The sequence below is a fragment of the Cynocephalus volans genome, chromosome 6, assembly GCF_027409185.1.
Source record: "Cynocephalus volans isolate mCynVol1 chromosome 6, mCynVol1.pri, whole genome shotgun sequence".
Classification (NCBI taxonomy): Eukaryota; Metazoa; Chordata; class Mammalia; order Dermoptera; family Cynocephalidae; genus Cynocephalus; species Cynocephalus volans.
The window spans coordinates 147,531,910-147,603,998 of record NC_084465.1 but is presented as its reverse complement, the minus strand read 5'-3'; the positions used below and the strand labels follow the sequence as shown (position 1 = coordinate 147,603,998).

Genomic DNA, 72,089 nt, shown 5'->3' with positions numbered 1-72,089 from the left:
ACTTGTAATACGTTTGGTTTTGGTATCAGGGTAATGCTGGCCTCATAAAATGAATGGGGAAGTAGAATGTATTTCCGGGAACAGAATGTATAGAAATAGTATTATTCTTAAATGATTGAAAGAATTCACCAATAAAACCTTTTAGACCTGGACTTTTTTTATTGGAAGGTTTTTAACAATGAATTCAATTTCTTTGAGATAAGATATTCAGATTATCTATTTCTTTTTTAGTAAGTTTTGGTAAATTATGTATTTTCAAGGAAGTAGTCCATTTCATCTGTTTTGTCAAATTATGGTCATAGAGTTAGTTGCCTGCAGGTTTCCCTTGTTAGGATTCTAATATCTCTCCTTTCACTACTGGTATTGGTGATTTGTGTCTTCTGTGCTTTTCTCCCAGCTTAAAGTTTAATCAGTTTTAATGATCTTTTTAAGGACCACATTTTTGAAAGATATTTCAGCAAGTATATTATTTTGAGTCAACTTTTTTTTTTCTTTTAGCACTTTCAAGATGTCACTCACTGTCTTCTAGTATGGGTGGTTTCTCATGGGAAGTCCTGTCAGTCATAGCGTTGGTCCTTGAAACTAATGCTGTCACTTAGATTTCCAAATGACTACATCATATCATTTTACACTCCCATCAGCAATGTATGAGAATTTCAGTTGTTCCATACCAGCCCCCAGTAACCTCTATTCTGCTTTCTGTCTCTGTGAATTTGCCTATTTTAGGTACCTTACATAGGTGACAACATACTATATTTTACCTTTTGTGTCTGGCTTATTTCACTTAGCATAATGTTTTCAAGGTTCATCTATATTGTAGCATGTGTCAATATTTCCTTCCTCTTTAAGGTTGAATAATATTCCATTTTACGTATATAATACATTTGATTTATCCATTATCTGTTCATGACACTTGGATTATCTCTACCTTTTGTCTATTGTGAATATATTGCTATAGTCACTGGTGTACAAAAACCCCTTTGAGACCTTGCTTTCAATTTTTTTGGTATATACCAAGGAATGGAATTGTTGATCTTATAATAATTCTGTGTTTAACTATTTGAGGATCCACCAAACTCTTCCCCACAGTGCTGCAACACTTTACATTCCCATCAGCAAAGTCCAATTTCCAGTTTCTCCACGTTCTCAACTCTACTCCCACCTCTCCCCTCTTTTTTTAACAACCATCTTAATGAGTTTGAAGTGATATCTCATTCTGGTTTTGATTTTTCATTTCTCTAAGTACTACTAACATTGAGCATCTTTTCATGTGTTTATTGGACATTTGTATATCTTCTGTGGAGAAATATCTACTCAGATTTTTTGCCCATTTTTTTTTTTAAAGATGACCAGTAAGGGGATCGTTAATTGACTTGGCGTTGTCAGCACCGCACTCTCTCAAGTGAGCCACAGGCGGGCCCTTTTTTTGCCCATTTTTGAATCAGGTTGTTTTGTTATTGTTGTTGGGTTTTTGAAGTTCTCTATAATTCTGGAAATTCACCCAGACCGGATATATAGTTTGCAAATGTTTTTCTCATTTTGGGGGTTGTCTTTTTACTCTGTTGATAGTGTCCTGTCCTATTATGCATAGAAGTTTTTAATTTTGAGGAAGTTCAGTATATTATGTTTTTCTTTTGTTGCCAGTGCTTCTGGTGTCATATCTAAGAAATCATTGCCAAATCTAATGTCATCATGAAGCGCATCCCCTAGCTTCTCTTCTAAGAGTTTCATAGTTTTAGCTCTCACATTTAGGTCTTTGATCTATTTTGAGTTAATTTTTGTATATGGCATAAGGTAATGGTCTAACTTCATTCTTTTACATGTGCATATCCAGTTTTTCCAGCACCATTTGTTGAAAAGACTGTTTTCCCCCTATTGAATGGTCTTGGAACCCTTGTGAAAAATAAATTAACCACAGTGTGAGAGTTTCCATTGGTCTATGTCTGTCTTTATGCCAGTACCACACTGTTTTGATTACTGTAGGTTTGTAGTGAGTTTTGAAAACAGGAAATGTGAGTCCTCCAACTTTGTTCTTTTTTAAAATTGTTTTGGCTATTCAGGGTCCCTTGTTATTCCATATGAATTTAAGACAAATTTTTCTATTTCTGCAACAAAACATGATTTGGTTTTGATAGAGATTACACTGGCTCTGTAGATTGCTTTAGGTAGTATTGACATCTTAATAATATTAAGTATTTTAATCCATGAACACAGGGTTTTCCCATTTATTTGTGTATTTAATTTCTTTCAGCAATGTTTTGTAGTTTTCAGTACACAAGCCATTCTCGTACTCAGTTAGGTTTACTGTTAAGTATTTTATTCTTTTTGATGGTATAGTAAGTGGAATTCCTTTTCAGATCGTTCATTGTTACATGTATAGAAATGCAGCTGATTGATGTGACCTAACTATAATTTCCTTGCTTCTTCTGTATGCCTCCACCTCTGACACTGTGAGCCTAGCCAAATCAGGGTGTTCTTAATAGAATTTTTTACAAATTGGGGCAGCTCATCAATAGTCTACTTTTCAAAACTAGTTTTCTTGCCTAATTACATTGTATATGACTTCCAGCGTAATGTTTTATGAAAGTGTTAAAAGTATCCTCATCCTGTTCCATACTTGGTGAAAACGTTCAACGTTTATCCTTTAAGTATGATGTTAATTGTATGTTGTTTATTATGTACAGCATTTATTAGACTATGAAAATTTCCTTCTACTCAGAGTTTTATGAGAGTTTCCATAATGAATAGATGGTTGGATTTTTTCACATCATTTTTCCACATTTACTGAAATAAACATACATTTTCACTTCCTTTACTCTGATTTTAAAATGTAAAACCAACTGTATTAGTCTCTTTTTTAACACTCACAACAGAATACCTGAAATTGGATAGTTTATAAAGAAATGAAATTTATTTCTTACAGTTTTGGAGGTGGGGAAGTCAAAGGTCCAGGGCGCACACCTAATGAGAGCCTTCTTCTCAGTGGAGACTCCCTACAGAGTCCTCTCATGACATGGAATATCACATGACTACGGCTGGGTGAAAGCACTTCAACATGCTTACTTGCTCTCCTTAAAAAGCCACCAGTCTACTCCCTCATAACCCATTAAACCATTAACCTATTAATCCACTAATGGATTAACCCATTCACAAGGGCACAGTCCTCATGATCCAATGACCTCTTAAAGGGCTCACCTCTCAACAATGCCATGTTGGGGATCAAGCTTCCAACTTGAGCTTTGTAGGGGACAAATATTCAACCCATAATACTAACCTTGCATTTCTGGTATAAACACCACTTAGTCATGATGTATTTTCCTTTTAATTTTTACCAAATTCAATTTGCCAATATTTGTTTAGGCTTGCATGTGAGAAATTTTTATGCATGAGAATGGCTTATATTATATTGGCCAGAACTTAGGCCAAACCTCACTGCAAGGGAGGCTGGGAAATGTAAACAGTTATTTCTGCCATGGAAATTAAGAGACATGGAGGATAGAAATGAGAAGGTCCATTGTATGTCTAATCAATCTTATAAGAGGAAAAAAAAAACCATAAGGATATCAAGGAAGCAGTATTTGGCAAGAAATGGCTGAGAATTTTGTAGAAATGATAAAAAGATACGAATCCACAGATTCAAGAAGCACAATGTATTCCAAGGAGGATAAGTTTTTTAAAAAAATGCATAAACCTGTTAATGAAACCCTAGAATATCTAAGACAAACCGGAAGAATTGGGGAGCTAGAAGGAAAAGCAGAGCACTCAGAAAGAACGGCAATATAACAAACAACAAACTTCTCAGTAGCAACACTGGACACCATAATACCATGGAATATCTTCAAAATCCTGACAGAATATAACCATAATGTTCCAGAATTAAGCAAGATGATCCTTCCAGAATGAAGGTAAAATAGAGATACTTTCATATACCTCTAGTCAAAATCTGACTGAATTCTACTGGGAGAACTGCACTGTGGAAGATGGAATATTATAGCATTTCTGAAATGCAAGAGGGAATGTGGAGCAAGTAAAATAGTAAACATATTTGTAAATATAAATGCCATCTGTATAAAATAAGGTTTAATTTGTAGTTAAATAAAAATCAGAACTAAAATATTGGGTAACAAGAATACATAAGTGAAAGGAGGGTAAACAAAGCTACAATGTGTTTTGTGGTTCTGGGGAGTTTAGACTTTGGTAAATTAAATATGTGTGGTAAACTTGCAAAGGGAAGCACTAAAAGAATAGAAATGGTGTATAAATGCCAGTGTGGATGAAAACAAATTAAATTTAAAAATAAAGAAGAAACACCCAATTAAAAAAGGGGGGAAAAAAAGAAAGATCAGAACAAATACAAAAACAAGATGATGGGAACAAGTTCAAATATATCAATAAACACAATAAATGTCTGTGAACCAAACTTAATGTTAAAAACCAGAGATAAGATTATGAAAAATATGGCAATATACTCTCTACAGATGACACACTTAAAATACAGGGACACAGGAATATTGAAAATAAAAGAATGAAGAATGATATACCAGTAAACTACTACTCAAAAGAAACCTGAGGTTACTATAGTAACAGCAGCCAAAGTGCACTAGAATGGAAAGCATTACTGGGGATAAATGAGAGTCACTTACATAAGGTTGAATGTTGTATAATAATTCTAAAGTTTAAGCAAACTAAAAAATAGCATCAAAGATAGGTAAACAAAAATTGCTAAACTCTCAGAAGATACTGACAAATCTATCTCATAGTGAGAGAGATCCAACATTAACTCTTTCAGTGATAAGTTAAGGAGATAAAAAATAATTAGGAAACAATATTTTGACTAGTGCAATTAGCAACTGTGATTTATTGAACACACACAGAATTCTGAGAATGCACATTCTTCTCAAGCACACATGGAACATTTACAAAGTATCAATCAAGTATTAAGCCAGAAAGAAAGTCTCAACGAACTCCAAAGAATCAGCATCATGAAGACCACGCTCTTTAACTACCGTGAAATTAAAGTCAATAACGTGAAGCTGAACAAAAATATCTCCTACTTTTGGAAATTAGGGGAAAAAAACATCTCTAAATAATTCAGAGATCAAAACAGGAATCAAAATGCAAATGCTTGATATATTTAGAAATGAATAATAGTGAAAATGCATCCTATCAAATTTGCAGGATGCAGTAAAAGCAGCATGTACAGGGAAGTTCTAAATGATTTTTAGAAAAGAGCAGAGGCTGAACATTAATGAGCTAAGGATGAACTATACGAAATTAGAAAAATAATGATAATAAATCAAATAAAATAGAAAGGATACTCCAAAGAACAAAAATTAATAAAATAGAAAACAAAGCCAAAAACTGGTTCTTTAGAGAAAAAACAACAGACCCCTCTCTGGCAAAACTGATTGAGAAAAAAAGAGAAAAGATACAAATTATTAATACTAGGAAAGACAAAGTGCATTTAACAATCCAGATATAATAGAAACTATAGATATCATAAAAGGATATTGCAAAAACTTTTATGTCAATGAATTTGAAAATATGGATGAAATAGAAAAATGGCTAGTAAAATATGACATTAAAACTGACTCAGGGAGAAATAAAATTTGGATGGTCTTAAAATCATTTTAAAAATTGAATCAATAGTTTAAAAGTGATTTTTAAAAACACCAAGGAAAACAAAACACCAAAACACAAAGAAAACACCAGGCTCAGTTGAGTTCTATCAAACTTCTAAGGAATATATTAGCTCAACCTCACACAAACTTTTGGAGGTGGGGAGGGTACAGAGGACAGGATATGCTCTTGAGGTTTCATTTGGAAAGAGATTTAATATAATAAGTTACATTAATTTTTTGTAATGAATTACAGAAATTGTTGGAAAGGCTAGAGAGTGCCAGTTGCAGAGGGACTGGTGCTGGACTTTGGGGTCCAAGGCTTTACCACTCACTATAACTGCCATCTAGGAATCACGGTGCTGCTGCTGCTACTGTTGCTGCCACTGTCACAAGCACAAGTGCCACTCACCATGGAGTTGGTGACTAAGCACTGCACTCTGCAAATACCCACATGCGCTGAAGCTCACTTGCCAGTGGCCACAGCTCCTATGACATTGCCACCACTTCACTACAACCTCACACATCTTTCATGGGTTCACAGAATTGGCAGAACCTTAGCTGCAAGAAAGTTTGGAAAATGTTGTTTGGGGATTTCCAACTTCTCCAAAATGATGTTGGGAAAAATGGAAATTGACAGAACTATGCAGTCTGCAAATACAATATATTTTGTTGATTGTTTTTAGGCAGCAGCTATATAGCTTTGGTACCAAAATCAAACAAACATAACACAAGAAAGGAAAATTACTGAATATTATGGGAAATTCCTAAATTAAAATACTAGTTTAAAAATCCAGTAGTGTGTATATATATATGTATATATATGCATATATATATGTATGTATATATATAAAATAGTATACCATATCCAACTTGGGCTTATCCCAAGAATATATGACATGTTTAACATTGAAAATGTACCCCATACAATTATTTAGTAATTTATGATAAAAATTCTTAGCAAACTAGGAATAGAAAGGAACTTCTTTAACCTGATAAGGGGCATTCATGGTGAAATACATTTGTGTGAAGATCATAAACCAGGCCAGAATGCCCTCTGGCACCACTGTCTTCAATGGAGTAATAGAGACATCACCAGGGCAGCAAGACCAGAAATAGAAATCAGTACAAACATTGGCTGGGAAGAAGTAAAACTGTCCTTATTTTGCAGATGATACACTTCTTTCCATAGTAAAGCCAAGTGACTCTACAAATACAACAAGAGAATTTAACAAGGTCACTGAATACAAAATCAACGTGTTAAAGTTAAGATTCACTTCCAAATGTAATTTCATGTAAGAGGACTTTATAAAAATGACCCAAAATGTAACATACCTATGACTAAATCTTACAAAAACCCTGAATGGAGAAAATGACTTACTTTTATTGAAAGATTAAAGAAAATTTAAATAGATATATGCTGTTCTTGGATGGAAAGACTCAATATCCTAAACATGTTAGATTTCCCCCAACTCATATATAGTCAATGTAATTCTGATAAAAATCCTATCAGGGCTTTGTATGGGACTTGACATGTTGATCTTTAAAACTAAATGGAAGAGCAAAGGGCCAGAAGTAGTTAGTCAAGACCTCTTGAACAAGAAGAAGGTAGGGGAGGGTGATGAGAAGTCTGCCTTGGTTTTTGATGTTTGACTGCTGAGAGCTTTTAAGTCTCACCCCTTCTTCTCCCCCTTGTGGCCCATATCTGGACAAGCAGATGAGAAAACCTGGATGCTCCCTCCTTCTGATGCTGGTGGGAGATTCAAACCATGCAAGCCCTTCCTGTGCCACGCCAACCCCACCTCCTGGCCACAATAAAAACCCAGGACAGTCTCCTTTCCCTGCTCTCTCAAGCCATTTTGGACGTGCTTGGGAGGCCTTCCCTGCTCTCCCCAAAGACCTCAGTTATGTAAGTAATTGGCCTTGTCACTCCCTCTTGGTGTGTATGTGTGTGGCTTCATCAGTCTGGACATCTGAACCAAACTTCGGGTGGGGCACAGGGTCCATCTGCTTCCACAGGTGATCATACCAGGGAACTTCCTGGCTATGTATCAAGAATTATTGAAATTAGTACAAATGAGGGTCTCTGCATTAAATGATTCTATTGCATTGTATGGGAGCCATGGCTCCTGGAACTGTGCGGTATGGTGGCCATGGGTCAAATGGGTAAGTAGGGCCCAGATTGCACAGAGCCTGGTAAGTCAAGGAGTTTGGATTTCATTTTCAGAGTAATGGGAAGCCATTGGGGAGTTTAAAACAGGAAGAAACATGACCTGATGTTAACTTTTTAAAGCTCAATCTAATTGTTATGGATTGAATTTTGTCCCCCTTACCCTCAATTTCATATGTTGAAGATGTAACCCCCAATGCAACTATGTTTGAAGATAGAGTCTTTATGCAGGTAATTAAGATTAAATGAGGTCATAATAGTGAGGCTCAAATCCAATACGACTGGTGTCCTTATGAGAAGAGGTTGGGACACCAGCAATCTCTCTCTCTCCCTGCCTGCACAGAAGAAAGGCCATGAAAGGACAGAGTGAGAAAGCGACCATTGACAAACCAAGAAGAGAGACCTACCAAGAAACCAATGCTGGTGGTACCTTGATCTTGGACTTCCAGCCTCCAGGACTGTGAGAAAATACATTTCTGTTGTTTAACCCACCCAGTTTGTGGTATTCTGTTACAGCATGCAGAACAGACTAATGCACTAACTACTGTCTGTAAAAGGCAAGGGGGGAATCAACATTGGAAGTGAGGAAAGCACTAGGGAACAATGGGGCTTTGAGTTTGGCATTGGTGGTGGGGATGGTGAGAGGCAGACGCATCTGGGCTGTGCTCTGGAGAAGAGCTCGCAGGACATGATGATGGGTTGGAGCTGGAGGGGGAGAGAAATAAAGGAATCAAATTCTAGGTGTACAGGTAGTAAATAAATCAGGACAACTTTCCATTTTTAGTTTGGGCTTCAAGAAAAATCACTTGGCTAAAAAATAGAAATAAGTTGGAAGATGAATCAGAAGATATTTTCAGATAGAACAGTGAGACTGTACAGGTACTAATTATCTTTTTATAGTACTGTATTATGTAACATATTTTACAGTACAGTAGGACCCTACAATCTCAGAGTGAACTGAGGCAACAGCAACTGGAAGAGACATAAGTCATTTCCCACTCCCCAAATTAGGCATCATTTATGTTTGCTCCACCCAATAACCAATGACTCATTCTCTGAGTGGAGGAAGAAATTACATTATGGCATATGTCTGTATTGCTCTTTAATCATTCAGGCACATATAAGAAAAATTAGCAATTAATGAGCTTCTAGAAACCTCTATGAAGCCACTATTTTGGAGACAAATTATAGCCCTAATTTTGCCATTACATTTTCAGAGAACACCAGCCCTTTTAAGAATAAGATTTCTAGCCCACAGTAGCAGCAGAAGAAAACAGAAGTAATTAGTTTTTATATAGAATTTTTTTCTTATTACCAAATATTGCTTTTGTTTGGTCATATTGAATAGCTTTTGTAATGAACACACTACCCAGCTAATCCTCCAGATGCCTTCTTAGCTGACTGGCCTGCTCTGCCCAGAAGAATATTGTTCTTTTAAGTTTAATTCTCTTTTCTCCTGACTGGGAGGAATAAAGCAGACACAGAAAACTACCAAGACTGGGGAAAGAGTTATACTGGGATATTCCTAAATGAAGAAAACTGCCGTTCTTTTGTTATGTGCCTGATTTGGTTCTAAATTAATTCCCTATCCATTCACCATTCTAAATCCACCCAATCAAAATTAGAACAACAACTTACTATGACAGACATTATCATTCAGACATATTGACCAATATACAGACATTATTATTCTGATCTATTGACAAATATCCAGCCAGACTTGTGTGCCACAAAGGCAAGCTGTCAAAAGCTTAGCATTGCTAAATCAACATGCTATGTAGCAACTTTTATTAGCAAATATTATCAAATTAATGATTTAAATTTTTCCTACCTAAGATCAGTTACGTAAATTGTTTTCTTAACCACGACTATAAACTCCTTGTAGGTTAATATTTATGCCAGGAAATGAACATCATAATGAATATTATGTCAAACACATATTATGGCTTGTTATTGCATTTCCAAACCAAATATTATTACTTTATAATATTTGAAGCATTATTTTTTTGGTGACACATCTAGAGTGTCTATAGTGTTATTCATCCTAAATGAACCCTGTGCTAGCAAAATTAAAGCAATATCCACCCCTGCTCTTGTGTTCTTTTGATATCAATGTAAGTAAGCCATCAAATTTCTACTTTTCCATTACTTAAGGCTAAGGTCTTCTTTCATTAAACGAGCAGGGTGTTCTGATCTAAAGCAGCTTTCCGAGGAAGAAAGCAAGCATAGACATAGGCACACAAAATTTTTATTAAACATTAAAAAATTAAGTGTCCAAATTCAGGGGTTTCCTGCTGCCTAAATTAATGATTTAGATCAAAGGCTTTATGTTTTTAAAGAAAACTTACAACCACATTTCCAATTGTTTTGTTTTCAGATCAGTAGGTAGAATGTCTGTACAAATTTTTTCTTTTCCACTGTAACCACTGTACTTAACAGACATCCATAATGACCTACTACATACAATAATTAAGTCTTGAGACATGAAAAACAACTGACTAGTAATGGATACTTGTCAACACATTCAAAATTCATTTTTTCCCTCTTATCTTAGGAGGAGAAAAGACAAAAGATGGTCTTATTTGTTAAGATCAGTATAAAGCAGTTTCATTCTATAGTATACTAGAAAAAAGACTATCATGCCTTTTTTCAGTTAACATTAGTTATCATCATTAAAGTGATTTTTAAAGGTCAAAAACACCTTTTTTCTTGGACAATTATAAAGTTATCAATATAAGTTTATTTTATAGAGTAATTGGAAAAGCCAGAGTTTACTAATAAAATACAATTTTTATAGGTTAAAAAAGTATGACTCTAAGCTATTACATGACTTTCACAGATAAAAATTTTAATCAATAATGGCTTCTTCTTCTGGCCAAGATAGAAATTTACTCTTCCACTTGAAACAAACAAAATACAAGAAAAACTATATGGGGAAAAAAACTGTTTCCCCAACTTTGGACATCAAGGAAAAAATAGTGAACCCGAGACAGGAAAGAAATGAGGTGAGCCCTATGTTTTTCCCAGCTTATTTAGCCTTGAGAGTTTCCAGGCCACAGCTCTGGGAGGAGGACTCCAGGAAGTGCCAGGAGGACTTCCTGAATTAAGTACATGCAGACCAAGACACTATAGTCTGCAATGCAAAGTACTGGAGGGGAGAGAGATGCACAGAAAGAGAGAGAACTCTGGATATCTGCAGTATTCAACCTTTTGAGTATTCAATAGACTAACGATCAGCAGATGCATGCCAGAAAACTATTCTAGGTTGGGGAAAGAGCCACCCAAATGGATTAGAAGAAACAATACCTGGCACTTACACATGGTGCCTCTTCTGACAAGCCAGAAAGAAATGCTTCATAATTCACTAATTGTTGGCTAGAGTATTTAGAAAAGCCACATCTTGGTAGTTCAGATAAACTAGGCCTAGATCAAACACTGGTTCTACCTCACAGAGTAAAAGTAAGATTCAAAAGAGTCAAAATGATTCTAAGTAACGTAACCAAGTACCAGAACAAAACATCAGAATATTTATAGAAACACAAAAAAAATCCAGCAAATGTACAAAATATAATTCACAATGTTTGGCACTCAATCGGAAATTATTATATATACAAAGAAGCAGAAAAGCATGACCCATTATAAAAAGAAATGTTCATTAACTAAAACCAATTGAGAACTAACACAGATGTTAGAATTATCAAAGAAAGACATTATAAAAGGTATTACAACTGCATTCCATATGTTCAAAATGCTAAAGAAAAATTTAAACATGTTAAATAAAGACATAGAAGATATAAAAAAAGACCCAAATCAAACTCATAGATATGAAACTACAATTTTGGAGATGGAAAAGATACTGAATGTCAATAGTGGTAAATTAATGCAGAAGAAAAGATTAGTGAATTTGAGACAGAGCAATAGAAATTATCCAAAATGAAACACGCAGAAAGAAAAAAGTATTTTTACAGCACAAGCAGATCATCAATGAGTTCAGAGACAACTTTGAGAGGTCTAATACACGTATAATTGGAGACATTGAGAAAGAAGAGACAAAAGAGGTGAAAGAAAATATATTTGAAGAAATAACAGTTGACAATTTTCTTAATTTGATAAAAACTATAAATGAACAAATCTAAGAATTTCAGTGACCCCAAACACAGAAATGAAGAAGAAAACAACACCAAGGCAGATCAAATTGCTCAAAACCAATGATAAAGAGAAAATCTTAAAAACATCCAAAGGAAAAAAAGACATGTTATATACAGAGAAACAAAAAAAAGTATAAAAGCATATTTCTCATAAGAAACAGCGCAATCAAGAAGACAGTAGCATAACATCTTGCAGATGAGTAACAAGAACTGAAAACAAAATATCTATAATTCTATACCCAGCAAAAACATTTATCAAAATTAAAGGCAAAATTTTTCAGACATGCAAAGGCTGAAATAATATATCTCCAAAAGAGTCGCAGTACAAGAAATGTTAAAGAAGTCTTTCAAACAAAAAGAATAAGATACCAAATAAAAATATTTATTTACACAAAGGAAGGAAAAGTGGCAGAAATAGTAATGCATGGGCAAATGAATAAGATATTTCTCCCCCTGGGCCCCCCTGCCAGAATGAAAGGAGTGCCACAGGCCTCGACCATTGTCTCCTGCCTCCTTTCTCCTCCTCACATCTCCTCTTCCCCTCTCCCTCTCCTCCCCAACTGCTCCACAGCAACCTCTTAGAATGTAATAAAAAAAATGATATTTTTCTTATTATTTAAATATTTTAAAGGAATAGCCAACTGTTTAAACAAAAATAATAACAAATGTATTGTGTAATTTATAACCCATGTATAAGTAAAATGCATATCCATAGTAACACAAAAGCTGGGAGGAAAGAAATAGAGTTTACTGTTGTAAGGTGCATATATTTATATAAGAAGTGGTATAATATGTGAAATTAGACTAAATTAAAAATGTTATTTTAGTTTTCTAAAGCTCTCATAACAAATTACCACGAATTTGGTGTCTTAATGTAACAGAAATGTATTCTTTCACAGTTCTGAAGACCAGAAGCTTGAAAATAGTCTCGCTGAGACAAATCATGGTTCTGACAGGCTATGCTCTCTCCAGAGGCTTTAGAGGAGAATCCATTCCTTGTCTCATTCAGTTTCTGCTGGCTGCTGGCTTTCCTTGTCTTGGGACTTCATCACTCCAATCTTCAAGGCCAGCATCTTCAAATTCTTTCTGCTCTACCTTCACATCACACTTTCCTCTATATGTGTTGAATATCCTTCTGCCCCTCTCTTTTAAAGATACATGTGATTGTGTCTAGGGTCTTCTCAGATAACCCAGGATAATTTCCTCATCTCAAGATCCTTAACTTATTCACTTCTACAAAGAACCTATTCCCAAATAAGGTAACATTTATAGATTTCAGGGATTAAAACCTGATGTCTTTGGGGGTGATTATTCAGGTTACTGCAAAGGTATAGTATAAACCCTAAAGCAACATGAAAATAAAAAAGAAAATAACAAAGTAAATAAAACAAAATCATAAAAATATTCAATTAATCCAAAGAAATGCAGAAAAGAGAAAAAAAGAATAAAGACATGTGACAAAGAGAAAACAAGTGAGAGAAAAATGATGATAGACTTAAACCTAAACATATCAATAATCACACTAGATGTAACTGATCTAAACATCTCAATTAAAAGGCATAGATTGTCAAATCAGAGAAAACAGTAAAATCCAACTCTATGCTATCTACAAGAAAGGCAGTTAAGCTATAAATACAAAAATGGGTCAAACTAAAAGGATGGCAAAAGACATACCATGTTAACACTAATCAAAACAAAGTTGCAGTAGCAATATTAATATCACTCAAAGGAGATTTCAGAGCAAAGAAAACTACCAGGGATAAAGATCATTTCACAATGACAAAAGGAGCAGTTCATCAAGAGAACACACAATCATAAACATTTCTGCACCTCATAGCTTCAAAATACATGAAACAAAATCAGACAGGGGAGGAGACAGTCAGAGGATAGTTAATAGACACAAAATTACAGCTACATAGAAAAAATAAGTTATAGTGGTGACAGTAGTGCTAGAAATCTATAATTAACAGTAATTTATTGTATGCTCTAAATGGCTGGAAGAGAGAAGCTCAAGTGTGTCTCGTCACAAAGAAACAATAAATTTTTGAAATGATGAATTTACTAACTACCCTGATTTGATCATTACACATTTTATTTATTAATTAATACATATGGATTAAAATATAACTGTACCTCATAAATACGCACAATCAATACATTTCAATTAAAAAATAAATAAATGCTTTTAAAAAACTCTCAGATAACTAGGAATAAAAGGGAGCTTTCTCAACCTGTGCAGAGCATCTACAAAAACCCTAGAGTTAACATCATACATGATGGTGAAAGAACAAATTATTTCCCATTAAATTAAGGAACAAAACAAGGTTGCCCATATTCACCAATTCTATTCAACATTATACTGGAAGTTCTAGCCAGTGTAATAAGTTAAAAAAAATAAAAAGAAATTGAAAGAATATAGATTGAAAGCAAGAAAAAAAACAGTCTTAGTTTGAAGATGGCATGCAGAAAATCCAATGAAATCTATGAAATGCTATTACTGCTAAAGTGAATTTAGAAATGTCGAAGGGTACAAAATAAATATAGAAAAATGTACTGTATTTCTATGCACCAGCAACAACTATTCATAAATAGAAATTTTTAAAATTTTCATTCACAAAAAGATCAACAAATATGAAACATTTACAGATAAATGTGACAAAAATGTGCAAGATCTGTTCTCCATAAGGTATAAAATCATGCTGAGAGACATTAAAGCCCTAAACAAATAGAGTGACAAGCCATGTTCATGGATCAGAAAACTGAATATTAAGACTTCACTTTACCCCAAATTGATTTATAGATTCAGTGCAATTGCAAACAAACTCCCAACAAACTTTTTTTGTAGAAATTGGCAAGGTTATTCTAAAATTCATATAGTAATACTAAGGATCTAAGATACAACCTTTTTTTTTTTTTAGAAAAAGATCTACTTTGGAGGATGAACTATATCTAATATTAAGACATACTATATATCTACATTTATCAAGATGATATGATATTGATGAAAGAATAGACATGTACATCAATAGAAAAAAAATAGAGTCCAAAAATAGACCCAAACACATAGGCACAACTGATATTTTATTGTGGTAAAATTCAAATGATGTAAAGTTTCCCACATTAACTATTTCTTAAATGTACAATTTTGTTTCACTTAGTATATTCATAATGTTTTGTGGCCATCACTACTCTCTAGTTCCAAAACATTTTTGTCACTCCAAAGGAGCCTCATAAAGCACCAATGAAGCAGTCTTTCTCATTCCCTCTCTCTTCTCAACCCCTGGAAACCTCTAATCTTTATGTCTCAATAGATTTGCCTATTCTGGATATTTCATATAAATGAAATCATTAATATATGGCCTTTTGTGTCTGGCTTCTGTCATTTCACGTAATGTTCTCAAGGTCCATCCATGTTGTAGCATGTATCAGTTCTTCTTTCCTTTTAATTGCTGAATAATATTGCATTGTATGAATATATGACAATCCATGGACATTTGGGTTGTTTCCTCATTTTGGCTATTGGGGGAATAGAGCTGCTATGAGCCTCTGGGTACAAGTATTTGTTTGAGTATCTGTTGTCAATTCTGTTAGGTACATGCCTAGGAAAGGAATTTCTGATCATATGGTAATTCTGTGCCTAATTTTTGGAGGAAGCACCAAAATGTTTTCTACAATAGCTGCACCATTTTACATTTCCACCACCAGTGTATGAGGGCTCCAATGTCTCCACATCCTCATCTACATTTTTCTTCATCTTATTTTTTTCTTTAATTATAGCCATTCTAGTGGGTATCTCACTGTGGTATCTCACTGTGGTTTTAATTTGCAATTCCCTAATGACTAATGAAATTAAACACGTTTTCATGTTTGTTGGTCATTTATACATCTTCTTGGAAAAATGTTGATTCAACTCCTTTGCCCATATTTAAGTTGGGTGGTTTGACTTAAAATTATGTTGTAAGAGTTATTTTTATATTGTGGATACTAGACCCTTAACAGATACATGATTTGCAAATATTTTCTCCCATTCAATGAGTTGTTTTTTCACTTTCTTGATATTGGGCTTTTGTGCACAGAAGTTTTTAATTTTGATGAAAAGCAATTTCTCTATTTTTTACTTTTGTTGCATTTGCTTTGGCTGTCATATTTAAGATACTATCATCAAATCCAAAGTCTTGAAGATTTACCCCTGAGAGTTTTATATTTTAAACACTTACATTTAGGTCTGTGATTCATTTTGAATTAATTTTTATATATGGTGTGAGGTAAAAGTCCTACTTCACTGTTTTGCATGTGGATATCCAGCTGTTCCAGAACAATTTGCTGAAAAGACCATTCTTTCCCCTTTGAATGGTCTTGGCACTCTTGCCAACAACAGTGGACTGTAGATGAAGGGTTTATTTTCAGATTCTCAATTCTATTCCATTGATCTATACTCATATATCTCTCCTTAACATCAGTTCCACACTGTCTTGATTACTGTAACTTTGTAGTAAATTTTTAAATCAGGAAGTGCGAGTCCTCCAACTTGGTTCTTTTTAAAAATTGTTTTGGATCCAATCAAGATGGCAGAATAGACAGTCTGCAGCATCACTCTTTCCCACAAATCAACCAAATTTACAACTATTAAAATGTAACATCAGCCAAGCCGGGGCCGCTGGAGCTCAGGGGAAGAGGAGGAGAGACCTACGGAGTTCATGAAGGTGGGAGAAACTACGATGAGAGAAAGCAAAAGCTGCTCTGAGCATTTTGGGCTGTGGCTGCTTTAAGGCTCCAGCTGATGAGCGCTTGGAGCAGGAGCCTGCAGAAGCTGCAGCTGCGCCCTTAGATGGATTTACTTGGAGGCAGCAAGAGACAGAAAAACCACTAATAGGGTTCCTGTGAACCCACACAGGAGCAAGAAGCCAGATCAACAGAAAAAAGGGAGCCATTCAGAGGCCTGTGAGTCATTGCAAGGGATCAGCGCAGGGCCCATCCCATAGGAAGTGTTTGGAGCATGTGCTGTGGGAGAAACGGGTTCACCAGGGAAACACTGGGACACAGCAAGGACGGATGATCTGCCCCCCAATCAGTGTAGGACCACTCAGAGGAGACTGGTTAGGAATGCAAAATTGCATGGGGTGCAGTTTGATGAAAAAACTCAGGCCCAGATAAGAGATTCTACAGAACACAGATACGGGGTCTCTGGAGATCTGGAAGTACCTATAAGATCAACCATTAAACCCTGAGCTGCACAAAAAGCCTTCCCTAGGGAAACAACAGCAAAGTAGCAATTTAAACAACCACACAGCTCAAATAATGGTTCCCACAGGAAGTTCCCCCATGTTAGAAGCAAAGGACAAGGAATTAGTTCCGGCCCAGGCACACCACCAGCACCTTGGGGCCTGCCTGGGAACTGGAGGCTTGGATCTGGGGACCTGACCTCCCACTTCCAGGCAAACTGTGCCAGTACCTCGGGGCCAGCCTGGGGACTTAAAGCATGCAGAAGGAGACTGGACACCCCTCCCACAACCAGGCATACCACGCCAGCACCTTGGGGCCTGCCCAGAGACCCGAGGCAAGGAGAAGGGGAATGGACCTCTCTACCACAACGAGGCACACCGAGCCAGTGCTTCAGGGCCCACCCAGGGACCTGAGGCATGGAGAAGGGGACTGGACCTCTCTCCCACAACCAGGCACACCATGCCAGCACCTTGGGCCCCACCCAGGGACCCAGGGCATGGAGAAGGGGACCGGACCACCCTCCCACAACCAGGCACACTGAGCCAGCATCTTGGGGCCCACCCACGAACCCTGGGTATAGAGTCGGGTACTGGACCTCTCTCCCACAACCAGGCACACCAAGCCAGCACCTTGGGTCCCATCCAGTGACCCGAGGCATGGAGCCAGTAACCGGACCCTCCTCCTACAACAAGGCACATGGCGTCAGCGCCTTGGGGCCTGCCCAGGGACCAGAGGCATGGAGAAGGGAACCAAACATACCCCACAACCAGGCATACCACCAGTGCCAAGGAGCATGCCAAAAACAGCACCTCCACGTGGGTGGCCCACCACAGCCACCAGTATAACCATGACTGCTGCAAAAGCGGCTAGACGCCACAGCCACCAAGCAGATGGTCCGCCAACCACTGGAGTGCATTCACACAAGGAGAGTCAACAGCAGAGACAAAGAAAAGAAGAGGATGTCTCTTTCCACAAAACCCATTTCAGAGTGACAGAAGAAGCATCTGCTCTATGATAATATTGGGGGACCTGATCACATCTCCCAGCATTGGACAGATCACGTAGGCAACAAATTAACAGAGTAACCATTATTCTTTCAGATGGAGAGAAGAAATCTAGGGCAATTAGAGGGGGGAGGGGGAGGGAGTGGGGGAAGGGGAGAGGTTAGAAAAGGGGCATAAAGAATAATTAAAATTTGTAACAATATTTATGCTATTAATATTGATTTCATCAACATATCTCAATGTTCAACCCCCAAAATATGTATAATTGATTTTGATTCAATAAATAAAATAAATTTAAAAAAATAAAAAACAAAAAATAAATAAAGATTGTTTTGGCTATTCAGAATCCCTTGCAATTCTATCCATGTGTGCAAAAAATGTATTGAGATCTTGATAGAGATTGCATTGAATCTGTATTTTGTTTTCATGGTATTGTCATCTTTACAATAATTAAGTCTTCCAATCCATGAACACAGAATGTCTTTCCATTTATTTAGGTCTTTCAGCAATGTTTTACGGTTTCCAGTGTACAAATTCTGTACATCCTTGGTTAAATTTGTTTCTAAGTATTTTATTCTTTGTAATGCTAATGAAATTGTTTTCTTAATTTTACTTTTGGATTGTTCATTGCTTATAAATATATAAAATACAACTGATTTTTGTGTATTGATCCTGTATACTGCAATGTTGTTGAATTCATTTCTTTGATTTAAGAGGTTTTTATGGGTTGAATAGGATTTACATATATATATATATGTAAGATCATGTCATCTCCAAATAGAGATTGTTTGACTTCTTTCCTTCTGATCTGAATGCCGTTTATTTCTTTTTCATATGCAATTGTTCTGTCTAGAACTTGCAGTGCAATGTTGAATATAAATGGAAAAAGTGGGCATCCTTGGCTTGTTTCTGACCTTAGGGGGGAAGCTTCAGTCTTTTACTACTGAGTATGATGATAGCTGTAGGTTTTTCATAAATACCCACCACGGTTTGTGGAAGTTCCCTTATATTTCTAGTCTGTTAGGTGTTTTTATCATGAAAGAGTGTTAAAGTTTTTCAAATGTTTTTTGTGCATTGATGGAGAAAACTGTGTGCTTTTTTCCTTTCATTCTAGTGATGTGTTGTATTGCATTAATTGTCTTTTAATATGGTAAACCACCTTTGCATTCCTGGGATGACGTCCACTTGCTCATGGTGAATGATCCTTTTAATAGGCTGCTGGATTTGGTTTGCTACAATTGTGTTAAGGATTTTTGCATCTATATTCTTAAGGGATATTGTAGTTTTCCTTCTCTGGTAGCGTCTTTGTCTAGTTTTGGTATCAGAGTAATGCTGGCCTAATAAAACAAGTTAGGAAGTATTCCCTTCTCTTTGATTTTTTTGGAAGAGTTTGAGAAGGATTGGTGTTAATTCTCTAAATGTTTGGTAGATTTCACTAGCAAAGCTATATGGTACTGGGCATTTCTTTGTTGTGTGGTTTTTTTATTAACAATTCAATCTCTTTGTTTTAGAGTCTGTTCAAATTGTCTGTTTCTTCATAAGTCAGTTTTTGTAGTTTGTGTGTTTCTAGGAATTGTGCATTTCACTTAGGTTATCTAATATATTAGGGTACAATTGTTCATAATTGTACAATTGTTCTTTTATAATCACTTTTATTTCTGTTAGGTTGGTAGTGAAGTCTCCAGTTTCATTTCTATTTTAATATTGATTCTTTTTTTTTCTTTTCCGTCTAGCTAAATGTTTGTCACTTTTTGATCTCTTATAAGAATCAACTATTTCTTTCATTTTTTCTACTGTTTTTTCTATTGTCTAGTTCATTTATCTCTGTTCTCATTTTTATTTCCCTTCTTATGCCAACTGCAGGTTTAGTTAACTCTTTTTTTCCTAGTTTCTCAAAGGTGTAAAATTACGTTATAGATTTTGAGATCTTCCTTTTAATGTAAACCTTTACAGCTACAAATTTCCATGTAAGCACTGTTTTCACTGCATCCCATGTTTTGGTATTTTTGGGTTTTTTTGTTTTTTTGTTTTTTTCATTTATCTCAAGGCATTTTCTAATTTCTAATTTTCCTTGTGAGGATGACTTGAAACCATTGGTGTTAAAGAGTATGTTATTTAATTTCCAGACATTTGGGAATTTTCCATTTTTCCTATATTTATTTCAAGTTTCATTCCATTACGGTCAGAGAAGATACTCTGTATAATTTCAGTCTTTTTAAATTTATTAAAACTTGTTTTGTGGCCTAACATATGGCTTATACTCCAGAATGTTGCATGTGCACTTGAGAACAATGTGTATTCTGCTTCTGTTCAATAGAGTGTTCTATATATTTCTGATAGGTCTAATTGCTTTATATTGCTGTTCAAGCCCTCTATTTCCTTACTGATCTTCTGGCAAGTTGTTTTATTCATTATTGAAAGTGCCATGTATCCAACTATTATTGTAGAACTGTTTCTCCCTAAATTCTGTACATTTTGGCTTCATATACTTTTGGGCTCTGCTGTTAGATGCATGTTTACTGGACTGCTCCTGTTAGCATTATGTTATGTCCTTCTTGTCTCTTATAACAACTTTTAACTTACTATTTTGTCTGATATTAGTATAACTGTCCAGTTCTCTTTTGATTATTATTTGCATGAAACATCTTTTTCCACCCTTTCATTTTCAACTTATATGTCTCCGTATCTAAGTTGAGTCTCCTATACACAACACATAGTTGGATCTTGTTCTTTTTAATCCATTCTGCCAATCTTTGCTTATTAATAGAAGAGTTTAATAGATTTACACTAAATTACTGATAAAAGACTTCTGCCATTTTGCTATTTCTTTTTTATATGTTATCTCTTTTTGTTCCTCAATCTCTCCATTATTGCCTTCTTTAGCATTTATTTGTCCTAGGATATAATTTTAATTCTCTTATTTCCTCCTCTGTATATATATTTTAGTTATTTCTTGGTGGTTATCCTGAGAATTACAATAAACATCTTGAATTTTAAACAATCTAGTTTGAATTAATACCAGTGAACTTCAATAGTGTGCAAGAATTCTGCTTCTTATAGAGCTCTGTCCCCTCTTTATGTGACTTGTTACAAATTACATCCTAATGCACTGTGTGCTCATTACACAGATTTATAATTATTGTCTCATACATGTGTTTCTTAAATTATATGTAAAATAGAATAAGAATTACAAAGCGAAAGTGTAGTTACACTTGCTTTTCTTTAAAAATTTTTTTCCAAAAAATCCAAAAATATATAGTTAAGGTGTACAATGTGATGCTATACATATATTGTGAAATGTCTGTCACAGTCAAGTTGGTGAACACATCCATCACTTCACAGTTACATTTTTTTGATTGACAGAACATTTAAGATCTACTCTCTTAGCAAATGTCAAGTATACAGTACAAGTATACAGATCATCTTATAAATGAAAGTTTACACCCTTTGATTGACATCACTCCATTTCACCCACCCCCTTTATCACTCTTGGCAATCATGATACTACTCTGTTTCTATGAGTTTGATATTTTTAGATTCCACATATGAGTGAGATTATACAGTATTAATCTCTAACCGACATATCTCACTTAGCATAATGCCCTCTGGGTTTATCTATATTGCCACAAATGGCAAGATTTCATTCTTTTTTATGGTTGAATAATATTCCATTGTATATATGTACCACAATTCGTTATCCATTCATCTGTCAACAGACATTTAGATTATTTCCACGTCTTGGCAACAGGAATAATACTGTAATGAACAGGAGTGTAGGTGTCTCTTCAAGAAACCGATTTCATTTCTTTCAGATATATACCCAAAAGGATTGCTAGATGATATGGTAGTTTTATTTTTAATTTTTAAAAAAGTCTTCATAGTATTTTCCATAATGGCTGTACCAATTTACATTCCCAGCAACAATGCACAAGTATTCCCTTTTCTGCACATTCTCAACATCACTCGTTATTTCTTGTCTTTTTGATATTAGCCATTGTAACAGGTGGGAGGTTTTGATTTGCATTTCCCTGATGATTAGTTATGTTGAATACCTTTCCATGTACCTGTTGGTTATTTGCATATCTTCTTTGGATAAATGTCTATTCATGTCCTTTGCCCATTTTTAAATCAGGTTATTTGGTTTTTTTGTTTGTTTTGCTATTGAGTTGCATGAGTTCCTTATATATTCTGGATATTAACTCCCTCTCATACATATACAGTTTACAAATATTTTCTGCCATTTTGTAGGTTGCCTTTCCATTTTATTTTTTTCTTTGCTAGGCAGAAACTTTTTAGTTTGATGTAGCCCCATTTGTTTATTTTTGCTTTTGTTATCTACTTTTGGTGTCACATCAAAAAGAGCATTGACAAGACAAATGTCAAGTAGCTTTCCTCTATGTTTTCTTTTAGGAGTTTTATAATCAGGTCTTACATTTAAGTCTTTAATCTATTTTTAGGTAATTTTATTGAGTGGTGTAAGATAGGGATACAATTCAATTCTTTGACCTGTGGATATTGTTTCCCTACACCATTCATTGAAGAGATTATCCTTTCCTTGTGTGTTCTTGGCACCCCTGTCAAATATTAGTTGAACATATATGTGTAAATTTATTTCCAGGCTCTCTATTCTGTACCATTGTTCTATATGTCTGCTTTTATGCTAATACCATGTTGCTTTGATTACTATAGTTTTGTAGATTTTGAAATCAGGTAGTATGATACCTCCAGCTTTGTTTTTTTTGCTCAAGACTGCTTTGGCTTATTCGAGGTCTTTGTGGTTCCATAAAAATTTTAGGATTGTTTTTTCTATGTCTGTGAAAAATATCATTGACATTTTGATAGGGAATGCATTGGATCTGTAGATTGCTTTGGGTAGTATGGACATTTTAACAATGTTAATTTTGCCAATCCATAAACATGGGACATCTTTCCAGTTATTTGTGTCTTCAGTTTCTTTCATAAATGTCTTATAGTTATCAGTGTACAGATCTTTTTCCTTGATTAAATTTATTTCTAAGAATTTTATTGTTTCAATGCTATTGTAAATGGGATAGTTTTCTTAATTTCTTTTTTGTAGAGTTTGTTGTTAGTATAGAAGCACATCTGATTTTTGTATGTTGATTATGAATCTTGAAACTTTACTGAATTTGATTATTAAATCTAACACTTTTTTGTGGAGTCTTTAGGGTTTTTATACACACACACACACAATCATGTCATGTCATCTGCTAACAGAGATAATTTAACTTCTTCATTTCTGATTCAGGTGCTTTTTGTTTCTTTCTCTTGCCTAATTCTTCTGGCTAGGACTTCTGGTACTATATTGAATAGAAGTGGTGAGAGTGGGCACCTTTATCTTGTTCATCATCTTAGAGGAAAAGCTTTCACCTTTTCAATGTTGAGCACGATGTTAACTGTGGACTTGTCATATAATGGCTTTATCATGCTGAGGTACATTTCTTCTATACTCAATTCACTGAGAGTTGTTGTCATAAAAGGAAGCTGAATTTTGTCAAGTGCTTGTCTGCAGCTATTGAGATGATTATATAATTTTTACCCTTCTCTCTCTTAATGTGTATCACATTTAGATTTGCATACGTTGAAGCATCCTTGTGTCCCAGGGACAAATCCAACTTGATCGTGGTGTGTAATGCTTTAAATGTGCTATTAAATTTGATTTGCTAGTATTTTCATTGAGGATTTTTGCATTTATGTTCACTAGGGATATTAACCTTTAGTTTTCTTTCTTTGTATCGTCCTTGTGTCTGGCTTTGGTACCAGGGTAATGCTGACCTCATAAAATGAGTTTGGAAGTGTTCCCTCCTCTTCAATTTTTTGGAAGAGTTTGAGATGAACTGGCATTAATTCTCCTTTAAAAGTTTCATAGAAATCACTAAGGAAGCCATCTGGTCCTGGGCTTTTCTTTGTTGAGAGGCTTTGATTATGCTAATCTCCTTATTCACTATTGGTCTGTTAAGATTTTCTATTTCCTCATGATTTAATTTGGGTAGTTTGCATGTTTCTAGGAATTTGTTCATTTCTTCAAGGTTATCCAATATGTTGGCATGTAATTGACAGTAGTCTATTATGATCCTTTGTAGTTCCATGTTATCTATTGTAATGCACCCACTTTCATTTCAGATTTCACTTATTTGAGTTTTTGAAGCAGGTTCACTAATTACCATTTGCCTGAGTTTGGTAAGACAACATACTCACACACAAGTTATATGAAGTGGATGTGTTACTTACAGATAGGCAGCAAGGAACAAAAGAAGCCTAGGATCCACTGTGAGCCAGTCCCCCAGGCTCAAGAAAGCTGCCCAGGGGGATAAAATCTTGACTGCATGTGCTCCATTTGCACGGCAGCCGAGGGACCCTGAAAGGCAGCCTGCCCCAGTGTATATATCTCAGGGGCTACATGAATCACTGTCAAAGTTTTGAAGAACATCCTGCTTCCAGAGGAAAGAGGAACAAAACCTGGGCTATCCCAGGCATTTTTTCCTTAATTGAAGATGTTACATTCCCTAGGAGGGACAGAAACAAGGCCCAGGTTGTTTGGGGAACTTTCTGCCTATCTCAGGATACTGCATTCGCAGCACATTCTAGAGTTACTCTGGAGAACTACAAACGAGAAACGGGCAAGAACTGTGTCGGTCCAAGGACACCCTGACAACTGTCCTACAGAGTTCTATCTTTTTTCTTATTCTACCTAAAGTTTTCCCAATCTTATGTTTTCAAAATACAACTCTTATTTTCACTGATACTTTTTATTGTTTTTCTAGTCTCTATTTCATTTATTTCTGCTCTGATCTTTTTATTTCCCTTCCTTCTAATGACTTTGGACTTAGTTTGTTCTTCTGGTTCTTTTAGGTGTAAAATTAGGTTGTTTTTTGAAATCTTTCTTTTTTCTTAATGTAGGCACTTACAGATATAGACTTTTCTCTTAGAACTGCTTTTGGTGCATTCCATAAGAATTTCAATCCGTACTCCACTTTATATATAAAAATTAACTCAAAATGAACCATAGATCTAAATGTAAAATGTAAAACCATAAAACATCTACAAGAAAATAAATGAGAAAATCTTTTGCCTTGGATTAGGTAAAGATATTACTACATATCATGATTTGTAAAAGAAAAAGATGATAAATTGGACTTTGTCACAATTGAAAACTTGTTCTTCAAAAGACACTGTTGAAAGAATGCAAAGATAAACTACAGACTGGGAGAAGATATCTGCAAGTCATATATCTTATAACAAACTTGTATCCAGAATATAGAATACTCAAAACTTAATAAGAAAACAATTTTTTTAACTTGCACATGATTTGTATTGTATTGACCAAACACTTCAATAAAGAAGACATAATAAATATGGTAGGCACATAAAAAGTTACTAGGCACATCATTAGTCACTAGGGAAATGCAAATTAACACCAAAATAAGACTTCATTATGTGCCCATTTGTAATAAAGTATCAGACTCCAATTTTGATATTTGATTGCTAACAGCTTTCAAGTCCACCTTTCCCTCTTTTGCCTCACAACTGGGAAAGCTAACAAGAAAACTCAGGTGTTCCCTCCCTTAGCGTCAGTCAAAGTTTAAACCACGCAACCCCGGCCTGTGTATAGGAACCTTCACCCCGACCGCACCCCTTAACCACCATTACGTCCCCAAGCCAGTCTCCTTTTCTTGCTCTTTCATGCTATTTTCAGAAGCCTACCCTGCGCTTCTCAGACTCATTTTGTAATAAACCTTTTCCTACCCTTTTGGGGTATGTGTGTAATTATCAGTTTTGAAATTCAAACCAAATTTTGGGTAGGGATCTATCCTACCTATACAGGGTGACCAAATGGCTAAAATTAAAAAGCCTGACTATATTAATGTTGGTAAGAACGAGGAGGAAGTGGAACTATTACACATATTATGAGAAAGTAAAATTATAAAAACATTTTGGAAAACAATTTGGTAGTTCCTTAAAAAGCCAAATACCACATGATGCAGCAATTCCACTTTTAAGCATTTGCCCAAGAGAAAATAAAGCACATGCTCATATGAAGACTTGTGCATGAATGTTCATAGTAGCTTTATTTATAACATCTCCAAAACTGGAAACAACCCAAATGACTCACAAAATGGACTACTATTCAGCAATAAAAAGGATGGAACCATCAATGCGTGTAAAAATATGAATCTCAAAATAATTATACAGATTAAAAGAAGTCAGACAAGAGTAATACTATATCTTCCCACCTATATAATTTTTTAGAATATGCAAAAAACTACAGTAATAGAAAGCAGATAAGTGGTTGCCTGGGGACTGGGTTGGGAATGGAGAGGCAGGGAGAAACAAGAGGTAGAAATTACAAAGGCACACCATGAAGCTTTTGTAGATGATAAACATACTCAGTATGTTGACTGTGGTGATTGGTGTATATGTCAAAACATGAATTGGACATTTTAAATTTTTGCAGTTTTTTATATGCCAGTTATACCTCAACATTTTTAAAAGACTGGGTAATTTCACCTTGAGTAGTTGTTGATATTAAAGTTCCAAGGGCTGTGCTCTGGGCATTTCTGAGATCTTCCCATAACCACCATGTATTCTCTTCAATTTTCTATTTTTTCGTCTCTTTTCTTTTGAATCTTCCTCTTTGTTGGTTTGTCTTCTCCTTCGTTGGTTTGCTCCCTCATTTTAATGGCAGGCACCCTTCAGTGGCATTGTAAGGGTACTTCTGTAAAAATTATTTATTCTACCATCACATTTATGAGTTTGGCTAGGCACAGAATTCCAAGTTAGAGTTCCTTTTCCATCAGGCTTTTGAAGGCATTGACCATTATCTTGCTTTCCATGTTGCTATTAAAAAGATCAAACCTATCAAACTCCTGATAATATTCTTTTTTACGAGGCCATTGGCTTCTTTGTATATGATCTCTCCTTTCCCCTCCTTTAACTCTCTGGAGGCCTGTAGGATCTCCTAATTGCTCCCATTGAAGTTCATGACAATGTGTTTTAATGTGATCATTTTTATTCATTGTGCTGGTTACACCGTGAATGCTGCCAACCTGACGACTCATATCCTTCCACTTTGGTGAATTTTCTTGATGGTTTCCTCTATTCAGATATTGGATCTACTGCTTTGTTCCTTTAATTTTCTTACATTTTCTTCCTTCTTTTCTCTCTCCTATAATTATTATTTCTTTCTGAGAAATTTCCTTAACTTTATTCACCAACCCCTATATTGAGTTTTTAAATTCTATTATATTTCAATTTTCAAGAATTATTTTTTGTTCTGAGTGTATAAACTGAGTGGATATGTATCATTCTGTTCTTTGATGGATACATATATTCATTCTCCCCAAGTATGTTAGGAAAAGTTTTTATCTTTGAGCTCTTTCTCCTGTATAGTTTCTGTCCTTCAAGTCACTTTGTTTTGGCTTCTTCCATGTTAGAGTGTCTTCTCAGATATCTAGTGCATTTTTTTTCTATTGCTACACAAATTCCTACAAACTTAGCAGCTTAAAACACCACAAATTTGTTATCTTACAGTTCTGGAGGTCAGAAGTCCTAAAACCAGGGTGCCAGCAGGGCTGCATTCCTTGTGGAGGCTCTAAAGAATCTGTTTCCCTGCCTTTTCCTGCTTCTAGAGGCCACCCACACTTCTTGGCTTATAATCCCTTCCTCTATCTTCAAAGCCAGCAGTGTACACCTCCATCAATCTCTCTCAGCTTTAATTCCATCATCACCTCTTCTTCCCTTGCTCCAACCCACCTGCCACCCTCTTATAAGGATCCATATGATTACACAGGCCTATCTGGACAATGTAGAACAATCTTCCCAACTCAAGGTCTTTAACTTAAGCATATCTGCAATGTCCCTTTAGCCATTAAGATAATATATTCAGTTTCTGGGAATTAGAACGTAGACACAATTAGGACCATTTTTCAGCCCACCACACCTAATAACCCTGGGTTGTCCACTGGTGATTCCACATATTTAATTTTCATCCTTTACCTGAACATTGATATTTATACTATAAGATGAATGTATTAATCAATTTTTCTTGCTTATAACAAAGTACACCGAACTGGGTGATTCATAAAAAAAAAATAAAATTTATTGCTTACAGTTTCTGAGGCTGAGGAGTCCAAAGTCCATCTGGTGGTGGTGACAGTGACCCAGAGGTTTCATGTTGCAAGATGGCGGGAGCAGAGAAAGCAAAATGCAGACTTTCCTCTTCTTTTAAAGCTCTCAGAACCACACCCTGACCACCATTTTTAATCCATTCACTACTGCACGGTCCTACAAGCCAATCACCTCTTCAAAGCTCCACCTTTCAATTACCATAATAGGATTTCCCACCCTCTTAACAGTCACAGTGGGGGTAAGTTTCTAATATGTAAAACTTGGGGGACACATTCGAGCTTCAGGGAGTTTGGGGGGGACATAATTCAATCCACTACAATGAATAAACAACGACTTGTTTAACTTCCACAAAAAAAGGTTTTCCCACATGTATTCATTTTTCAATACTGCATAACAGATTACCACAAATTCAGCAGCTTAAACCAAAATACATTTATTTTCTTACAGTTTCTGTGGCTCAGGAGTCAGAGACTGACTTAACCAGTCCTTTGCTCAGGGTCTCAGAAGGCTAAAATCAAGGTGTTAGCAGGAGTGTGATCTCAGCTGAAGCTCAGGATCCTCTTAAAAGCTCATATTTATTATCTCAGTCTTTCCCACCCCTTTCCTTTTCTCATCAAACTTTGTTTTAATGGGTTTCAAAATTCTGTGAGTTTTTGTTCACGTTGTTTCCATTAAAAAGTACTGATTTTTAAAACTAATAACTAATAACTTATAACTAAGAACTTAAAACTGCCACACACGCAAATGGTCCACAAAACATTCTCCTGTCCTTTTGAAGGTTTTATGATGTATCATTACTTACTATTATTATTAAATGGCCAATTGAGGCCACCAGTTCTGAAACTGCTCTTCCACCACTGATGAAGACTGGGGTGGCAGGTATTAGAAATGATATTCATTTAGTCTTCTGAGCTTTCTGGGCAGATCTGGTGACCTTGCCAGCTCCAGCAGCCTTCATGTCCACTACTTTGATGACACCCACAGCAACTGCCTGTTTTATATCATGAAAAGCAGAACGACCCAAAGGGGGATAGTCAGAGTTCTGAACACACGTGGGCTTGCCAGGAACTACATCAACAATGGCAGCATCACCACATTTCAAGAATTTATGACCGTCTTCCACCACAACAATCTCTTCTCCTTTTAGGTCAGCAAACTAGCAAAGCAGTGTGAGCTGTCACAATCCAGCACAGGTGCACAGCCAGCACAGACTTAGTGCAGGATAATCACCTGAGCGGTGGAGCTAGCTGCTTCCATTGGTGGGTCATTGTTGCTGTCATCAGCCACACTGCCATGACAAATATCTTTGACAGACATGTTCTTGACATTGAAGCCCACACTGTTGTTCCCAAGAGCTTCATTCAAAGCTTCATGGTTAATTTCAACACACTTCACTTTGGTTGTAATACTGACTGGAGCAAAGGTAAATACCATGTCAGGTCTGAGAACACCAGTCTTAAATTGGCCCACAGGGACAGTACCAGTACCATCAATTTTGTAGGCATCCTGGAAGGGCAGATGCAAAAGTCTGTCGGCTGAATGATTTGGTCGCAGGATGTAATCCAGAGATTCAAGCCACATGGTTCCACTGGCATTGCCATCTTTCTGGGGGAACTTCTATCCTCGAACCAAGGCATGTTAGCACTTGGCTCCAGAATGTTGTCACCATTCCAACCAGAAACTGGCACGAATGCTACCATGCAGAGGTAACCAGTTTTCTTAATGTAGGTGCCAACTTCTTTAATGATTTCCTCATATTTCTTCTGGATGTAGAGTGGTTAAGTGGAATCCATTTTGTTAACATCAGCAATTAGTTGTTTCACACCTAGTGCATAAGCCAGAAGGGCATGTGCACAGGTCTGCCCATTCCTGGAGATACTAGCTTTCAATTCACCACCAACAGAGGCAACAATGAGGAAAGCACAATCTGAGATGTGCCTATAATCATGTTTTTAATAAAGTCTGTCTTGGGGCATCAGTGATGATCACGTGACATTGCTGGTCTCCAGTTTCCACAGTGACAGTGATAGCATGCTCACATTCAGCTTTTAGTTTATACAATTACTCAGGCATATTTGAAGAAGTTTTTTCTTATCTCAGCAATCTCCTTCTCAATTTTTTAATTGTTCTTTTGTCATTCCTACCACATTTTTAGATCAGATAAGCAATAGTGGTGGATTTGCCCAAATCTACATGTCCAATGACAGCAATGTTGATGAGTCTTTGCCTTTCCCGTTTTGGCTTTGATTTAGAGGTGGTTTCCTGACATCTGTATTCTGGTGGCAAACCTGTTATGACAAAAACTCTCAGTCTCCTTCTGGCTGGGACTGATATCCCTGACTATTTATAGGCTGTCGGCAGGCATTGCTCTCAACTTTTAGAGGCTGCCCTCAGGTCCTAGCCATGTGGCCCTCTTAAAACATGACAGCTTACTTCTTCAAAGCCAGCAGGAATTTCTCGAGCCTGCTAAGGAGTCATAACATATAACATAATCACAGAAATAATGATACCATCACTTTTGCCATTTAATGCAACCCAATCAAGGGAGTGGCTATTCTACCATATCCACAGGTTGAAATAACACTCAAGGGGAGGGGATTATACAGGGCATGCACTCCAGGGATTGGACTCTTGAAGTCCTTCATAGAATTTTGCCTACATCACCATGCATTATTTTGAAACTTTCTTCTAGAAAGTTTAAAGATTTAGAATGGAAGCTGAGCTCTTAAATTTTTCTTGGTAGTTTTCTTAATAGCTTTAAAATAATGGGTTAAGAATATGAGAGGGTAAAGGAAAGAAAGTAATATTTACTAATTACCAAATATGTGCCAGGCATTGTGCTAAGTCCTTTACTTTATAGTTTATTCCGTATCAGAGAAAAGAACTGCATTTGAACCAAGGAGGTAGTATGAGAAACATGTAGCCAAATCAGTGTTCTTAAGTACTTTCAAGTATAGATAAGAACATTGATAACAACAATCATTAAATTGAAAAGGCTAAAACTAGTATTTTAAAACGTCCTAAATGTGTGATTGGGTATGTTTTTCATGGACTTGGAAAACAAATACTCTACATTTTCCAATGTAATTTGAACTTTTTTTCTTTTTAAAGCAAAACAGATTTTAGTTGCACAGAATTTAAAACAGACTGTAGCTTATGCAACTAAATTTAATGGCCTAAAATATTTTCTCCTAAATCATGCTACACATGTTTTATTAATCTGTGATTAAAATGTATTCCAGGATGGTACTGCACATTTTTAATCATAGTTAAGTCTTTCTTCATCAAGATCAAATATAGCTAATATTGCTTAGAAAATGGGAACTACAAAAGTAGAATTAAGAACATTTTAAACCACATTTAAATTCAAATACTGCTTAACACAACTTTCATGATGAAACATCAAGAAGTCTGAAGCACTGTCTTTCTCTAGAGCAAATAAACATAAAAACATCAAATAATTTCAGTTTTCATATCATTTCATTAAATATATAAAGACTTGAATTAAAGTCTCTGGAAATACAGTAACGCTAGAATATATACAGCAAATTATAAATACTAGTTGAAAACTAACTCAAAATAATGCCAGTAATTTTTGTTACTTCTCTTTCCTAAACAAGTGTAGGCTGATAACATTGCTAAAAAACTACAAATATGAAATAGTCATACATTATAGAAAAACTTACTCATACTATGGAAACATCTAAATTATTTTACCTATGTAAATAAATGGACTTAAATTTTTTATCCATGAATAAGATATCCTATACTAACATACGCTCAAAGCTCCAAAGAGATTTTTTAAAACTCTTTCTCACAAATCATAAAATTTTCAAGAAGTATTTTGACCTAAAATGTTTCATTCTTTGTCTCAGCCTAGATAAATATTTCAGAAATCTGGAAGAAAAAGTGCATTTCATAGTTGTTTGAGGTGTCTCAATATGGTTGAAAAGAGAAGATATTTTCTCCACTCTTATTTGGGAATTTTGTACACATTTTCACATGTGGCATAAATTTAAACTTTAAATTGGCATGTACAAGATCCTCTACGAGGAAGTCACAGTCCAGAAATAAAAGCTGGCAATTTCTAATTTCTGAAGCAGAGCACAGAACATTTGCTTTCCTTAGTGGTGAACCAGGCATTCATTCCAAATGTTTGCACTGTTATCCAAAGCCCAATTGAACAGGCACTGGCGAGTGAGACATAATTTGAAAGTTCCTTAGAAGGATGCAAACTAAGTGAATAGTACACATTCCCATAAGATTTGAAAAATTACAGGACTGTGGAGAAGTAAATGTATACAGCTGAGCCTAGTATTTGGGGTCACTTTTCCTCTAGGGACCTCTGCTAATGAAATAGTTCAGAACTAAGCAGGGATTTCAAAAGACTCACAAGGAATCAAGACAAAAATGAGGTTAGGTTGTACCAAGGAGAAGGGGCTCCAGTAAGCACTCCTGGCTCTGAATTGGGGTCTTGCCCACAACACCGTGCTACACTCTCGGAGTAAAGATGAACTAGAAACGAATAGAATCCAGCTTCAAGATCTTGAGCCCTTTTGGGATTAAAATGATCCAAGATCATAAACACCCCTACCCATCTTCCAGAAGCAAAAATACATCCTTTGTGAAGGAAGATAACATCATTCTCTCTCAAAGTAATTCCTACTGTTTTTCACATACAATGTTATCATGTAAAATAACAACCACCGTCACAGTCAGTTGTACTAGGAGAGAAATTAACATCATGAAATATAGAAACAGATCAACAGGGGAACTAGATAATTGAGGTATCAGACACAGGCTTTAAAATAACTATTTATAATACAAGAGAATCAAAGATCTGACAGAGAATCTTCACAGCATATTAGAAAATTTTTGAAAAAAGTGCTAAATGAAAATTCTAAAACTGAAAAAAAATACTGAAATTGAGAATTCTATAAATTGGTTTAGCAAATTAGACACAGATGAAGAAAAAATTGATAAACTATAATACAGATTAGAAGTAAATTCCCAGAATGAAGAGAGACAAAAGGATAGAAAATATGGGAAAACAGATGAGAGACTTAGGGAATTAAGCAAAAAAGCCTAGCAAATATAATTGGAATCCTAGAGGAATAGGGGTAAATGGAGTCAAAACAATATTTGAAAAGAAAATTGAGTTTTCTAAAACCAGTAAAAAATATTTTTGAGTTATTAAGTAATGATGAACAACTCCACAGAACATAATTGTATGTGCTTACATAATCAGCATAATCAATGTTGTGGGAAACTACATAAGACAAACCTATATCTTCAATAAATTACAAGAGGAAAAAAAACATGAAGCAGAAACCTAGAGTCAGAGACTTAAGAAATGGATTAAGCAATTACAATATGTGGACTGTAATTGCATCCTGATTCAAATGAATGCACTTGGAAAAAAAAAAAATTGTGATATCCATGACAATTGGAAATCTGAAAAGTAATTGAATATGATGAAATTATTAAAGAATTATTATTTTTGTTTGTTCCATTTGGCATGACAATGGTTTTGTGATTATGTTAGAACAAAAGTTTGTATCTTTTAGATATACTGACATATTTCCAGATAAAATGGTACAATGATAAACTGGAATTTGCTTAAAATAATACAGAAGTGGTAAACTGATGGAGTTACAAATTAAAGACAATTAGACATGAGTTAATTGTTGAAACAGGTTCATTATACTTATACTGTAATATACTTATATCATATATACTTATTCGCAAGTTCATTATACTTTTCAGCTTTTTGCCTGTGTTCAAAATTCTCCATAATGAAGTTTTATAGATAGCTTCCATCACAAGACATCAGCCACCTTCATAATCTACCTTTTACTGTCATTTTTAAGACAATGTAGAACTATAAAGAATATGTTAATATACTATTTCACTTCACTCTTCAAGGCCATGTATAATAAACTTATCAAAGGTTAACTAAAACTCTAATCATTAAGCTGCATTACTTCAAGCCAAGTACTACTAACTTTATAATAGGAAAAGCTTAAGAAATGAAACTTTCATCGTACTAAAAAGTTAAACATGTTAAAGAATTTTGATTACATGAAACATAACGCAGACTTAATTTGTAATCTTGTCATTAATTTGTTTCATTTTATTTGATGGTAGTCATTATAATTTTTGTTTTTGTGGCTGGCCGGTACAGGGATTGAACCCTGGAATTATAATGTGAAATAATTCAAAATAAACCCAGACAAAAGCAACAATCTACAATTTTTCATTAATTTAGACTTGGCCTATTCCAAATTAGGTATTTTACCATACCATGTATTCATCACAGTATGATATTTACAGCTTCAAGTATTATCTTTCTAATACTTTCTTTAAAGTATATCTTAGTACTACATTCTAAAAGCTTAGAACTTTGCCATGGGGGAAAAAAATTTTAAATGTATTCATGTAAGAGTAGACAGAAAAACTGAATAATGCCTTTAATCTAGCTTTGACTCTACTAAGTACTTAAAAGGTTGGTAGATATATATACACAGATAACATAAAATGAGTAATCACATTTAAAATATGAAGTTTTTAAAAATAATTTGTGATTTTATATATCTTGTATCACAGATACTACAGATTAAAGATTCTATCTACAATAGACATTTTCTGGGAGTTGCTCCATGGGAATTCCAGAGGAACGCTGTAATGTTTATATTCTTTGGAATCTGTATCTACAAGTAATTGAAGTCAGCATGGAAACCAAAATAAGCCTTTCAAGTATTTAAAATAAATTTTCCAACATCATACCAAGGTGAAAAGTGATTTGTGGTCATATTTTCATTCTTTTCCATGTATATACTGCAAAGAATTTCTCATTAATAAGGCTTTACATAAAATTAAATGTTAAGTCATGACCTGATATTTCCTGCTGATAGCTTTAGACTATCTAAGTGTTACTTTCTTATTAAATGCTGAGGAGAAAGAGAAAGACTCTTCTGACATATATGAGAGTCAGTCAACTTCTGGACATCTGTAAAAATTTTATCTAACTAAATGATGGGAACTATGGTACCCAAATTTGCTATGAGAAAAAAAGAAGCAGTGATCTACAACTACTTGGGATCAACAGGTTAGTCATCTAAAAGCACAGCTTTAATTTTTATTAATCCCTTGCACCAAAAACTGTCAATGGCTTATCACTGAAAATATACTCAACCTCCTTAACTTGCAATTGGTAGATTTCACTTAACCTTAACTCTTCTTAGTATCACAGTAAAAACTACATCCCACCCAATCTGGACCTCTAGTTCTCCAAACATACTTTCCTCTCTTCCTGACTCCTATTTATGCTGTTCCTTTTCCCAGAATGATAATCCCTAGGTCTCTCCGTCTACCTACTATCCCTTAAAGACCTACCCTACTCTATTTGATGAAGCCTTTCCTGATCATCTCAGACAGAAATGGTTTTTTCCTCTCGAATTTTGAATGTTCTACTCCTATGATGTTTACTGGAGGGACTGAACCAAGACACAATGACAGCTACTCACCAACTGAATACCAAACTCAGGAAATCAGAGTTGCTACTAGGACAAGCTGCTTCTGTTTGGTTGCTCCTTCTGTTCTCTTTGTTGCAGATATTCACTGTGTTTGCTTATTTATACATGCAAATGTAGCTTTTCCCCACTATGGCACCAGCAGGCTGTAAGAAGTTGAATATGGCTGTATTTTTAAGGCCAAGGAAATTCTAGGAACATGTAATGACTTGCAACAGTCTAATTCTGTTCTCATCTGACTACACAGTAGAACAAAAGAATGAAGAGACAAGTAGTAAATGACAATAGGAAGAAAATCTAATTTCAACTGTCCTCCTTTCTCTTCTCCTCTGTGATCACGGAAGGTTTGTGAATGAGATAGACTACACATTGTTTTCCTGGAATGTCTCAGGCTAATTCTCATTTCCTAGAAGGCCTCTAGCCAATTCTCTAATTTCCTAAAGGTGAGTAATAACTCCAGGAATTATACTAGTGGGCAATAAAATCTGGAATGATGCATATATATGCATATATATATATATATATATATATATATATGCATATATATATAAAACAAATCAATTTCATCTAGGTAGTCTCATATCAAAATTACTTTCATATACTGAATAAAACATTGTAGGTGAAAGCTGAATGAAAGCCTAGTAATAGCTAGAAAAGAAAAAACTTGAAAAAAAAATTCCTTATCGTTGCAATTAGTTTAAATTAAGAAATGACAATGGAAAATAACTGCTGATTATCCCTATGATGTAATAAAAATTACACTGTAAAAACCTGGGGGCTGGCCAGTTAGCTCACTTGGTTAGAGTGTGGTGTTGGTTTGGATTCCTATACCAGCCAGCCACCAAAAAAATAAAAATAAAAATAAAATGTGATACACTGAAGTTATAAGAAAACATATTATATTTGTTTATAATTTATACTCAGTTAACTAGAATTTAAAACTACATATTAAAAGATCTTTGTAGATTAAAATTCATCACATAACTAAATCTCATTCTGAAATATAAAACAGACCTACAGTATCAAGGATGTTCTATATATTACAAAGACAAAAAAAAAAAAAGAAAATGCTAACACATACACATACTTTATGTGCTTAAATAACCACTTTAGACTTAACACCAACCTACAAAAGAAAATGTCTGATCAAACGTCTGTGAACAGAAAAAAAAAATCATTTGATTTAGAAATTCTTAAATAATTATGCCTCTTAAGCACTTTTAATCATATGGATTTTCGGTACAACAGAATAAACTTAATTAAAGAAAGAATGAAAAATGGCTTTCAGTTTAGACACTGCCTGTATAAAAAAACAGTGATACTCATATGTTGGTTTCAGATGTGAAAAACCCCATATAGCCACATGGATACAGAACTTACTGCTTCTTAACAATTCTATTACTGAGTTTCTCAATATATCCCAAGCAGGACCATTGCAATTTGACCTAAAATTTAAATGGGAAACTTTAAACTACAAATTCTAAATGTGAATATTGAGGAGCAAGCAAAATTATATATCACAAATACTGAAAAGTAATAGCTAAAGAGGAAATAACATTTACTGTGTGCTGGGCTCTTGATCTAGCACTTTCCTATGTACCTCACTTAATCTTCAGAATGATCTGATAAAGTGGGCTCTATTATCATCCCTATTTCACAGAAGAAACAACTGGAGTCCAGGAGACAGTTGACATGGAGCCAGTCTGATTCAAGTCTGTGTTTTTAAACACTACACTACTTGCTTCTTTAACTGAAAGTTATTCCATAGGGAAGTAATGGAAATTATATTTCAATATATATCTATTTCCTACAGCAAGAGGGGAGTCCTCAAAAGAGAAGTGAAGGAATATTGGGAATATCACATTTTAGTAGAAACAGGGTTTTATTTTTGAAAACAGAAAGGCTAAATACAACATATCAATATTTTTATTTATTTGGCTTAGAACATGAAACATTTTTAGATGTCAGTACCAACCTGTTTTAATTTATATGTGAATAAGAGTTCTTTGCTTAAAAAATATAAAAATACATATTAAAGAGTACTACCAAATTTTGAAGCTTTATTGTATTCATCACCTACATATGTACATAACAAGAAGTCTTTTTAAATATTTTCCAACCAAGGACCGTCACGGATATCAACGATGATTTGATGCTAAAACTGATTTTTCACCATTTGCTTCATATAGTTTATTTATTTAGTTAAAGTACATTCCAATCTCCTCTCACCCGTTCCTTATGGCTGATGTTTTAATAAACTGCCACTGGGTATCAGACTGATCAGACTGAAAACATCCCAGAACTTCCAACCAGATAGAGGGAGCCAATGAGAAGGTCATGAAAAGGGACATCAGATGAAAGTCGAGATCTGTGGAAGTTTCATACCAGTTCTTCCAGGTAGTCCAAAGACCATTTTACAGGATACAGTCACTTCTCAAAGCAAAGTAGAAGCCATTATGTCTAAGGACTAGTCGTTCTTTTCCTGTTGGTGTTTGTGGAATTTTCTGCACTGTTACTCTTTAAGGATTCTAACAAGTTTTTAACTGTTTCATTTGCAGGCTTTTTCCCTTTCTTTTTGGCAAGAGCCATTCCATTTGCTATAGATGGTAGGAGAAGGGCTGCCAGCCCCCAGGGCTGATTACTTGATGCGGATGGTCTATCCTTACCTTCCTGTTGTAAAATCCAGGCACTTTCTCTGGCCAAATCTACAAACTTCTGCAACTGACTTTGACTTACATTTTTGCTTATGTTGAGAGAAGTTTCAAAAGGATTCTGAATGTACAGAGGAGAAGAATCAGGTTTGTTTTGTTCCTTTCCCTAAAAATTATTACACAGAAGAAAAAATGTATAAATACATGAAGAGCTGAAATATAAGACCAGTTAGATTAATTTAATAAAATGTCAAAAACACATGAAATACCAGCGTTAAGTTTCTTTCTTTTTTTTTTAATATATATATTTATTAAGAATATTCATGAGATACAAAGCTAATTGTCACCCCTCGTGCCCATGATGTGAGGGCCAGGTTCATACTGGGGGCATACCCATTATCAGAAATTACTTTTGTACCCCATGTCCCCACCCAATTATCCCCCAGCCTCCCTTCCCCTACTCCTCCCCCCCCCCCCGCTTTGTAGCCCTAGGGATGTTCACTCCCTCTGTAAGACCAACCATCTCACTAATGTGGTCTTTCCTTCCTTCCTTTCTCTCTTAGCTCCCACATATGAGTGAGTACATGCAGTATTTATCCCTCTGTGCTCTGCTTATTTCACTTAGCATAAGTTTCTCCAGGTTCATGCATGTTGTTGCAAATGGGAGTAACACTAAGGGTGTTGGGTACGTGTGCATGTTGTATGTGTGAATGTGTATACTTCTATTTTTTTTCCCTGTAATAGTTTAATGAATATTTTTTGAAGAAAAATAATTTAGGCTTATAATCTATGGATAATTACGTCACTATTTAGATGAGAAGTATCTGGATTAAGTCAACCAACAAAAGTATGAGGGTACTTCAATTCATGGAAAAATGTAACTAAAAGATAATATGAATCTTTCCAAGAACTTTTGAAGGCCACTTGTATTTTTCCAATAATGTAACTTTTACCTAACAAAATAGAACTTGAAAGAAAAAAGAAAATGAAAAAGAAAAATGGCAGAAAATAATTAAATGCATTTATTTTTGAGACTTGCTAAAAACACACCTATTACAGTAGGAAAAGAAACACACAAAACAAGAATCCTTACATTATGTATAGTAAATCAATATTTCCCAAGTATAAAATGAAAAAGGAAGAGAAGGAACAAAGGATTATTTATTATTCATTTAGAACACTAAAAACTTTCTATTACGTTCCTAAAAATCAACAATGAGGCTCTGCCAGAAATAAAAAGAAAAGCTAAAGCTATGAATCAAATAAACAGCGGTAAGCCATTGTTAGTCTATATATCTTTTCCTCTTTCAAATGATACCACAAATATTTCTCATATATTACAAGGCCAGCGGTCAATACTCTCCAGTGTGCACAGCACCTGTTTACTCCCTAACATCTTTCACGCCACTGCTCAGCAGGGGTTTTGCCTGTCTGTCATCTCAGAGCTCTACAGTTAAAAAAAAAAAAAAGGATACAGAATGTATGTTTGGTGACCTTTTTCTTATATTGCATTCAAGAACTTTCTGTCCTCTTTCTCTCTCACCTCCCCACACTTTTACTTTAACAAAGTCTCCATGAACAGGATAAGAGTTAGGGAAGAATTAAAAAGGAGAGCTGAAGAAACAACAACAAAAATATCTGGGACAGTCTGTTTCATGAAGCCAATCTTAAAAGGTTTGTAAACAAATATGCAAATGCTAAAGAGAATAAACTCAAACAGAGAGCTATCACAAGTATCCCCACTTATAAACAAATTTTGCCTAGAATTCTGCCCTGATTTTCTTTTTTAGAAAAATGTCCATCATTCCAGCTACTCAGAAAAACCCAAATCGGAAATTCATTTGCTCTAAATAAATTAAATCCTAAGGGTTCGAACTGAGGGAATCACTAAAATCTATCTGTGGGACTACGGATCAAATTTCTTCCACAGGAATACAAATCCAGTTTGAAAACAAATGTATGTAAAATTAGGTTTTCCAGAAAACTTTTCAGAATATAGTCTGCATTTTGAAGGATATGGTATTAGCACTAAGTGATGAGGAAGTACTGTGGCACAGTGACAAAAGTAGATGTTAAAAGCTGGCTACTGCTCTTTCAAATGACTAGATGACTGCTCTTAGTCAAGTTATCTAGTTCCCCGAGGCATCAATCTCCTTATTATTATCTATTACTGTGCAGCTGAAACAAAATAAGAGCTGTTAGATGCTTTGAAAACTAAACTAATTAATTAAACATTAGTCCAGTAGAAGACCAGATACCTATTCACCAAATATTAAAACATTATTTACCTGTCGAATATTTATGGAATTTTTATTGAAAGCGAAATTGCCAAAATATTCAAAAAATTCTTTCAGTAGTAATTCTGCAAGAAAACAAAACAAGAAAAATAAGATGAAAGTCTGTTTCCAATCCAAAAGGGAATAAAAAAAAAGAAAAAGAAAAATACCTAGTGTTTCCGTGTTTCCTGAAGGTTTAATTCTATTCAAGTCACGAATAAATGTACAGTTGTTACCTTCTATTATACATTTATCTTCTGCACCTTAAATAAACAGAAATGAAAAATATTTCACACTATATTTCAAAGATATTCCCTACTTCAGAAAAGGAACCTATGACATAAATAAATAAAAGTTATAGATTAACAAGCCCTATTATTACTCAGTGTTATATATATTTAAGGTTGATAGGATTTAAACCTCAATTTAAAAAAGATTTGAAACTAGTTATACTACAGTGAAACTAACGTTACATTTACTTTAGCATAATAGAATTACCATCTATCAACAACCCAATGATTCCTAATCAATCTTTTGAGGTAATCAGTTTTCTTTTTAAAGGCAGTAAGCAAAATCTATTGTAGGTTGACATAAATAGACCATTTAATATTTTAAAACATCCTTCTCAAATTCTGGATTAATTATAACCTAGATATATTGACAGCTTGGTCTTTCTCAACAGCTGTTTGTTCTCACTCCTCTGGCAACTCTATAGGATTTACACAAAGTACACAGCAATCTTCATCCCCCTCCCCATAGCCCAATCCCTATTGCTGAAGTGAATATTGTTGCAGCAACGTTTCACAGTATCTGCATCCATGTGGGGAAAAGTTAGCTCTTTTCCTTGAAGCCCTTTCATTATGAACACATTTATTTTTCAGTAAAGTTACTCTCTGATCAGGGCACATTGTAACGAAATGGTATTGAATTTATTTTAATAGCAAATTTAAAATGGTACCACTATGTTTTTTACAAGCGCAAAGGCATACGTAGCATTTTACATGTCACCTGAAAATGTTTTGTAATCTCTTTCCTATAAGGAAAATAATTTTCAAATATTACACAAAATCTTTTTACCAGTTTTCACTAAACCAATATGCTTTAAACTCTATCCCTTGATTTTGTATAGTCAATCACTTATCTTGGTGTTTTCAAATTCTGATGAGTTTTCCATAGAAGTTAAATGTAAGGTGCAGTTCAGACTTTCGTTTCTAACAACAGAATAGGCGAGAGACCTTGACTTACAAAAAATGTGAAACTATATTTTAAAAATCGTAAATGAATTAATCAGTTTTCTAATTACAAATGAAAATGTAAGGAGTTCCCATCTTCCACCAAACCAAGTTTGGGCACTATCTTTAATCAATACTTAATTTAGATCTCCATTTCCATCCTTACCACCTTTTTATGTATTTATTCAATGGTTCACACATGACACAAACTGAATGCACAAAGACTTCTTAAAAACGTCAGACAATTTCTAAAATGCAGGAATATAGAGTGACTGGAATTCAGTAATTCATAAAACAAATTCAGTAACAGCACACTGGATTCAGGCATTCAGCTTTTCTTCTAGTATTTATACCTTCAGAGGTAATCAGTTTCCTAACTATTAATACACAGCCACCATGAAATTTCTCACCCGCTCTAATCTACCTTACACTATACAATACACAATATGTTCTCTTGAAAAGCCAACTCCCACTCTTTAAAAATCTTATCAACATTGACCAATGGAATAGAATAGAGAATCCAGAAATCAACCCACACACTTACTGCCATCTGATCTTTGACAAAGGCACCAAGCCTATTCACTGGGGAAGGGACTGCCTCTTCAGCAAATGGTGCTGGGATAACTGGATATCCATATGCAGGAGAATGAAACTAGATCCATACCTCTCACCATATACTAAAATCAACTCAAAATGGATTAAGGATTTAAATATACACCCTGAAACAATAAAACTTCTTAAAGAAAACATAGGAGAAACACTTCAGGAAATAGGACTGGACACAGACTTCATGAATACGACCCCAAAAGCACGGGCAACCAAAGGAAAAATAAACAAATGGGATTATATCAAACTAAAGAGCTTCTGCACAGCAAAAGAAACAATTAACAGAGTTGAAAGACAACCAACAGAGTGGGAGAAAATATTTGCAAAATATACATCTGACAAAGGATTAATATCCAGAATATATAAGGAACTCAAACAACTTTACAAGAAAAAAACAAGCAACCCAATTAAAAAATGGGCAAAAGAGCTAAGTAGGCATTTCTCTAAGGAAGATATCCAAATGGCCAACAGACATATGAAAAAATGCTCAACATCACTCAGCATCCGGGAAATGCAAATCAAAACCACATTGAGATACCATCTAACCCCAGTTAGGATGGCTAAAATCCAAAAGACTCTGAACGATAAATGCTGGCGAGGTTGCAGAGAAAAAGGAACTCTCATACATTGTTGGTGGGACTGCAAAATGGTGCAGCCTCTATGGAAAATGGTATGGTGGTTCCTCAAACAATTGCAGATAGATATACCATACGACCCAGCTATCCCACTGTTGGGAATATACCCAGAGGAATGGAAATCATCAAGTTGAAGGTATACCTGTTCCCCAATGTTCATCGCAGCACTCTTTACAATAGCCAAGAGTTGGAACCAGCCCAAATGTCCATCATCAGATGAGTGGATACGGAAAATGTGGCATATCTACACAATGGAATACTACTCAGCTATAAAAACGAATGAAATACTGCCATTTGCAACAACATGGATGGACCTTGAGAGAATTATAGTAAGTGAAACAAGTCAGGCACAGAAAGAGAAATACCACATATTCTCACTTATTGGGGGGAGCTAAAAATTAATATATAAATTCACACACACACACACACACACAAAAAAAAAACAACAAAAAAAAATGGGGGGGGGAAGAAGATATAACAACCACAATTACTTGAAGTTGATACGACAAGCAAACAGAAAGGACAGTGTTGGGGGGGGGAAGGGGGGAGGGAGGAAGGTGGGTGGTGATGGGGAGCAATAATCAGCCACAATGTATATCAACAAAATAAAATTTAAAAAAATAATAATAAAATAAAAATAAATAAAAGTTCATGGAAAAATGGAAAAAAAATAAAATAAAACAAGCTTTCTTAAAAAAAAAAAAAAAAATCTTATCAACAGCCACGTCCTATCTGAAAACATTTCATAATTCCAAGCTGTTGCTCCATCTTTCTGTTCCAGCCTCCATTTGCACTCCTCTGACTCCATTTTGATTATCTGCATGCTGTCCAATGTGAATGATTGCTGATACTGACTGTGAATGCCCATACTCACCAGAGAAAAATTAGAAATAGATAAACAAGGTTCCTTCAAAGTTCTGCCTTCTTTTTTCTGGATTTTTTTATTTTTTGTAAAGACCTGGGTTACTGACATAATTTCTCAAAAATTATTCTAGATTCTTACATATTAATTTTTTAAATAAAAATCATGTTTATCAAGAATATTTAATGACGTAGTTAACTGCTTTTCATAGATGTAATAATGTCAAGTTAAAAAACAAACCAGAATTCACAGTACATATACAGTATGATTCCAATTTTTTTTAATGTACTTTTTAAAAAATTGAAGCATAATTGATTACAAATATTTGTGGGGTACAAAGTTGACTATCAATACTTGTGCACAATATGTGATGGTCAAATCAGGATAGTTAGCTTATTCATCACTACAATACATAATCATTCTGTGTGTCCATTAACCAATTTCTCCCCAACTCCCCTCCTCCTCCCCCTTTCCCACTTCTAGTAACCACAATTTTATTTTGCTTCTGAAAGTTCAACATATTACTGAGAAAATTGTTTCTTTCTCTCGTTTTTTTTTTAGCTCCCACTTATGAGTAAGGACATGAAGTATTTCTCTTTCTGTGCCTGGCTTGTTTTACTTAACAATTTCTCCAAGCTCATCCATGTTGCTGCAAATGACAGAATTTCATTCTTTTTTATGGCTGAGTAGTATTTCATTGTGTGTGTGTATATATATATATATATATATATATACACCACATTCTTCCTAACCAGACTTCCACCAACGAGTATTTAGGTTGGTTCCAAAGCTTGGCTATTTGTAAATGGGGTTGTGATAAACACGGAAGTGCAGGTATTCCTTCGACATGATGATATCCACCCCTTTGGGTATATATCCAAGTAGTAGAATTGCTGGATCATACTAACTAATTTTAATAGCAAATTTTATGTGCTCCACTATATAACTTACAGTATGCCAAAGAACTTATACATATACTTCTACTTAGATCTACTTTTACAGGACCAGGGCACATATTTTACTATTTCAAGTAATGAATAGTTTTCTGACATAGTGCCAGTCACACTGGCACTCTTTTAGCTGCTGTGTCTCTTCAGGAATGTATCTCCAATTAAAGCATTACTAACATAAAAAACTGAGACTGTCTCTGTTATTTTTCACTAAAAGGGATTTTAACAAAAAGTACTGAAATTTAAAGGGAAAAAAAAATCCTCTGATTTAAGACAGGGAAATCTTTGTTTTTTCAAACCCATGAGGAATTCAAACCTAACGAAGAGCTTGGTTGTCAAGATTTTCCCCTCCTTTTCTCTTTCTCCTGTTTTTCTTCTATAACTATCACCACCTACGTATAGCCACTAGCCACCTGGGCCTATTAAAATTATAGTAAAATTAAAATTGCAGTTCCTCAGGCACACTAATGACATTTCAAGTGCCTAGTAGGCACAGGTGGCTAGTGGCTACAGTAATGTACAGCACGGATAAAGAACATGTCCATCATCATGGAAGGTTCTGTACATAGTGCATCATAGAAAGCACTACGGATAGTGTTATCTTAGAAAACTGATTCTCAGCCTCATCTGATACAAGTATATGACACCCTACCACCATTTATTGAATCCTGTGACACTTTTTTCTGAAACACTGGCAAAATTCATAAGTAAATACAAAGTCTTTCAGTTGTGAGCACCTTAATTAACATGTAAGCACCTTAATTAACTCATAATAGAAACCTGATGACACCTTCTTTCACTTCAAGTGAAAGAACTTAAAAACTATATGAAAAAGTAAGGTTATATATATCTACTAAATTTAATTTCTTTGCTTCCTTTGGAAATCTTTAGATCCTCATGGATCGGTATAACAATTCCTATTTTTCAGCACGATACACATGGAAAAAAACACTGCATAACATTCTCACAGACATACAGATTGATAAACTTACATTTTGCAGAGAACAATATTGTACTATAATAATTCATAATTTGTCACAGAAATCACTATTGGCAATAATTAGTATTAATAGATTACTGGGGACTGCAGTAGTATAAGGTTAACTTTTCTGGTCAAAGGAACAGATGACAATATTGTGCCAACCACATGCATTTCTAATAAACAACTGTAATTTGATAGGCATATGAATAAAGGACAAAACAGGCATCAAATTCATATGAAGGCTTAATATTCTTTTCTCTTGTAAAAAATCCTTTACAGTGTTCTACTTTTATAAGGAAGAGTTTATTGGAACTAAACTTGAATAGCTAAAAATTATATAAATAATTATATTCAGTTTCTGTTATAATTATTAGCAGATCCAAACCTTCCAGAATGCCATGGGTCAGTAGTAATTAAATGGGAGAAGCCAAAAGGCAATTCTGCTCTACTAATTAATGCAGGCTAATTGTTTAATATTTGGGGTTGGGGGGGCACTATAAGACCAAGCTTATCAGACATCTGAGGAAAGCCTTTAACACAAGACTATACAAAATAAAATGAAAAAAACTACCTAGAAAAAAACAGAGGCTAGGTAAAGAAGACAACATTAACAGAAAATTTCATGTTTCCAGCTGTTTTGAGAAAAGATTTATACCTGTAGCAAGTCTGTGATTCAATTAATGTTAAGTACATAGAAAACTAAGCAAACAAACAAACAAAAAAAGTAAGTAAGTAGTATTTAAAACCATTTATTCCAAAGAATAAAAACATTGGGGCAGGAAAGGAAATTTAGTTTATCCCATGGATCAGATGTGAATAGCATTTACAGAGTCATAATAATGTAAAGAGTACATACCAAAATTATGATATAGCAATATTAAGAACATGAGAGATGGAAAGGATGTTTGGGTGTGGTAGGGGATGCAGGAGGAAAAAAGCTAATTCTTCCTCTTTCATAAAAGGAAGTCACAGATGGTACCTAAACCTAAAAAACAAAAAACAAACCCAAGAAAAAGCAATACAAGCATTTTGTTTAGAAATAGAGTTAAAAATATCAAACAAATCAGCTGAAAGTTTTAAAAGTAGTTGCCCATGGGGAGAAGCAGGGCATAGGCTCAGAGGGCAAGTTATTGGTACAAAGTTTGTAGAAATATTTTACTCTTTAGCTATGTGTGTCTGTAACTTTGATGGAAATGAAATAAAAAAAAAAATGACAGTTCTGGTTGCCAGGGTTTCAGGGCAGAGGGGAGGGAGAGACAGCACAGAGGATTTTTAGGGCAGTGAATAGATTCTGTATGATACTATAATGGTGAATACATGACATCATGCATTTGGCAAAACCCCTAGAACTGTACAATACAAACAGGGAACCCTAAGGTAATCTTTAGTTAATAATAATGTATCAATATTGGTTCACAAATGTAACAAATGTACCACACTAATGTTAAGATGTTAATGATAGGAGAAACTGTGTGTGCGTACAGGGCATACATGAACTGTCTGTACTTTCTGCTCAATTTTTCTATAAAAAAAAATTGCTATAAAAATAAAGTTTATTATTTTAAAAAATCACAGTTCTTTTAATCATTATGAAGACTGTTAACACTATTAAGACTCACAAGAGATACCCAAACAGCTAATAAAAACATTGAAAGGTGTTCAACTTCATTAGTCACTGGGGAAAAGGAAATTTAAAGCACACTTACACAGGCATTTAGAATAGCCAACATAAAAAAGACAACATCAGGTGTTGGCAAAGACACAGAACGATTAGAACGTGTATATACTGTCCACGGGAGTTTACACTTTGGAAAATTATTTGGCAGTGGCTACTAAAGCTGAATATACCCAAATCCTAATAAAACTCAAATTCCACTCCTAGTAGATACCTGACAGAAATTAGTATCTATGTTCATCAAAATACATATGCTAGAATGCTCATATTAGCAACTACTTATAACAGTCCAAAACTACAAATTACTCAAATGCCCATCAAAAACAGCATTCAAAAATTTTTTTGGTAATCCATACGGAATACTACATAGCAAGGGGAATGAATGGTTCACAAATACACAAAAATATGAGTGAATCTCCCAAACGTAATTTTAAGAGGGAAAAAGCCAGACATTAAAGAATACATACTATATGATGCCTTTCACATACAGGTATCTACCTGTATCTACAAACAGGTAAAATTAATCCATGCTGTTAGGAGAGATGTGGGGTGGCTACTAACTGGAAGGAAGCACAGCTAGAATTCTGGAATGCTTTATTCAATCTGGTGGTGTTACACGGGTGCATCCAGTTCGTGAAAATCAGTATATATATACATGTACTTCTATGTGAATTATATTTCAACTTGTTAAAAAAAATACAAACTCTGAAAAGTGCCTAGGTTTGAACCCTAACTGTAACATCTAATTATGTGACCTTAAGAAATTTAGATAACCTCTCAGAGCTTTAGTTTCCTCATCTATAAAATGAAAATAGTAATATGAGGGTATGGCAAAAAGTTCATGGAAAATGGAATTAAAAGATAGTACAAAGCTGTCCATGAACTTTTTGAAGTACGCTGTTACTGTCTCCTTAAGATTGCTGGGAGGATTGAATAAGACGACACAGAAATATTTTTAGCTAGGTGCCTGGCACAGAGCTAGCTCTCAATAAATTGTCACTGGGTCACACAGAGCTACAAATTAAAGTTCTCTTCTATATTAGGATCTCTGCATCAACATTGTTAGATGCTACCCAGTTGTTTCTTCCTCAAACTTCTAGTTCACCACAGGGAAGAAGTACAAGAATTCTAAACAAAAAAACTTTAATCAAACAATGTTTATAAGAGGAAAATGCTATATAAAAGCACTAAGCACCAAAGTAAATTTAACAAAGGCAGCACAGCCAAAAAGGACAGAAAACGAAACAGAAATCAAGAGTAACCAAGATGTGAAAGTTGATATTGCTGTCAATCTTGCTCAGTACAAACAGCCCTCAACTTTAAAATGTTCATCCAGTCATTTGAAATCTATTTACTGAATTCCTATTATGGACCCAATATTATGCTAGGAATGCAAGATGCAAAGACAAAGCAAAGACAGCCTGCCCTAGAAAAGCTTGACCAAATTGAGGCAGGAAGATAAAAGAACTACAACAATCTAACAGTTGATACAAGTGTGTACCACGTGCTTGGAAGCCAACAGAGCACTACCTCCTGGGAGGCAGGGAGAAGAACAGCCAGGAAAAACCAGATAAATGAGATCCTGTACTGGGTTTGTCTTCTTCCCTTAATCTTAAGAAGGTTCTCCACATAAAAAGAGGAGGCAGGCAGAAGTCTATTCAGGTAAAGGCACGGAGACATGATAATGTACAAAACATCTGAGGATCAGCAAAGAAGGAGTTAAGAGGGCTAAAACTTCTAACTGGTACACAGGAATCAAAGTAAGGGAAGAGGATGAAAAGAAAGATCACAGGGGCCCTATACATAAAACCAGAAAGTCTGGGCTCCACCCTAGCCTAAGTTCCAAACAGTGGTTTACAAAGGCCTAGAAGCTGTGCAAAGTGTTCCAGGAATTCACACTGCCTTTTATTAATAAATAGGCAAGCTTATTTTTTCTTTTAAAAAAGAACAAATTGATAGACTCTATATATATCAAATGAGAGGCACAGCTTAGAAGAAATCAAATGATTGTACACAAGATTCAAATCACTCAGCTGATTAATCACAGAATACCCAAAATGATTTTGATTGTTTCAGTTTAAAATTGTTTTTATTCTTGGTTGTATACTGTTTAATGTTCATCAATATTTGACTATTGCTTAAAATCAGAAAGTATAAAAACCATGGATTTTGAAGAACATACTCAAGAATTAGTAGGAAAAAAGTATTTTGATAAATTCTCCTCAAAATGATTTTCACTACAATTCTCAATATACATTCATCTAAGAAAAATTCTTTTATAGCAACTTCAAAAACTAAAGATAAAAAATCAAGCAAGTTTATCAAACTGTGCTTTGCATTCATTTTGGCAATTCACACCTACAATGCGTTATGTGCAGAGAAGCAATTATAAAAAAGTTCTTATATAAAAACATCATCCACATTCCCACTGATCCAAAAATAACAACTGACACACAATAAGTAATCAATAAATATTTATTGAATTAATGACACCAAGGGATGAAATGAGCACAGGCTTAGATGCTGCCCTTTATTTCAAAAGTGAGATGCATGTCTACTACTCTACCGTGATGAAAACTTCTTATTTTCTATTAACCTATCACATTCAGTTTTTTAAAATCTCATTTCAAACTATACCAACACTTCACAGGAAGGGGTTACTTCTAATTTGGATAATAGGAGAAGGTGGCATAGAAGACAGAATTTAGTCTGAGAGAAGAGAAAGCACATTCCAGGCAGAAAAGCAAACAGTGTAAACGAAGGAGCTAAAATGAAATGTTATTTGGGCAATCACAGTATTGGCTGGAATGTGGGAACACATGAAGAGGAAGAGTGGGAAAAGAGGCTGGAAAATTTGGCTGTGGCTAGGGCTAAAGTTACAAACACCAAGCTAAATCAACAGTTTGAGGTTTATTCTATAGGAAATAATATCCCTTTCAAGGTTATTTAAACATGGAATATTCAAGAAGGTAACTAAAAGAATTATCTGGCAGCAATAGATAGGATGGGTAAAAGACAGAGTATATATGCATTTTCAATGCATGTATCACTTAATTATCTTCCTTTTAGAATCCAGAACTGCAATATTTTAGTATTTCCTCCAGCAGGCTATCAAAATTTCAATTCCCTTATAATATAAATTAAATGGTATGCTAAGTTTAAAATAATGCAACTAAGCCTGCTTATGAACTTTTAACTAAAAGCACATATAGAATCTTTAAAACATCATGAAATGGTTTTAGCATCTCTAATGTAAGCCTGGAAACAGGTTCAGATTTGCAAAGCCATCCCTGAAACTGCGGTCTGATCAAAAGCTGTATCTGGGAAGTGTTTTTATCAAGATCATTCTAGACTTGGTCAACTAAGTAAGAGGTTCCAATTGTCTCATGACTATTGTAAACAACCTTGCCAACTGACACAAATAAGACAACTCTCAAAAAATTCTAAATCTTCTGCTCTCATGACCCCTGGTGGGCATTAAAAAAATAAAAAGCACTTAAATTTTAGATTCACAAAAGTCTTTAAAAATAGAAAAGACAAATTATGTGACTAGTAAACAAATACATATGGTTTTGATAACACATGGCGATTGTATTCATTCATAATCTAAGAAAGAGAAAACAGAAAAGAGTGCTTCTAAACTTACCTGCTAGGTTTTTTAGGGAATCTAGCGTTGGAAGAATAGGGGGTGATCTTCTCTGGAGAAAAAAGATGACTATCATTGTAAGGGAGAAATTTGTAATCCAAGCACCAGGAATGCTACTCGTTAACGAATGTGCTCGAGCCCAGCAACGCACACTAAACACCAAGGCTCTTACTCTTGAGTCCAGGGCACCATATATATAAAGGAGTTCAGAACTTTTCAGAGCAATCCTTTAAAAAAGAAAAGGAAAAGAATTTTCAAAACCCAAAAATATGATCTAAGGGCAAACAAAATAAAACAGAAATCTGGAAACATATCTAAGTATCTTACTACATCTGCGTGTATTCAGAATGCCACAATCAAATAATCAAAAACATTATTTATTTGAAATATGAAATTTAATGTGAATGGCTGAATATCAAATTCGCATTGCCATTAAAACACGTTAAAATATTGACAATCACAATGAAGTTCTAAAACTTAAAATTTTTAACCAAAGTTCCTAAATATGATTTAAATAAGTGTAACACACAAGGGCTCTTTATAATTATCAATAAAGACACAAATCCATTTGTTAGTGAGTCTTTGCTACTCAGTTTCACATCTTGGTTATCCAGTCCTTTGGCAGACAAGGTAGCCTAAACATAGGGGAAAACATTCTATTCATCTGTCAAGAAAGTATTTAGTCTTAAAATTCTTATAGTGTGTAAAACAGCCAAAATTACTTAAGCCTAACAGTTACAGAAATCAAAACCCTCTGAAGATAAATTGCCTGTTAAGAAATCAAACCTCAAAATCTAGTTTCAATAAGTTTCCTGGTCAAAATGTAAATTCAAAGAATTATTAATCAGAAGTATTTTAAAATTAATTTCCTACTGATCAAAATGTGTCTCGTAAATTCTCAAAGAACCAACAGAGGGCACAAAATTGTTTAATAATATCAACTGTCTCACCACCATGGCTTAAACACCCTGTGTTTAAAGAGAATACAAGATATGGCAAATTAGAAAATCATGTTGATTGTTTTATATATGTAAATAAAGCTAAATGAAGCTGAAAAGTAAATATCAAATAGTGCAAGGTACCTGATATAAAGAAACATTGCAAGATTATAAAAACCTGAAGGAAAGCATGCTAAAACAAATTCTTAATCACCTATCCCAACAAGACAAAATAACACTATTACAAAGTGTCATTCTGCCCTATTTTACATACTATAATAAAAACATAATAATAACAGAACGTGTAATATATATTTTTATTTTTATATTAAAATTTGGAAAGAAATCACAAAGACTTGAGAAATCCAGTAGTAACTTAGGATTGGCTTATTAGTGAAACTTGAGTTTAATCAAAATTACTCTAGATTCTGAATCTATTTTTAGTTATGATTATTTACCTAACAGATAATATAATGAAATCAAACTCATACAGTGAGAATACTAGAGTTAAGAAATAAAATCCTTAATTGAGAGGTTCTCCCTATTGTGAACCCAAGAAAAGTAATAAGAATATAAAAGAACTTGTCATTCCCATCCCATTTTTTTTCTTTTAAGCAAACAGGTCAGTATGAATAATACAATGCAAATATGCTAAAAAAAAAAAAAAACATACAGTCTTAAGCTGTTCAGACCACTTTCTGACCTAAGCAAAGACCACATTTGTTGAGTACACAAGTTGACTACACGTGGAGGCAATTCAGAGGTCAAATTCAAGTTGCTACTTTATTTTCTATGTATATTTAGAAGACTTATACCATAAATAGGTACTTTTCACACTATCGGACTATACAAGTAAGAACAAAGAGATACAGTCTCTCAGAAGACCTTAGGTGTGTTAACAGTTTAACACAATATCCTAACAATTAGTTTGGGAACACCAAATTATGAATAGGTATAATATAAAAGAAAGGATTTCCTACTTTTCAATCTTAGTGTTCAAATTTTTTTTAAAAATTACTATAGAGCATGTCTACAAGAGTCCAAAGCAAAAAAGTTAAGCTCATATCTTATAATACTCACATTAAAAAGATAAACTTAAAAGATCATACCTATTGTTGGTAGTCAAATCACATTGAAATCCAGAGGCCTGGTGGGAGAACCTCACGAGTGGACACCGAGCATTTAGAATTTTTTGTACGCCCACACAACCAGGGCCAAAGTGGTCAAGGCATTCCCCTATCACAGACAGGATCTTCTGAGTTGCAATTCTTTCTGAAGGAACATTTTTCACTTGAAATTCCATCAGAAAATTTCCTGCAGTCTGAATAATAAAAATATTTGTAAATAGGAGCTTTTTAGAAAAAGCAATTTCTTAATTAACTTTTTAAAAAGTTAATTTTGAATAATTTAAATAATTTCTCTAAATAATTTCTGGCAAAACAAAACAAAACAAAACAAAAACAACACCCACAAAATAAAAATTCTTCATGCAATCATGGCCAAAAACAGAGAAAAGATCCTCAGTTGCCTTTTGTTTCTCCAGAACATAAAGTACTAACTTGAAAAATCACCAGCTTTTTATAATTAACATATGTACCACAGTACATTATATATCAAAAAGTAATATTATACATAGAACCATTTCTTCTCTAAATTCAGTGCACATGTTTGCCCTTTCCTAGTTAGCCATTACATTTTAATAGATGCCCGAAACCCACAGTAGTAGAGAAATACAGGCATAAAAACAGCAAATCAATGTACAAATTTAATATTTAATAAACGAACTCTGCAAATTACTGGAGGAAAATTCCTATTCAACAAATGAGTCAAGAGGCCATAAAAAAAACCCCCAGATCCCTAGTTCAGTCCTAAAACTGAATTAAATTCAACATGGATCAAAGACTTAAATGTAAAAAGTACTAGAAGACAACAAGTGAATGTTTTTACAATCTTAAGAGTAGTGAAGGGTTATCTGAGCATGACACAAAATTACGGAAGACATAAAAGAAGAAATATGATTTCATGAAAATTAAAATCATATTAAGGCAAAGTATACATTAACTAATAAACAAAAGACAAAGCAAAACAGTAACATGTCACACAAGGGGATAATTTATGAAAGTTTTACACAAATGAAAGGGAGGGGAAAACCACCCAATTTTAAAGTCTTTAGGCAAAAAAAAGACTTGAAGAAGAAATTAACAGAAGAAATAAAAATGGCTAAGAAACATGGTAAAAGATGCTCATGTTTTCTAGAAACTAAAAAAGAAATTAAAACAGCATGAGATTTTTCATTTATTATTAATCTGGCAAAGATAAACAGGCTGATTACCAGCATTGGTACATCAAGGAAAACGTGTATACACTGTAGGTGGGAGTATACACTGGAACATGTTTCCTGTAGAACTTATCGATATCTATTGAAAATTTAAATGTACAATACTTTAACTATTAAAATCCTAGGAAATTATCTCAAAGGAAATACTTGCATAAATAAGCCTATTTACAAGATGTTCACTTGTGCAGCATTATTCGTGTGGTAGACATCTTTTGGGAACTCTACCCAGCTTAATAAGGTTCTCTACCCTCAACAACCCCTCTTTTGGAACTATTCTTCCAAAAAGGATTAGGGCCCCAACACCAATGTTTATCATGGAAATCTACTCCCTTCCTCCCAGCTGAGTAGACCAGGCATGAACAGCTAATCTAAGCACTATAGGAGTGTAACATACGTTCATCCAAAGATCTCTACTGGGAACTGGAACTAAGGTTCAGAGGCAACCATGTGGCTGAAATATGTAATTCAGAAGCTTTGGGGCAGGCATACCTACAACACAGCATGAAAAGGTAAAGAAAAACAACGGGGTGGGGAGGGAGAAGTGAAGGGGGAGAGAAAGAGATAAATGAAGCAAATATGCAGAGAGAAACAGAACACTTCCTGGGTTCTTGATGGTTTACACTTCTTTCTAGTCCTTTCCTAAGACTCTGCCACATTTCTGACCCTGGGTTCTATGAGGCCTACTCTACTTCTTTATTTTGCTTAAGCTAGTTTGGGACGGTTTCTATTACATACAACCAAAAAATATTAACTAATATACTTGGCAATAAAGAGGGTAAAAAAGATACCACTCTAAACTGTCTAACCATGGAGAACTGGTAAGTAAATTATGGTACATTCATTCAACAGAATATTCTGCAGCCATTGAAAGGGATGCAGTAGACTGAACTGCCAAGACACTATTAACAAAAAAAATCAAATTGTAATTTATATAGATTAAGTTATAATCTGTAATTAAATTTTGTTTAAATAAAGCATTTATCTATGCAAAGGAAGAAAATCCAGAATAAAATACATTACTTTATTCACAGTAGTTACCTGTGGAGGTGATGGACCATCAGAGATATTTTTATTATATATTTCGGTATCTATTACTTTATAATCACAAAAAGTTGACGACATAAAATACAAATACTATGTATATAAACAATCCTGACAAATAAACATGTTATATCTTCTCTATTTACTGTCTTCTGGATAGATTCCTATTTACTAGGATACTTTTATATCAAAGGAAATAAAAAATGGATTTCCTTTAAAAACATTCAAAAGTTTCAAGATTCTAGGTTAGCCATTTTGTTATAATATATCTTTATAACTTTTCTGTTTCCCTAGTCCATTATGTTTTAAAATACAAACACACACAAATTTACAGGGAAAGTAGAAACACAAATGAGAGCAAGCAAAAAATAAATTATGAAGCTTCTTAACAGGAAAGCAAAAACAGTTTACCATCTTTTACCAAGATTAAACTGGAACAGAAGAATAAAACAGGTTTGGGGTCAAATGATGGCAAAACAATGTCAACTGGGAGAATAGTATCAGACATATACATTTACTTATCTTGCATATTAAGTATGCCAGGCACTATGTTCAATATTGCGAGATAAGTAAATGAAAAGACATGGTTCCTGCCCTGCCCAAGCCTATGATATAGTGGTAGATATATAGCTCTACCACTAACTAAACATGATACAGAAAGAATTTGGAGACAGACAGAAACACCAGTAAGACACAACAAAATAGGAGTAATTAATTTTGACTAGAGTGGGGGGAAAAAAAAAAAAGCAAGGATGGCTTCAAGAAAATGGAGCCAGAACTAGACCCTGAAAGCTACAAAAGAATGATAGTCAGGAAATGGAGGGAAAGAGTACTCCTGACAGAAGGGACAGAACAACTGTTTGATCATTATGATATTCTCAAAGTACCTTATAATTCTGGAAATGGTAACTAAATAATGTGGTTGGAAAACTGGGTGTGTAAAAAATATAAAATGAGAAATGACTAAAATTTAAGAGACAGATCACTTCAATACTATACTAAAGAGAAGATCCATTCTAACTTTGAGAGAAAATCCAAACTGTTTTAAGATAACTCCAGCACAAACTGACAGTTGGAATAATACCCATGACACAAGGAATAAGAAGTGGAAAACAGGATGTTGGTACAATAACCTACGTGAGAGTTTATAAGGGACTGTGTGACCACAGATACAAGAGATAACTTAGTCAGAAGCAGAATTAAAAGATGGCAAATGTTAGCAAAGCTAAAATGCCACTAATTAACATGTGAAATATTTAAGAACTTAGAGAAAACACTTACAGGGAGATGGAAGTAGGGTAATGGAAGTAAGTTTTGTTTTTAAAACATTAAGTTTAGTTTAAAGTATCAACCGGACATCCACATAAAGATGGATTTCCATTATTAGTTTAAAACATGTAAGAAAAGACATAGATATAAAAGCCTAACATTTTATTACAAACACAGCCTTTTCAAAGTTGTAATTAAATTGAATCATCTCTTATAAGTGGAATATATAATATCCAAACTGCAAGAGGAAAAGCGGGGGAAGGCAGGGAAAGGCAGGAATAAAGTAGGATTAATCCAATAAAAAGAGAAAAAGAAGAAAATGAAAAGCAAAGAAAAAACATAGAAAATAGGAAATAAAAAATAAGTAGAAATGAGTCCAAAAATTATCAGTAATAACAATAAACATATTAAACTCAAAGACTCACAGATAGGAGTAAAATCATACTGCTATTTACAAAAGATACACCCAAAATATAACAACATACATGAAGGCTGAAAATAGAGAAATAGAAGATATGTGAGGCAAATAGTAAGTGGCCCTCTTAACAAACAAAACAGAATTTAAGGAAAAGCATTTACAGAGATGAAAAGGAACAATCCAATAAGAAGATATAATAATCATATACCTATATACCAATATCTAACTAATATAGCCTTTGAATAAAATAAAAATCAAAAGAATTTTAAGGAGAAATTAACAAAACCAAAAATCAGGAGATTTAAAAATATTTCAGTAACTAGATTGCACAGGTAAAAAAATTAGTTAAGATATAGGTAATATGGATAACACAATAAGCAACCTGACCTAACCAAAAAACTTCTCAACCCATGAAAAGAATAACAACTTTATTGCATATACAGAATATTCATAAAACATGATCACATATTAGACCAATACAAAGGACTTTATAATTCCAAAGAATCAATAGCAAACAGACCTTATTCTTTAACCACAATATTTATTAAGTTTAGAAATTAACATTATGATTTTATTAAGTCCAAAGACTTCCCTTTTCTAATTTCTTAACTTTAAATGACTATAGTGGTCTAAAGAAATATAATTACCTTAACAGCACTGAGTTTTCCAATTTCATCTAGATCCAAAAACATGTCCAAATCACATCCTAATTTCCCAAAAGTGTTCACTGAGGAGCCAAAGGGTCTGACTGTACAGTCCGGAAAATACGCAGCTGCTATGTCTTCAACGAGAGAACAGGTGAGATAGCGGAGCTTAGTGTTTTCCTCTGTTAGCTGGAATTCCTTCAGGAGACTGTTCAGCTGATCATCTATCTAGCTGGCCAAAACGAAAACAAAAAAACATAGAAAGTGGTCAGGTCATAAAAAATAATTGTCATTTGACTTCTAAAGATTTGATAGTTTTCAAGACCTACCTTAAAAATATGCAACTTTTTTTTCCTTCAGCCTTAAAAGTAGATTTTTAAAAATATTCTTCATAAAGCACTAAGAAATAACACTAGCAAAATAAAAGTTGGCTAGAATTGAAACTACTACTTTTTATAAGCAATAAGTATAAGGTATTGTTTGGGGAAAATGCTAGTACTCAAGTGCTCCAGAACAGGTCAAAACAACCACAAAGCTAGACATTCTAAACTCAGGGGTAGGGGAGACCAATGTTCAAAGAAAAGGAACACTAGAAATAAACAGTGACTCAAATAAAGGCCCAAGATCTCTCAGTTTCTTAGAATAATAATCCTGTATATCCACCAGAAGACTGGTGTTAAAGTGATCACATTTTGAAACTGTGCACTAGAATTCAGTATTTAAAGTAAAAAATCAAAGCATCAAATGCCATTATTTAAAAACAATATCAAAAATAACTGAACTAAGCATTCAACTCAAAAAAATAAATAAAAGTAACAGAAATGTATAAGGTTAGAAGCAAAAAATTTTTAAATTAGAAAATCAAACCAAAAAAATAGTATTTTTATAAAGAGAACCATGAAGTGATTCTTTGAAAAGACTACTACACTATCTAAACATTTGACAAGCCTGAGTAAGAAAAACCAAGACAAATACAAACAATATTAGGACAGAGAAAAGAGATAAAACCAGAAATAAGATTTTTAAAAATTTATAGAATATCATGTACAGTTTTATGTCATGTGGAAAAGAGAAAAGAAACCTGAATCATCCAAAAAGGCCAAAAACTTTGGAAGAATGTGGTTACCTCTGAGGAGTACAAATGCGGCATGAGGGTGCAGGGAGTACAGAAGGATTGCTTTCAGTTTTCATTCGACATATTTTGTAGTTTCGAGTTTTTAAAAGCAATCCCATTTATTAAGAGATATCAAAACTATTAAAATAGTAATAAAAATATTAGCAAAACAAATGAACTAACGTATTTTTAAAATTCACCTTGACTAAGTAGGGTTTATGCTGTGAGCACAAGAATTGCTTGATATAAGGAAATCTACGATTGTAATTCACCACATTAAAAGAAATGAGAAAAACCATATGATAATCTCAAGATCATATGACAGTTGTCAAGATAATCTCAAATGTCAAAACTCAACATCTACCTGACGAAATTCTTAGAAAGCTAAGAACAGAAGAAAACTTTCCTTCACAATGTTGTGCATCTATCACCACCATCAATCTCCATAACTCTTTTTATCTTGTAAGCCTGAAGCTCTCTACCCATTAAATAATGTAGCTTGAATATTTTATAAGAAGTTTTACAATATATAAAATAATGGTATACATATTTTTAAAAGTAATCTGTAAACTTACACTTTCTGCACAACGAAGTAATTCAAAAACCTTCTTGCTTGAGGGAGGCAACTGATTACTACACTGTATACATGACTGCTCAGAAGCCTGGTTTGACGGATTCTTCAACTTTAAATTGAAGTAACGTGATCTGAATGGAATCACAGCTTCCGTGCTCATGCTTGGAGTATGAGTCCCATTTTGCAGTGAGTCTACACTTTCCTTTTGGCAAAATTCTACGACAGCATAGAGACCCTATACCAAAAACATAAGAAAAAAATACATTTCACAATGATATATTTAACATAGTAGTTCAGATTCCAAAACACTTGTCATTGCTACAAAATATTACTTTTTAAAATTTATAAACTAATGTTTATAGATTTTCAATTTATAAACTAATGTTTATAGATTTTCTCAGCTTTCAAGAGAAGCTGAGAAGAATGCTGAAATAGAAAAATAAAAGGCAAAACAAAGATCCCCTCCTACTGGTCTTCATACCTAACATAGCTAAGACTATCTAAAGTATTCAAATAATGGAATCGTTCAGTAATAAATTGCTTATAATTCTAAAACACCACTATAAGAATTTCTATTGTCATATCCATAAAAAATTAATTAAATTAAATTTAGATAAGTAAAGATGTAGGATATCAAAAGTGAATCTAACTTTACCATATTGCAAAAGGCAATAGCAAAAAACAAATAATGGAGACCTTTATCCTTCAAGAGCATGAACATTAAGTTAGATTGTTTTACAAATACTTACATAACTTTCATAGAAAAAATGATTATTAATAGGTCCATGTTGGGATAAATATTTGAGAAACTTTTTTTCACTGATTTTATTTGGGCAATGTATTAAAACAGTCCGCTGTGCCTGTTCTCGTCTTTCTTTTTGTACCTCAGAGAATCTCTTTTTTGGAGTCTTGTCTTCAGAGCCTATGAATGAAACAAAAATATTTCCATCATACATACACACACACAAACAAAACTTAAAACATATCTTGATAAGGTATACAAAGATTTTATATATGACTAAAAACAACCTAAGATGTAATTTCATATTTTTTCTTCTCTACTTTATAAGGGTTAAGCTACACATCTTTCAATGTTCATTTTACTGGTCTCCTGTAATTACCATTAAAACTGTACAGATTTTTGTTCTGATTTGTTATACTTGATGCATAGTGCTAAAAACAAGAGTTCTACAAAATTTTAAAAGCAAAACCAGGAAAGTAAAATTACTCATTTAACACTTCCACAGATAAACACATATGAAACCTCTACAAACTGTAACGTTCCAAAACCTAAAAGAAATTGAAAGCCTGAGTGCAATGAGACAATGAGTTCAGACATTCAACATATGGAAATAAGTTTATTAATGAGTTTTTCTTTGTCAAGAGCCTTGATCAGGCTCAAACAATTAACACCAAGTTGCCAACTACCATGTGCTCTGTATCACAAGGAAATCAATGACGTTAAAAGCTAGCTGCTACCCATGAAAAGCTCATGATAATTTTACTAAGGAAACAAAGGGTAATATTTTTTTCATTTAAAAACCATTCTAGGGTCTAGGGATTTCACAATCACACAGAATGAAGAAAAGAGTTGCGACAGTCGAGAATTAAATATTAATAACCCAACAGCCACAAAGGCAAGATCAACAAATGAGCTAAGTACTCATATAAAGAAAAAAAAAATAACATTCAAATTCTAGGAAAATATAAAAGCCAAACACTGAATTTTAACTACTCACTTTTTTTTCCCCTGAAGATATTTAACTTAAATATCTTTAATTTAATATTTAACTTAACTTCTAGTTGAGTAGCTTAAAACGCTTCTTATAACAGTCTGGAATGGTGGACTCTAGAGATTATAAACCATAAAGTCTGATATCAATACTCTTAACAAAATGCCACAGAGATTAAATAGAATAGAAAATGTAACTGATGTATGGAAATCAGCAGAAGCTTTCAGCCTCATTTTCTTTCAAAAGACTATTAAACTGATGAATCAAGGAAGTATTCCAAACACACTATCTTTAATTTCAGCAAACTCCAACACATCCTCACAGACAAGACAGAAAAATATGGGATAATGGTAGGAGGAGTTGGATGAACCCTAAACTGTGCTCATTAGTATCAGCCTAGAGGCAATCTCTAATGGCACACCAGAGAACTTGGCCCTGACCTGCTCAACATTTTTAACAAGTGATCAAACGCATATTGAAAATCTTTCCTATTCTGGCTATTCTAGATGCTAAAAGTACATCTCTTTGTGTGCCCTCATCTCCATTCCAAATGCCAATTCTTTAACATCAGTCTCTCATTTCAGGCCTGCATCGCCATAATAACCTGACTCCTAGTCTCATTTACTTTAGTCATGTCCTTCTCAAGCCATCATTCACATTACTGCCAAAGTGATCTTCATAAAATGATCTTTTAAAAAAAGTCTTATTCTTTGACTTCCCTGCTTAAAATCCTTTAATAGTTTCCCCACTACCTCCAAGATCAAGTATAAACTCCACAGCATGGGTATAAAGTTGTTGGCACCTTGTCCCATCTCCCCTCTTCAATGTCAATATCTACCATTTCTGCCTTTTGCACTTTTCACATATAGTACTCTACATACACAATTACTACCACATGCTATGAACTCTGTGTCTTCTTCCCTCCGCCTGGAATGCCCTTCTTATTTTCTGTTTGGAAAACTCCCATTCTTCCTCCAAATCTTGCTCAGGACTGTGAAGATTTCTGACTCTCCATGGTAGCATCTCTTCCACCTCTGTATTAACTTACTTCAATAACTACAAAAGAATGTAATCCATAGTGTTATATTTATTTAACAATATGGAAGAATATGGTCTTCCATATTGAGGACAGGAACTATTCCTATATAATCTCAGTCTAATGACTGTCCTTCTTCCAATCAGCCCTTATTTCCTAATCTTCTTGTGCTGTAGACTCTGCCTGAATCATCTCACCCCTTTTTCAGTTGTAATTATCACATATACATTCTTGTCTCTAATTTTTACTCTGAGGCTAGACTGATATCCAACTGCTTATTGTAAAAGACAAATAGGGTAAAATTTTATAAAGTAAAAGTATAAACCCTCCCTCAGTCTTCTCACCCTAATAATAGCCAATCATTAAATTTGGTACTTATCTTTCCAGACATTTTCAAGTCTTATATAAACATATACGTTTGTACCCATAGATAAACATCTTTTACACAATTTAAGTTATTGAAATCATACTATGCATTCTATTTTATAATATGATTTTAAAAATTTAATACTTTGGGGACATCTTTCCGTATCAGTAGATATATGTTTACCTTATTTTTTTTTAATAATTGTGTAAATATTTTTGTATATGTACTTATCACAGTTTAGCCAATCCTCTACTGATAAATGTTTAGGTGGTTTACCAATTTTCACTATGACAAACAATATGCAGTATACAATGTCTTTGTACATTTATGCAAGTACATCCCTGTAGTTGGACTGCTGGGGAAGACCAGGGAATGAATTTGAGATTGAGATAGAGAAGTCTGACAAACAATGGAGCAACGTGCTTGAGAATATGGGAGAGGTAGAATCTAAAGCATTAACAGCTCTGACCTTGAACAACAGTAGTTGAGAATGATGTAGACATGACAAAGTTGGGAAGAAGGAGACAAAAAGTTGAGGTAGTTTTAAGTTTATTGCCTTACAAAATGCTTATCAAATCTATAAATGACAAGTTGGGAGGAAGAGCTAATAAGTGCTAATATTTAATGACATTCAGATTTGCAATGGTCTTGATAATATGGTAAACACAAACTAACAAAAAAATGACTGAATACTGTCCTGCATTCAGAATCACAAACAAAATACAGATACAAGCACATAATGAAGAAAAAAATTAACCTAACAGTAGTTCTATAAAAGATGCCCAGAAGTTTGATTTGATGAAAACTCAAAATGCATCAAAGGAATGTTTTCTAAGGTGAGGATAGGGAGAGAATACATAATACATAAAATGTCAGGCCTTATTAAAACAAATGTTTTTAAAAATCCAAATTCAAGGGGTAATAGCACTTCTTTGCTATTTACTGGTCAGGCCACATATGGAATATATGCTCTGCTCTGGACATAATAGATATGAGTATATTAGTGAGCCAGAGAGTGTCCAGAGAAGAGTAACAAAATGTCTAGAAACTCTAACAGGGAATTACTATTGATAAGGTGGGGCTATTCACCCTGCAAAATAAACTAATGAGAACCTGAGAGCTGTTTTCAAATACAATACAGTACATTCTCCTTGAGCAACACTTTTTAGTTTTCCAAGCACTGTCATATATACACTTTCTTCTGAATCTCACAATAGCCTTTAAAGATAAACAGGGCAGGTATCACTTCAGGTGAAAAAATTGCAAAGTCAAACATCTAATAAAGTTGGGTAGTCTCCTTAGAGTTTAGTTGTTATTTAGTTGCCTGGCATCTGTTCCCCTACCTCCCTACCCCACCTTGTTCTATTAACAGCACACCCTGCTTGTAAAAAGTCACTCTATGTGGTTGTGGTGGAGCTGTCAATACAGTTACTCTACCCATCACACTTACCCCCTCCCCAATAGACAGGCCCAGAATTATCAGACTATTTTGGATACCTCCTGAGGTGGACTGAATGGTCCCCCAAAGTCATTAAAGCTTAATCTCCATTGTAACTATTGAGCTGGGAAATCATATCATGGTAATTGAAAGGTAGGGACTTGAAAAGGTGATTAGATTCTGAGGACCATACCCTAATGAATGGATTAATAATGGTGGTCATGGACATGGTTCTGAAAGACAGCATGTGTTGAGTCTCTCTGCTCCATCATTTTCTGCCATGTGAGACCCCTGAATTGCTGTAAGGCCACCACCAAGAAGACCCTCACCAGATATGTTCCCTGGACTTTGGAATTCCCAGCCTTTGAAACCGTAAGCAATCAATTTTATTTTCTTACAAATTACCCAGTTCCAGGTATTTTGTTATAAGCAACAGAAACAGACTAGTATACCTCCTCTTGGTCCAAAGGATGGGACATGTGATCGATCAAAAGCTCTTTCCTGAAATTTTTCAAATTCAGGTAAATGATTATTTTATTATTTCACTTGAAGAAAGTTGCAAGCATGTGAACATGGAGTTGCTGGCAGCCATCACCCTCACCCATCAATACTGCCATGTAGAAAAGTCTGAGATTATGGGACCACTAAACAAAAGCTAAGAGAAAAAACAATACCTCATAGTGGCCACATCAATCCAGTTGGCCTTAAAGCAGCTATATATGTCTCTTTCCGAGTTTGGTTACATGGGTTGGTATATCCTCCCTTTTCTACTTAAACTAATCTGAGTTCATTTCTGTCACCTGCATCCGAAAGTCCTGAATAATACACTACACACCCTTATTCTCTTTCCAGTACACCTCTTTCCATTCCTCATATAAAGACTATGTCAAAACTAAGACTAACATGGAAATGGGAAATTAGTACATTTTAACTCATTACAAATATTTTCAACCATTAGAGCCTGAGCAAAAACAGAATTGGCTGATACATGAGACAGTGTGTTCCTTGTTACTAGAAAATATTACTAGAAATGTTTTGGCAATGAGTTCTCACAATGAGTGAAAAAATGAATTGGATATTCCTTCCAGTTATAAAATTACATGCTTCTAAGTGAGTATAAGGTAGTTCCCTTCTTCCCTTTTTAAAAATGGTAAGGAAATTCAAATGAAGATTGTTACTTGTTATGCCCCACAAGATACTCTCGATATTTAGTCAGTTATATTGTCCTAATTATAAAAAATGAAATACTTCTTTAAAAAAAGAAAAAGAGCAAAGTTACAGTAAATGAAGAGTATAGACTTGGAATCAGAAATGGGTTTTATTCCTATCTTTGCCACTGAATAGTTAGGTAAGTTTGAACTAATCACTTGGACTAACCTGTTTCCTCATCTATAAAATGGAGTAATAATAATTCCTTCTATAGCTACTGCACAGGGTTGTTTCATGTCTCAAAGAGCATCTGAAAATACTCTCAATTTAATCCACTATACAAATGTTACATTACAATAGCTTTTGGGGAGGATTCCTTACTCAAATTTTCAAGGTTACTTAAATTGTCAACAGAAGCAGCTTTTACTAAATACAAACTAATCACTATTTCAACGAAATTTCATATCAAATAATATCTCTTATTCCCTGTCAATATGAGTCTTTCACAGAGTCTAATGAAGGCAGCAATTAATTTTAGGGGAGAATACTTTATTTGTTTAGCATACTTTAGAACTGTTTCCGGAAATAACTTCATATCTTAAAACTATAGCTCCAAGGAATGGTAGAACTCAACACACTTGTTGGACAGCTTCACTCAAGGTCTAAATTAACTGAGCTACGTGGCCCTGCACAAGTTATTTATCTCTTTGAGCCTCTTTCTACATTTGTAAAATGAAGACACAGATACATTTCTTGCGAGATTGTTTTAAGAATTGTAAATACCATCCACAAACTCTTGAGTCACAAGAGAGGTTCAATAACAGTGAGATTCTCATTACACAAAGCATACAATTTAGAACGTTCGCGGGACAACAGCCTGTTCCAGTGGATGCAATCTGTTACCAGATTGAGTTTCTCAAAATAGCCCAAAATATAAAGTAAGTTGCCGTGAATTTCATGGGCAGAGCCCTACATCTGGGAGCCAGGAGTACGGGTTATTCATCAAGCTTCATTACACTCGGCCTCCAGCAACAACCTATCGGTATCAAAATCAGATACACTTGTGGATGAAGAAGCAATGACTGATGTATGGCACTACTATTATTATTGGGAACGCTATTTCGCCAAATTGTAAAATGCTAGCAAACTGTGTTCTTGGCCTGAACTTCACAGAGGCTTAAACTATTTCAGTACTGTACACAGAAGGAGCCCCAAAGAAAGAAAACGTCACACACCCCACTTCCACCTCGGCAACGACGGCGGACCTAGGTCGGCCTAGTGAGATCAGAGGACAGGGCTCACCCTCACCCTCTCGCCAAAGGCTCCACAGGCCACGCGTCCGCCCGCGATCCCAGTCTCTTCCCCCTTCCCTCGCCCGCTGTGGGACTGGGCTACTGAGCAAACCCAGGACGCGGCACTATCACCTGTCTCCGCGCTTCCCGAAGGCTGCTCTTCTCTCCTGGGGTCTGCGGCCACAGTTCCTGGGCAGCTGAAAAGCCTGAGGATAGGACGCTGGACTCTACTTCTTCTCTGGACACATAGGGGCAAACGGGTCAACAGCCCCACGCCGTGAACCGCCATTGTCAGAGAAGCAGGCGGGCGAAGATGAAAGGTCAGCCGGTTTCCGCGCATGCGCCCTGGGGCGAAGAGAATGGGAAGCTTAGAGGGTCAAACTAGGCGAAAGACGTTCGCTTATAGAAGAAATTGAGGTCAGAATGAAGATCCCTAAGCTTGCAGACGTGTTTAACTTCCAGTCTCCCACCGTTCTCTAAATGAGCGCTCTATTTCTATTTATTTACTATTTCTATTTCCTATTTCAAATAGCGTCATGAAAGAAGAGCCAGAGAGCAGAGCCATGAGGAAGGAGCACTGAATAGGGAGTCAGGAGTCTAGACACACGCAGAAATTACCTAAACTTTACACGAAAAATTCATTTAACGTAGCCTGAATTTAAGCGTTTGTATTTCTCATTCAAAACACAGTACTACTTACTTGTGAGGTAAGTAGTAATATTGCCATTTAACAGAATTTAATTTACTTGCTACAGTTTATTCTCACTTTACAGAAGAGGAAACTGAATGAAGCTCAGAAGTCAGATCCCAAGTCTGATTTTCAACACAAAAGATGGGAGTGTTGGACACAAAAATGATGCCACACTTATAGGTTTGTACGACTAGACAATAATTTATATGACTGGCTCGCTCTTGCGTTCGTCCTTCTCGTTTTGTTTTGTTTTGTTTTCCTCTCCTGCTCAATTTCTCCATGTTTCTAGGAAGTATTACCAATTGGAGTACATTCTTCCGTTACACTTCATAGAAGAGGAAAGTGTTAAACAATTTCTATAAATACCTTTAGGAAAAATAACTAAACAAGACTTAAAAATCCAATGTAAATACAGCACCTAATTTCTAAAATGCATTGAATGCAGTGTACTTCAGATGATTCCATAGCAAACCTAACTTCATAGTGTTTGTGTCATTATGTACAATAACGGAGTGATTGAGGGGGAGGAGTAAAGTATTTGTGCACTGACCTCTGGGATAACTTAGAGTATAATAAATGATAACATTTTTAAAAAAATTATTAGGCACTGTTCTAAGTGCTTTACATATATTGATTCTTGTAATTCTCACAACAGCCCTGTGAGGTAGAAACCATTATTTGTCTCCATTTATTTGTGGGGAAATTAAGGCATAGATAAGTTAAATAGTAGTCCTAAAGTTTCACAGCTAATCAGGGGCAGAGGTGGGAGTTAAACCTACATTGTCTGGTACAGGGATTCTTTTTCTTTCTTTTTTCTGTGTCAGCTTTATTGAAATTTAATATCATATATCATACAATTCACCCCGTTAGCATGTACTATTTAGTGGTTTTTGGTATAGTCACAGAGTTTTGCAACCATCACCGTAATCATTTTTGGAACATTTTTATCACCTCCAAAAGAAACCCTGTCCTTTAGCTATCACCCCATTCCCTGTCGCCCAAAGCAACCACTTATCTACTTTCTATCTTTATGGAATTGCCTATGTTGGACATTTCATATAAATGGAAGTATACAATATGTAGTCTTTTGTGACAGGCTTCTTTCACTTAGCATAATGTTTTCAAAGTTCATCCGTGCTGTAGCATGTGTCAGTACTTCATTCCTCTCTATGGCCAAATAATATTCTGTCATATTGATATACCACATATGCTTATCCATTCTTCAGTTAATGGACATTTGGGTTGTTTCCACTTCATGCCTATAATAAACAGTGCTGCTATAAACATTTATTTACGAGTTTTTGTGTGCACATGTTTTCACTTCTCTTGGGTATACACCTAGGAGTGGAAGCACTGGATCGTATGTTAACTCACTTTAACCTTTAGAAGAACTCCCAGGCTATTTTCCAAAGTGATCTCACCATTTTCCTTCCTATCAGACGTGTATGAAAGTTTTGATTTTTGCATATCTTTGCCAATACTTGTTATTTTCTGTATTGTTTTCATTTCTCTTTTTTGTTTTTTAATAATAGCCATTATACTGGGTGTGCAGTGTTATCCCTTGTTTTTTATTTGCGTTTCCCTGATAAATGATGAGCATCTTTTCATGTGATTATTGGCCATTTGTGTATTCGCTCTGGAGAAATGTCTATTCAGATCCTTTGCCTGTTTTTTCATTGGGTTGTCTTTTTATTATTGAGTTTTAAGGGTTCTCTATACGTTCCGGATACAATTCCCAAATCAGGTATATGATTTGAAAATATTTTATCCTAATCTGTGGGTTGTCTTCACTTTCTTAATGGTGTCCTTCAAAACATAAATGTTAATTTTGGTGAGATGAAATTTATCTATTTTTTTCTTTTGTTGCTTGTGCTTTTGGTGTCATATCTAAAACAAACACGTTGCCTAACCCAATGTTGTGAAGATTTACCCCTATGTTTTCTTCTAAGATTTTTTATATTCTTAGCTTGTACATTTAGGACTGTGATCTATTTTGAGTTAGTTTTTGTATGTGATGTGACATAGGGGTACAGCTTCACTCTTTTGCATGTGGATATCACATTGTCCCAGCACCATTTATTGAAAGGTTCTTTTCCCATTAAATGGTGTTGGCACCCTTGTCAAAGTCAGTGACCATAGACATTGACACCTGGGTGTATTTCTGGGATTCTCAATTCTATTTCATTGATCTATATGGCTATCCTTCTGCCAGTACCGCATTGCCCTGATTACTGTAGTTTTGTAGTAAGTTCTTAAATTGGAAAATGTGAGTCCTCCAACTTTGTTCTTCTTTTTCAAGATTGTTTTGGCTAGTGTGGGTCCCTGCATTTCCATGTGAATTTAGAATCAGCTTGTCAATTGCTTCAGAAAAGGCAGCTGGGATTTTGATAGATATTGTGCTGGATCTGTAGATCAGTTTGGGGAGTTATTAACAATATTAAGTCTGCCGAAACATGAACATGGGATGTCCTTTCATTTATTAATCTCTTTCAGCAATGTCTTACTTACACTTTTATGATTATTTCTAAGTTTTTTATTCTTTGTGATACTATTGTAAATGGAATTATTTTCTCAATTTTGTTTTTGGATTGTTCATTACACATGTATAGAAATACAGTTAATTTCTATATACTGATCTTGTATGATACAAACTTGCTGACTCATTTATTAGTTCTAATAGTTTGTGGGGGTTTTTTGGTAGATTCTTTAGGATTTTCTATATACAAAATTATGGCATCTTCAGATAAAAAGAGTTTTACTTCTTCCTTTTCAGTCTGGAAGCTTTTATTTTATTTTCTTGCCTAATTTTCCTGGCTAGAACCTCTAATAAAATATTAAATAGAAATGGTGAGAATACACATCCTTGTATTGTTTCTGACCTTAGAGGTAAATCATTCAGCCTTTTACCATCATGTATGATGTTAGCTAAAGTGTTTTGTATATTCCCTTTACCAGGTTGAAGAAGTTCCCTTCTCTTTCTGTTTGTTAAGAATTTTTATCGTGAAAGGGAGTTGGATTTTGTCCATTTTTTTCTGCATGTAGTGAGATGATCACATGGTCTTGTCCTTTATTCGATTAGTATAGTGTATTATGCTGATTTATTTTCAGATGTTAAACCAACCTTGCATTTCTGGGATAAATCCTACTTGGTCATGATGTATGAACTTTTTATATGTTGCTGCATTCAGCTTATCAACATATTTGTTATAACTTCTTAACTGGTTTACCACGCTCTACTGTGTTCCTTACAGTCTATTCTCAGCACACTGGCTAAAGTCCTGTGATCATGACATACTTCTTTTCCAAACTTTCCAGGGTTTTCTTTCTCACTTCAAGGTAAAAGCTAAGCTCTTGTAAAGTCAATGTGAATAGGCCTCCCACTTCCTCTTGAGCACATTTCCTGGGACTCTCTGTCTCATCTGCTCTGCTCTTGCTATACTGATCTCCTTGATATTGCTCAAACATCCAAGGAAATTACCACCTTGGGACATTGGTGCTTACTGTATTCTCTTCCTGGACAAGTATTCTCTCCCTTGCTTCCTTCAGGTCTCTGTTCAATCATTACCTTATAAGAGACCATTTTCTGATCACTCTATAAAATAGCAGCCCTTTTACCCCCAAGCATGACATTGTATTCCCCATTCTCCTCACCTGCTCTTAGCAGGTTATTACCATAGTATGTATTACCATTTCACATTCTATATATGTCTACATGTTTATTTATATTGTTCACTGTCTTTCCTCAAGTAGAATATAAGCTCACATAAATTCATTTATCTATTTATTGGACAAATATTGTTGATTTATTATTATGGACAATGTTCTAGATTCTGCGGATACAAGAATGAAAAAAAAAACAGATAAAATCCTTGCTCTTATGGAGCTTATCTTCTAGTGGGAGGGACATTCAATAAACAAATACAAGTAAAATATGTAGTACTCATTTGTCAGTGGTGATAAGTGCTACAGAGAAATTGATGCAAGTAATGTAGAGGTTGCGGGGAAGGAAACAGGGAGATGTAGGTCAAAGGATACAAAATAGTAGATATGTAGGATGAGTTAGTCTAAAAATCTAATATACAACATGAGGAATATATGTAATGAAACTGTATTATGGATTTTTTGTTAAGTAAGTAGATTTTAGCTGCTCTTGTCACCAAAAAAAAAAAAAAAGCAACTATGTGAGATGATAGATATGTTCATTTGTTTCACTATAATATCCACTTTACTGTCTATATGTATCCCATAACATCATATTGTAAACCTCAAATGTACACAGTAAAATTTATTTAAGAAAAAAGAACAGTAGAGGTCACTGATGTTCTTGATAAGAGCAGTTTTAATGGAGAATGGATATGAAAACATGATTGGAGTAGGTTCAAGTGCAAATGAGAGGAAAGAAATTAACAGAAACTATAGAAAATTATTTTAGGGGTTTTATTTTATTAGAAAGGTGAATAGAGAAATGGGGTATGAAGAAACAGTATGTTTGTTCATCAAAGTGATTGGAGAGACATAGAAAATAGGTGTTCTGGGAGAGAGAAGAGAAAATTGCTGAGCTATGTCCTTGAGTAGTTCTTGCGAGGAGATGGAGTCTAATTCCCAGTGGAGGGACTGGAAGTGTAAGGACTACAACAGCCCCACCCTCCCTTATCCACAGTTTTGCTTTCCCAGTTTTGGTTACCCACGAT

General features: G+C 34.6%; 1 protein-coding gene and 1 pseudogene across 3 annotated transcripts; both read right to left on the bottom strand.

Annotated features, from left to right (window-relative positions):
- Window positions 1-29,204: 29,204 nt before the first annotated feature.
- On the bottom strand, window positions 29,205-30,342 carry LOC134381076 (elongation factor 1-alpha 1-like; annotated as a pseudogene).
- Window positions 30,343-37,790: 7,448 nt separating this feature from the next.
- Window positions 37,791-67,003, bottom strand: MTPAP (mitochondrial poly(A) polymerase). Of its 3 annotated transcripts, none has more exons than XM_063100198.1 (9): window positions 66,840-67,003; window positions 60,442-60,614; window positions 59,694-59,927; window positions 58,008-58,232; window positions 53,404-53,615; window positions 51,357-51,583; window positions 40,939-41,031; window positions 40,781-40,854; window positions 37,792-38,658 (listed from the first exon to the last, which is right to left on the bottom strand). In XM_063100198.1, exons 1-9 carry the CDS (start codon window positions 66,994-66,996, stop codon window positions 38,302-38,304), a joined length of 1,752 nt encoding a protein of 583 aa, XP_062956268.1. In that variant the 5' UTR covers window positions 66,997-67,003; the 3' UTR covers window positions 37,792-38,301. The 3 variants fall into 3 exon arrangements, with proteins under 3 accessions (XP_062956269.1, XP_062956268.1, XP_062956270.1); XM_063100200.1 differs by having other exon boundaries at window positions 60,577-60,614; XM_063100199.1 differs by lacking the exon at window positions 40,939-41,031 and having other exon boundaries at window positions 37,791-38,658.
- Window positions 67,004-72,089: the final 5,086 nt, after the last annotated feature.

Excerpts from the sequence above, each read along its gene's own strand:
- MTPAP (XM_063100198.1), bottom strand. The coding sequence starts at position 66,996 with ATGGCGGTTCACGGCGTGGGGCTGTTGACCCGTTTGCCCCTATGTGTC. Across the intron at positions 59,928-60,441 it reads ATTTTTTCTATGAAAGTTAT|GGTCTCTATGCTGTCGTAGA; the intron begins GTAAGTATTTGT and ends TTTTTGGTATAG. Across the intron at positions 40,855-40,938 it reads AGGAAACACGGAAACACTAG|AATTACTACTGAAAGAATTT; the intron begins GTATTTTTCTTT and ends GTTTTCTTGCAG.